Below are 67,500 nucleotides of genomic sequence, written 5' to 3'. Positions count from 1 at the left end.
AGTCCTTAGCATCTGTTTCCTGTATTTCATTGAAATGGCTCACAGTGGCTGTTTTTCTCTCTCTTTCCCTCTTTTTCTGTGTGTGTGTGTGTGTGTGTTTAATTAGCAAAGAAGGTAAGGTTGTACACTGTGTATATCCCTTGCCCTTTTTTCACTGGCAGAAATGTAAAGCATTACAGTGTATGGAGATCTGTTTCATGCAGTGTGTGTGTGTGTGTGTGTGTGTGTGTGTGTACACTCACAATAAAATAAAACATACTATAATATGTATAGAACATTGTATCAACTTTTCAGTGTGTTTAGCTTCACACACTTGTGAAGTGTACTGGGAGAATCACACATGTTCACACACTCACACTGTTTCCTCAGCAGGGCATGTGGAGGTCACACACACACTGGGTGGTAAGTCTCACACAAACACTCGTCCGTGTGGGCTTCCCACTGCTAGGGGATAACCATGGTGATGGTGTGAATTCGATTAGATGAGATCAAACACACACCTTCCTCCTCATGAAAATTCATCTAGTTTTCTGTGGATTTACTCTGATACACTGCGGCGCTCTGCGTGTTAATGATGCTGCCGCCTTTTACACACCGATGACCCGGGTACTGGTCATCACCAACATCACCAACATTACTGAGGTCACTCTGTGCTGTGTGTTACAGTGCTAAAGAAAAAGGGTTTCTTTCTTTCTTTCTTTCTTTCTTTTTCCTTCTTTCTGTCTGTCTTTCTTTCTGTCTGTCTGTCTCTGTCTTTCTTTCTTTCTTTCTTTCTTTCTTTCTTTCTTTCTTTCCTTCCTTCCTTCCTTCCTTCCTTCTTTCCTTCTTTCTTTCTTTCTTTCTTTTCTTCCTTCTGTCTGTCTGTCTTTCTTTCTTTCTGTCTGTCTGTCTGTCTGTCTGTCTGTCTTTCCTTCCTTCCTTCCTTCCTTCCTTCCTTCCTTCCTTCCTTCCGTCTGTCTTTCTGTCTGTCTGTCTTTCTTTCTTTCTTTCTTTCTTTCTTTCTTTCTTTCTTTCTTTCTTATTTATTTATTTAACGGATTATGAAATTCACAGCTCCCGAGCCCTCAGTATAATCCTGAGCTTAGGTTAATGTCTGTGCCGCTAGAGGTGTGAATGTGTGTGTGTGTGTGTGTGTGTGTGTGTCAAGTCAAGTCAAGAAGCTTTTAGTGTCATTTCCACCATATATAGCTGATGCAGTACACAGTGAAATGAAGCAACATTCCTCCAGGACGTAAAACAACACAGAGGGACTGAGGGAGAAAAAATACAAATGAACCTATTCACCATACATTTACATTTCAGGCATTTAGCAGCCAGCCTTATCCAGAGCGACTTACATTTTATTTCATTTCATACAATTGAGGGTTAAGGGCCTTGCTCAAGGGCCCAGCAGTGGCAGCTTCGAGATTCGAACTCACAACCTATCCGTTCTCCAACACGTTAACCACTGAGCTACTGCAGCCATATAATGTGTGTGTGTCGTCTTGTGCAAACAGATGTGTGTGTGTGGGTGTGTGTGCGCAGTGTGACCCGTAATGTATCCTAAAGTGTATTCCCATCTCACACCTACTGTTCCCGAAATCCATCATCTCAGAATCCACCATGTTCCTGCCCGGGATATGAATGATATATTGAATCAAGATATGAAATGACAAGTAAATGGCTTAGAAAGATTCACTTGGCTTTTTCGATTTCAAATATAATGTAATAAATTGTACTGTAGCATTAATACATCATACCCACATTGGACTTTCATAAGGTAATGCTGCCTTTTCATGCAACCTTGAATGAACCTTGAGTCGTGAATGCTCAACTATTATTATTATTATTATTATTATTATTACTGAAATTTACTGCATTTTTTTGTTGCAATTTAGCACTTTTCCCTTACTACCAGCACATTAATCAAGCCATGAGACATCTATGAGACATCTATATCTTATTTAAGAAGCCCACATGTCGGCTAAAATAAAAAGGAAACGGAATTAAAGCTTAATAAACTGTCCCAAAGCTTCATGAGTCTGTTAGTTAAAGCAAAACCCCACAGTCCTCCAGCCACATCAGTCCTTTTTCAGATGTTTGGATAAATTGCATCAGTAACTTCTCTTCTTTTAAACTTGTCGTAATAAAAAATATCAAAACCTGAACAGAAAAGTGTTTTTTTGTCCACTCAGCAAAATGACATCGTGTCAATCAGTCAGTCAGTGCATTGGGACAGTGTCAGTTTGTGTAGATTTGAGTCTGTACACCACCACAATGGACTTAAAATGAAACAATCAAGACTGCTTTAATTAAAGTGAAGACTTTCAGCTTTAATACAAGGGGTTTAACATAAATATGGCATTAAGTGTTTAGGAATTACAGACATTTTTTTTTTTTCAGGTCTTTCCATTTTCACAGGCTCAAAACTAAGTGGAGCAAACTAACATCATTATAAACATAAGGATTATTTTCTTTTATTTTTTGCAAATCCTTTACAGTCAATGACTTCCTGAAATCTGGAACCCATGGACTTTGCAAATTTGGGTCTTGCTGCCTTTAGTTCTGTCTCCAGGAAGTGAAAAGCATGCTCAGTTAGTGTGAGGTCAGGTGACTGACTGTTCAAAGTCGACCGGGTTCGTTTCGGGTCATTATCCTATTAATTTCGTAGTCTTTGATGGGATGTGTGTAGAAAATGCAATGCAGAATTCTTCCTTTTCGTTCTATCAGCCGTCACATCTTCAATAAACACCAGTGACCCAGTTCCACTAGCAGCCATACCTGCCCATGCAACAACACTGCCTCCACCATGTTTGACAGCTGATGTGGGACTCTTTGGATCCTGAGCTCTTCCTTTCCTTCTCCATACTTTCCTCTTCCCTTCAATCTGGTACAAGTTAATCTTGGTTTAACAAAAATTCCTTTAAGATTGGTTTCATCTGTCCAAGTATCAGGACTTTTTCTAATCAAAGTCTAATCTGTCCTTTCTGTTCTTGTGTTCTTCCAGTGGTTTGCATTTTGACGTAATGTATACACACTATATTGCCAAAAGTATTCGCTCACCTGCCTTGACTCGCATATGAACTTAAGTGACATCCCATTCCTAATCCATAGGGTTCAATATGACGTCGGTCCACCCTTTGCAGCTATAACAGCTTCAACTCTTCTGGGAAGGCTGTCCACAAGGTTTAGGAGTGTGTTTATGGGAATTTTTGACCATTCTTCCAGAAGCGCATTTGTGAGGTCACACACTGATGTTGGACGAGAAGGCCTGGCTCTCAGTCTCCGCTCTAATTCATCCCAAAGGTGTTCTATCAGGTTGAGGTCAGGACTCTGTGCAGGCCAGTCAAGTTCATCCACACCAGACTCTGTCATCCATGTCTTTATGGACCTTGCTTTGTGCACTGGTGCACAGTCATGTTGGAAGAGGAAGGGGCCAGCTCCAAACTGTTCCCACAAAGTTGGGAGCATGGAATTGTCCAAAATGTCTTGGTATGCTGAAGCATTCAGAGTTCCTTTCACTGGAACTAAGGGGCCAAGCCCAGCTCCTGAAAAACAACCCCACACCATAATCCCCCCTCCACCAAACTTTACACTTGGCACAATGCAGTCAGACAAGTACCGTTCTCCTGGCAACCGCCAAACCCAGACTCGTCCATCAGATTGCCAGATGGAGAAGCGCGATTCGTCACTCCAGAGAACGCGTCTCCACTGCTCTAGAGTCCAGTGGCGGCGTGCTTTACACCACTGCATCCGACGCTTTGCATTGCACTTGGTGATGTATGGCTTGGATGCAGCTGCTCGGCCATGGAAACCCATTCCATGAAGCTCTCTGCGCACTGTTCTTGAGCTAATCTGAAGGCCACATGAAGTTTGGAGGTCTGTAGCGATTGACTCTGCAGAAAGTTGGCGACCTCTTCGCACTATGCGCCTCAGCATCCGCTGACCCCGCTCCGTCAGTTTACGTGGCCTACCACTTCGTGGCTGAGTTGCTGTCGTTCCCAAACACTTCCACGTTCTTATAATACAGCTGACAGTTGACTGTGGAATATTTAGGAGCGAGGAAATTTCACGACTGGATTTGTTGTACAGGTGGCATCCTATCACAGTTCCACGCTGGAATTCACTGAGCTCCTGAGAGCGACCCATTCTTTCACAAATGTTTGTAAAAACAGTCTGCATGCCTAGGTGCTTGATTTTATACACCTGTGGCCATGGAAGTGATTGGAACACCTGATTCTGATTATTTGGATGGGTGAGCAAATACTTTTGGCAATATAGTGTATGTGTAATGTTTTTACGTTGAAACCAGCATCTCTTGATTGCGGACTTTGACAAGGACACACCCTTGACTTGGCTAAATGTTGGGAAGGAGATTTTCTTCAGCAAAGAAAGAATTCTGTTATCATCCACTTAAGTGTCTTCTAGGTCATTTCCAGGCCTTTAGGTGTAGCTTAGCCTGTTGAAACTGTTGATTTGGATACTCCTGTAGTTTCTGATATCTCTCTGGTTGGTTTGCCTAATGATGGCCTTGGAGTAATATCTCTTTGGAGAACATATTCAGGAGCTCCCATGAACCAAATGCAAAAGCAAAAAAATCAACTCCAGAATTTTTATTTCCTTAATAATAAGGAAACAAGCCTCACCAGGACATGTGTCAATTACTTTTGAGCCTGTAAAAATGGAGGGACTATGCAAGAAAAAGAGCTAGTAAATGCATACTGCAAAAATGTTTTTTTTATTAAGCTCCTTGAATTAAAGCTGAATGTACTGAGGCAAAATGGAGTCACTGTCCAAATACTTCCGGACCCGACTGAATATCTCTCTATATACAGTATGTTCCTTAATATAAGCACTTACTAGAGCGGACTCATATAAAGTCACATTGTATTTTAAGGCCATTTCTCTTAAAATCCCTTCTCTAATCTGTTTCTAGATCACCTGAATTCATGAATTTTTTTTTATTTTTTTGAAGGTTACTCGGGATGTTGATAATCCTTCGGATTTATGTTGGACTTTATATGGAAAGATGACATTGTGGTGGTGAAATGATAAAGAAGTCATTTCTGTACAGCTTTTCGAGTGTCACTACATAAACGTGGATTCTAACGTCCAAAGGTTAGCTTTTTATTAAGTATTCATGCTTATTATATAAGACACCTTTATATAAATAAATGTGAAATTCAAAAATTCCAAAGAATTCCAATCTTCAGTAATGCCTTACCATTAAAATGTAAGGATTCCTCTTTCTTTTACTGGCCATATTAGTAATTAAAGCTTCACGTATAATTAGAAACCATTATAAAGACACGAACAATGTAGATGCCGTTCACACACATCGTGATATTTTCTTTAATATTTGGTCAGTTTTAATTGGGTTGGTTGAGACTTGACATATTGACCATGTTATATGAAACAACCTAAGACAGAAATCCAGTTCAAAAACATACTAATCACCAAAAATAAGAAAAAAAGCTTCTTTCTCTCTAGACTGTTTCAACACTCATAACACTACTATAAGATTAGCACAAATACACAAGTCCTAGCAACTCCGCATCACCGAGTATTAGTGTGGACTTGAAAACGCAACACTGCCCCCAAGTGGAAAACAGAAGAATTGCCGGTATTTTTCCTTCGAGAGTGTATAGAAAACAAATTTGGAAATGCACCACATAATTATGTAAGACAAGTTAGTACATTAATCACAATAACTTGGGGGGGGGGGGACATCTGCAATGAATGTTGGTCCAAGTATTTTGTATGAAACAATAATGCGATATTGTAGTAAATCTGTTCAGCGCGGATGTCATGGGTCGTAAAACATCACTATAAGTTCCTGATGATGGAAGAACTATTGTACCGTTCATTATGATTAATGACCTATTCTACAAGAGCAAACACACACACACACACACACAGAGGGAGAGAGAGAGAGAGAGAGAGAGAGAGAGAGAGACAGCTGTTTCCCTCTCTAATGTTCTGCAAAGGAAGACATCACTCTTTACTAGTGATTAGTCACTAATAGCATATTATTCACTAGGATACACCTGCAGCCAAGAGCTTAGACAATGTGTGTGTGTGTGTGTGTGTGTGTTTATATATATATACACATTTTTATTAGCCTACTAGCCTGTCTGTCTGCCACATGGTAAGAAAATCTGAAATGCTCGCCATCATTTGCCCCACATACGGAATGACCCACATTTGTCTCAGTACATCATGCTTAGAAAATGTGACGGCTTCCTCCCACTGTTAGATTAGATTAATCTAATAAAATTTTAATTACTGTATCTTGTGCATATAGTCTAGACTGGGTCCGGTTTCCCCCAGGGGTCCAGGCATGGCCAGGGGCCATTATTTATTATTTATTAATTTTATTTTATTTAGATTTTTTTTTTTATCAGTGGTAATCTCAGCATATTAAAATAAAGTATATTTAAAAAAAAAAAATTAAAATGAATATAAGATTGTATATGTATTTGGTTACTTGGCTTGCATGGGTTTGATCTAAACCTCAATAAATAAATAAATAATATCAGATTGCACTCAATTCAGTGTTTTCAGGAATAAAAAAAAGTTTTTTTAAAAAAGCTGATAAATATTTTTTTCTAAATTTTCAAGACTCTAGGGGGAAAATGCATTAAGTGAAAACTTTTCTTTTTTTTTCAAACTCTTTTCTAAGTGTCTTATAATAATAATAATAATTTTAATTGGACACAGAAGAAAGTGCTAGAGTGGGTGTTCGCACAGAGTCCACAGAGGTGCTAACATTACAATATTTACTTTATTTTTTAGTCCTTTTTTTTTTTTTTTCCAAAAGCACTTACATGTAATTCAGCCCAAGCGTTTAGCTGTTAAAGGATATGACAATGTGCTGCAGAACAAAATTAACACCAGAAAAGAAATTCAGCATCAGTGAGCGCTGTAGATAAACATGAAGATTGAAGTAAGTTCTTTTAACCAGGACTGAAACACGTACTACACACCTAGATAGACCTGGGAGATTTCCTCAGAAGGTGAGTACATTGCTAGAGACAACACATCTAGACAGATAAATGCCCATACAGCTGACAGAGTGTTTCTGCATTCCAGAGCAAGACACCTTTGCTTCACATCAACTAGAATAAATAATCGTACCAGTGAAGGACAAATCATAATTTCATTAATAAAAGCTCCAGTCTGATGCTCAGGCACATGATTTGGTTGCCTGGAAACCTAATTGACTCTAGATCTAGTTTATTATTTGCATTAATACAGACTAATAGGTTTTCGAACAAAATGCTTAAAGTAGCCACATTTTCTGTAGCGCTTATCCTACACAGGGTCACAGGGAGCCTGAAGTCTGTCCCAGGAGACAAGGTGGGGGTCATTCTGGACAAGGCACAATCACACACACATTAATATACTATGGACAATTTAGAGAAAAAAAATAACGAGTGTGTGGACTGAGGGAGGAAACTGGAGATACGCAGGGTGGAGACACGAATCGGACCCCTAACCCTGGAGGTGTGAGGCAAAAGTGCTAACCACTCAACTATTATAGGAGCATCTTAGTACCATGTAATCACAGGATCTGCAGGAGAGCAGCAAGGACTTGAACTTCATGCATGGGGGCAGAACCTTAATACCTTAAGGACTGATATGAAATAGTTTTCTATTTCTCCTTACATTCCATTTTGATGGCCATTTGGAAGAATCACACACATCTTCATTATCCTAAACTAATCCCTGCAATTAACCTAACCTAAATTATTTCTGAGCGCAAAAAAACCTCTTTAACTTATTAACTTATTGTTGAAACATATAAAAACTTAAAGCAATCAGACCAATCAAACTGATGCAAAGTGATGCATAAAAACAGCTTTAATTCATGTTTAAATAAAACTTTATCCAAGGCATGTTTGTTGTTGGACCAGGTCACAGGCTACAGTAAGTCAAATAACCGCTCTTTATATCAGTACTAAGCAGAAAAGCACCTCAAAATACACATATAACAGCAGTAGGTGACATTGTGTTGCAATCCTGACCAGGATCTAAGGGTTACAGTGGACACAGACTTACTAAAACTGGACAGTTTGTTACTTTAGAACAAACAAATTATATTAAAAAATCTTTTCTATGGAACGTTACAGTTATTGTTTGTGAAGCTGCTTGTCTTATAATTTCAGGCGAGACAGAATGAAAAAGTTTCACAGATGTTTCACAACAACAAATGAATTTCGAAACAGATGTAAGGTACTGTATTGATAAATTGATAAACTGATCAATAAATTGATCTTTCAGGGTGTGGTGCTATGGGGAGATAAGCAACTTTTGGTGTTAAGTGTAACACTGCTTTGCATCAGGTTCTATCACACCTCCCTTACTTTATCTATTCCTTGCTTACACACTGTGTGTACAATTGCCTTGGCAATGGATTTTGCATTTGTATCTGTTTATTCTTTCCATCTTTCACTCTCAGTTTTGTACCTTGTGCTGTCAGAAAAACGCTCGGATAACAACTGGGTGTACCTGAGCTCAGCTAAAAATATCAGGTCTGAACTTCATGGTATGGTATAAAATGCTTATTTTTGCAATTTCTAAAGGATAATGAACCTAGAGGTGAGAGTGAGCTATTTGATGTGCTGCCATTTTGTATTTTGTATCTTTTCAGCAGATAAAGCACGTAATATCGTGTGTATTTATCCTTTTACTGCCTTGCTGTTTTGCCAAAGGCAAAAAAAAATAAAAAATCAACTGCAGCAGTCTGCAGTAGACAAAACCCATGTTATCTTGCATCATGCTGATATAAGGAGCGCAGGATTCCAGGAATACATTATAGTCCCTGATATCCATAAGAACACTAAACATTGCTGTTAGCAAATCTACCTCTTCAAGGCTACAATTTATCTACACTCTGATGGACACTGCCTCACTGTATATCATCTCTATCAAGTGTCTTGTAGCTGAGGTGAACAGGGCTTTTCTCAGCACGACCGTCCAATCTGCGTCAGCTACACAAAGCAATAATTTCCTTGTGGGACAAAATTCTTGCACAACATGCTGTTTCTAAAGGCACAACTTGCTACTATTGTAGATAATACCTAAACTGGCAGCTCAGTGGGCATCACAATTTATTCAGAGGCTGTATTTTAAGAAGTTATCGACCATGCTACTGTGTATATCGATCCTGTTACTTTGCAAATGGTTGATGGGAAAAGAGTTGATGTTTGTGGCCAGTTTGGGCCACTAGGGCTGGGAGATTTTACAATTTTATTGTAGTCTCGAGCAACGTTATTGTTTTTGCATGGTGACTTCGGTACTTAATTGTATATGAAAGAAAAATCCATAGAAAAAAATGAAATATATACAAGGCTATGCAGTAATACAAGCAATTCACAGACTAGACACTCAATAACAGTGAGAAGGAGTAAGGGGAAAAAAAGCATACGTTCAGAAAAAGCCATGAGAATAGCTGAATTCTGCAAAACAGACAAGGACTGCATTTAACTTTTACTTAGGCTACTTTCTAAACTTGTTTGTCTGTCTATAAAACTTTGGTTGTCTGTCTGCAAAAGGTATAATGGATGGAAATGTGCATTTGGGGGATGTGGTAGCTTTGTGGTTAAGGTCTTGGTCCACTAATTGGTTGTGAGCTTGAAAACCAGGTCCACCAAGCTGCCACTGCTGGGCCCTTGAGCAAAGCCCTTAATGCTCAGTTGTATATTAAAAAAAACGCTTAAAATCTATGTTGATCTAGATTGGGATGTCTGCTAAATGCTGTAAATTCAATTTTTTTTGTATAGCGCTTTTAACAATGGACATGTCTCAAAGGCAGCTTTACAGAAGTATAGAAACATATACAAATGATCAAGTTTAAAGTTAAGCTACTATTTATCCCTAACATTTACCCCTAATGAGCAAACCTGAGGCAATGGTGGCAAGCAAAAAACTCCCTGAGATTATATGAGGAAGAGGAACCAGGCAAAATCCAGTTAAATGTAAATAAGGAGCCATTTTGCTAAATACTGTGGTGTAAAAAAAACTCTGGTGTCAGTCTGAATAAATAGGTCTAAAAACCTTTTAGATAAACATGATTTCCTCATACACTGAGAATAAGAGACATAAGAGTCACTTCATCAGAACAGGAAGCACTTACACATTCTCTATAAATGACAGAGGACAGCATTTAAAAATCTATAATGATCAAATAAAGAGGCATTAATAACAAGAAATCTAGCCAGCGGTACAGAACTGACTGAATGAATCAATGATTATTTCCACATCAACGTTAGTGTGAGCAGAGGTCATGCTGAAGAAGGTGAAGAGATACTTATGATTCCAGAAGTAGATTCGTTTGAGATAGATTATGTTATAAATCTGAAAGTGTATTTTAATTGAATTTGGATTAGAATCACTTTTGAAGGTAAACAGAGAATCAAGATATGCAAGATATGGACAAAGGTAAATCATATACAGTACTGCACATGGCCTAACGTTTGTGAACATCTGTTCCTCATATCTGTATGTGGTTCCTTTTATTGGAAGTAAGGTGCCAAGACATATTCCAGCATGATAATGCCTTTGTGCACAAAGCAGGTTGAAGTCATGGTTGGCCAGGTTAGAGTGGAAGAATTTGAGAGGAACTTGACCTGCACAAAATCCTGATTTCAAGCCCAATGAACATGCTAGAACACAATTGTCTCACACCCCCAGTGTTAGGGGTTCAATTCCTGCCCTGTGAATGGAGTTTTGCATGTTCTCCCTGTGCTTTCTCCAAGTATTCCAGTTTCCGCCTCCATGCAAAAGATATACTGGTTGGCAGGCTGACTGGCATCTCTACAATTGTCCGTAGTGGTTGTATGAGTGTGTGCAATTGTGGTCTGTAATGGACTCTCACTACGTCCAAGGTGTCCCCTGGCTTGTGCTCCGAGTCCCCGGGGATTGAATCAAAGCTCCCTGTGACCCTGCATGGGATAAGCAGTTCAGAAAATGGATGGATGGATGGATGGAACCAGGCCTCCACACCCTGTATCAGTGCCTGACCTCACTAATGCTCTTGTGGCTGAATGGACAAATCCCACAGTCATGCTCTAGCATCTAGTGGAAAGCCTTCCCAGAGGATTAAAGGCTATTATAACAGCAAAGTGCGAATAAATGTTCAAAAAGCAAATATAGATATGACGGTCACGTAGCCACAATTTTTTGGCCATGTTGTGTATTTTATTTCTAGAGAGCCTGTAGTTTTCAGTGTTGTATACCATAATAGAAAATGTCTCATTCATGACTCACCTTGCAGGCAAAATTTCCTCACTCTTCACTAGACCAGTCTTGATGCTCCTGTGCCCACTGAAGAGACACTTTCTTTTCATTCTGCTGACAAAACTGATATCTGACCGTTCAAGACAAACTCTGATGAGTGGTGTGTGCAGACAATGTCCCTTACCAGCCAGACACATTGCTCTAGGCAACAAGAGTCCCAACTTTTACATTTTGTGACATCCTTGTTTATGTTCTAGTAGCACTGGGGATACATAGGAGACTTGATGCAATGAGACATCATGCTGATCCATAAGAAGTACTACATTCCTAGTTCAGAGACAGTAATATGAGCTTTAGAATTCCTTTTTTCACCATGTTACCTGGTGCCTTGGGGCAATAGTGGCTTAGTGGTTCAGGCTCTGGGTAACTGATCAGAAGGGAATGAATTCTAGCATTGGTATTGCCAAGCTTGAGCAAGGCTTTTATATTTTACGATCAAAGAAAAAGTTGGGTCTCTTTGAATAACTTTTTCTGACACCATGCACAACTAGCATATCCAAATTCAAATGGGTATTTAAATGCAGTCCATCCTCTCAGTTTGAGTGCCTGGGTTTCAAATATGGAGGCCATCCATTTTCTACATCATATATCCTTCACGGGGTTGTGGGGAACCTGGAATCTTTGGCTATCCCAAAGGACTCAAGGGGATGTCCACACATGGACAGGATGCAAACCACAGTTGTAAGGCACAATTGCAGACACACTAACACAACCATTCACACACTACAGGAGGAAACCACAGAAACACAGGGAGAACATGCTCACTCAGGGTGGAAGTAGAGATCAAACCCCCAACTCCAGAGGTACAACACAAACAAGCGTCAAGTGTTCACTTGACTATTGCCTAGGCCTAGTTTATTCTCAGGGGTCAATGTTTATTCACTCAGAGGTTTTTAGCTTTTCAGGTTCTTTATACTTGCAGTAATACTGTATATCAGGGTGTGATCTTTACATTTGCAGTACAGGCTTTGGATGCAAAATGCAAATTGAAATCCAAACTGTGTATACCAGGCAAATTCAATTAATGAGTGATTTTAGATTGAATGTGAGAAAGATACTTTATAGGTCAGTGTGTGCACTGACTGACCTTTCCGTTTATACTGCAGCCAGTGAGAGAAGTCAGTGAATTTATAAAGAACTGCATGTCTGGTTTGTTGAACAGGTCTAGTGTAGTTAGATATTTGATTTTCCAACAGTTTGCTCAGGAGTTGAAGTACCTGTGAGGAACGTGCCAACTTGAATGACTATAGCATCAGTTATGTAGTAAGAAAAAACACAATTAATATAGCTATAGGTTAACAGAGACTGAACAACTTTTCTATCTGTGCTCAATTTGCCATTTCCCATTTTCTAATTTAATACATTTCTGCCAATGTATTTTAATCACATCTAAAACTGTGTATTTGATTTACATAAATTGAGATATTTACAACTGATATAAAAAGTCTACATACCCTGGTTTTATGTGGTTGTTTAAAAAACAAAAGTCAATATATTAAATGTCAAATATTTTTAGCTTAGGTGTTAGGTGAAAGAAGGTGAAAAGCTAGGTGAAAAACAAATACAAACATTTTAATTAACAAAAGAGAAAATAATGTGCAATAACCAGGTGGGATAAGCATGCTCACTTCATAATTAATACTTTGTTAACATTTTGCTAGTAACACAGCACTCTTTGGGTTAGAGTCTACAAACCTGACAATTTTGTTCTACTCTCTATTGCAAAAATATTCCAGGATTATTCCAATTTCAATGGGATCTCCTGTGCACATCCCCTTTCAAGTCAAACCACTGGTTTCAGTAGGATTTAGATCTGGCTCCTGGTTGGGAAATTCTGAAACATTGGTCTTCCATTGTGGATTTGAATTTCTGCCAAAATACATTTCCATGATTCTCTTTATCTTGAATCTTTACCTCAGTCTCAACTGAAAGGAAGCAGCCCAAGATTATGATGCTGCCATCACCATGCTTCACCGTTCTCATTGTTTGATCAACTGGCTACTTTTGGGCCAAATATATCTTTAGTATTATGTCCAAAATGTGCTATCATCAGACCATAACAGATTTTGCCACATGTTTTGGGGTGATTTAGGAAGGTTGAGAAAGAAACTAGCCAACCTAGAGCCCAGACATGTTAAAGAAAAACCGAGATCGTTATCACATGGCAGGAGAGACCGGTACTTGCTAGATGTTCCTGCAGCTCCATTAAGGTTGCAGTCAGTCTCTTGTTGGCAGTCCCTCAGATAACCTTTCTTCTTGTTCTTTTTCATCTATGTTAGAGGATGTCTTGTTCTTGGTCATGTTTTCTGTGGCCCCCCATGTTCCTATCTTGTTGATAACCGTCTTCACAGTGTTCCACAGTTCTTCTAATGTTTCAGTCTCCTGATCGATAGCTTTGAACAAGTGAGATACCATGCAAGCTGTGCAAGTCATGTGAATCCATGGCTTCAGCAGTAAAAAGAAAATCCTTAAAAAGTTAATCAGAATCTCATTTAATGATACTTATAAAAGGCATGTACACTTGTGCAACCAGGTTATTGTTTTTATTTTTTTTATTTTTTTTCCCCTTAAGTATTAAAAAATATGTATATATTTGTTTGTCACTTGGATGCTATACGACATTAAAGGTTTCACGTTTATCTTGGGTTCACAGAAACCTCCAGTTTTAGCAGGGGTGTGTAGATGGATGTTTTATATCCACCATAAGCAAACCGAGTTCAATGTTTGACCAATAAAATCCTTTAAAATATACGTGCAATAAAGTCCTGCCTCATATCAAATCCCCAACAATATGTCCAGCTAACTCAGTAATCCACGTATGAAGAATGGTCAATGGCTTATACAACCGAATTGGGAAGCTAATATAACTGAATAGCAGCAACTTAGCAATGCCTTAGCCAAAGTTAAACAAGAAAATATATATAAAATGGTGTTTCATTTAAACTGGAATTTAATAGATCTCATTTTTAAAGGAAAATATGGTTAAAAGTACTATTATATTTGTTAATTTAAAATGAATGCCATATTACTAGTGTACAAGTATAATTTGGGATGAAAAGCCCTTTAAATTGTTTTATTCAAGATAAACTAGCAACATTTTTGCCTGACGACATGGAAAGACACCCACGGTATGAAAAAAAGGAAAATGGCAATTTGAGCATGCATCATTTACATCGCAGTGACTCTGCATGCTAATTGGAAAAATGTCAACACGACCTGATTTTTGTTTATCGTCTGCTTCTCTAGCCCAGTGTGTGACTTGAACCTGTCAGTGCTTTAAGACAGCACCTTTTCTAATGATTTACATCTTCACACTCTAGACTCTCGCTGTGGAGTTCCCTTCAAGCATCTTTCCTTAATTAATTGACAGTCGTTTAGCTGGATAAACACGGCTCTCAGTCAGGAAGCGCAAAATAAATACATCAACTGACTATCAACTAAATAGGAAAAAGGGGAATATTTGGTGAAGATTCACTGAACATTTGGCAAGGATGTGGCGTGCAGCTGATAAAAGCTGTAAAAGCTGCCAGGTACCTGTATTGGCTTTTGTGTCAAAACAGGAACAAGGTCCAGCAAGAACAACTTCAACATAAAATGGAAAAATTCATAGTGCACTCTGAAGTGAATAGAGGCTGGTTTTGGATTTGCAGCAGACTGAGAAGGGATTCAGAAATCCAAGGACTTTTTGACTTTTTGTCGTTTTTCCTTCTGTTGGATAACCTTACACAGAATTTTACCGGTTGAAGATAAACACCTTCAGATTTTAGATGCTTATGAACAAGCACTTGGGGCATCTCAGAGAGCAGAAATGGGTTTGATATCATCATTTACTCACTGAAAAAACTCACTGTTGGGGGGGGGGGGGGGTGGAACTTTTCTGTGAATATATCACACCTTGTAGGTTAGAAGAAAACAGGAATACTTATGAAACACTACAAATTCTTAAAATTCTGAGTGTCTCCTTTCATATCAGCTTCATATTAACCACCACTGTGGAGTGGGACATGACAAAGACATTCAATAATTAACATGGACACAATACTCCCAGTCAAGCCCGTCCACTGGCCAGGATTTTCTGTCATTCTGGCTGACCACTGTCCCAGTCAACTTCTCATAGCCCCCATTTCTCATTAGTATTTAAGCTCTGTTAGATCAGAATGTCTTGGAAAGGCCTTGTGTAAATTCCAAGCCTTTTCCTGTGTGTGTTTCTGCCTTAACTGTTAATGACTCTTCATCAATTTCATCGATTTCATGCCTTTGCATCTCTACAACAGATTGTGTTTACACTCTTTGCCTGTATTTTGACTGTCAACAGCCACAATTGGTGATGTGAGAGGCTACAGATTTTTTAAATCATTGTTTTGCTAGACAGAATATTACAGAGGTGAGATCATGGGCCCAAATGAATATAATGAGGTCAGTACAACACATGCATTTTAAAATGGGCAAGATACAGAAAAAGAAGTGTACCTAGTGGGAAACTCCATCCATCTATCCATTCTCTACAAAGCTTATCCTGCTGGGAACCTGGAGTTTTTCTCAGGAGACTCAGAGCACAAGGCAGGGGACACACCATAGACAGGATGTTAGTCTATCACAGGGCACAATCACACGCCCATTCACACAATAAGGACAGTTTAGAGATGCCAGTCAACCTACAGCACATGTCTTTGGACTGGTAGGGGAAACTGGAGAACCTGGAGGAAACCCCCCAGGGCATGAATCCACACATGCGCAGCAGAGGTGGGAAATCATGCCACCAGCCCTGGAGCTGTGAGGCAAATGTGCTAACCACAAAGCCATCGTCACCCTAGTGGGAAACTCATATTTACCATAATTCTGATTATGGTAGGCAGCATGCCTACCGTATGGAAGGCAGCATGAGACACAGTGGCAGACTGGAATCACTGACTTTGCTGATGTTAATGAATATTATCTATTCTCAACTTGAACAAATGTTTTCACACTTTCCCACAAAACTAATAACTGGAAGCCATGAATTAGATAGAACATCCCAGAACATAGAGTATTAATTCATGGGCTCAAGTTACACAATACATTAATAATCCCACAAGATTCTTAGTCTGTAGCCTCCAAATATTATTATTTTAAAAATAATGACTTCAGTGGCTTTGTAAAATATTGCACACAGTGCAAAAAATATTTCTCTAGCTACACAGCAATGAAAGAGATGATTCTCTAGCGTACGATTCTGAGCGTAATGCAAAAGCGTGATTAGTGCGGGAAAGAATAATTCCACAAGGCGATAAAATGAAATTCACTTCCTAATTAACTCCAAACATTTTTCACTACTGCTTTATGAGGGTTTTTCTGTTGAAACCATGAATCTTGGGTTCATATAGTGTTAGAGATAAAGCTTTATCTGGTCTCCTGAAGGCACACACACACACACACACAAACCAGCAAATTAGGAAACATTGCTTTGTCCATTTATATTGTTAGTCCAATTAATACTAATAGTCCTTGACTCTTATTACCAATTATTGTATTTTTATCTGTAATATTTTGTTCTTATTTCTCTTTGCGTTTTTTTCTCTCCCTTGTCCTGTTGTGTATTGCGTCTGTCGCATCTCTTTGCATTCCTCTTTAGTTCATGTTTGTGTTGATCTGTTTTTTCCCTCTTGATGGGCCATTACTTCTAAATGAGATCATCTTTGAAGTCTTAATTGTCCTCCTCCTCCTCAAAAGATAGTGATAGTAAGTGTTTAAATGGAATCCATAATCCTTCAAGTTTGCAGATCGAATTTAAAGTGAGATACTTATGCTGCATAGAAGTGCTCCTTAATGAACAGATGAGAAGCTGCGACGCATCCGAAATTTCCACGGATTCGATGAAATCTAATCAGGACGATCATTAGTGAGAAGACGCACAGCTGTGGCTTTTTTGAAACATTTAGGTATCCACATTGTAGTATTTAATTCTATTTATTTTTAAATACATTTCACATACTGGTTCTGATAACCCATCCATTTTCTATACCCACTTTATTCCTAATTAGGGTCACAGGGATCTGCTGGAGCCTGTTCAATTAAATTCAATTCAATTTTATTTGTATAGCGCTCTTAACAATGAACATTGTCTCAAAGCAGCTGTACAGAACATAGGAAACAAAAAACATAGTGTAAAAAGTCAAAATCATCCCTAGTGAGCAAGCCTGTGGCGACTGTTGCAAGGAAAAACTCCCTTAGATGGTATGGGGAAGAAACCTTGAGAGGAACCAGACTCAAAAGGGAACCTCATCCTCATTTGGGTGACACTGGAGAGTGTGATTATAAATTATTCTAAACACCGAAGAGTGTGATATGAACAATGTCCTTTCTGCATTTATGTACAGTTTACAGTGTGATGTAGAGTGTTAGTGTGTGTATTAATTAGGAGGTTGTTGTCGTCCTCGATTTATACCCAAATCCTCATGAAGGAGAATCCAGCTGAAGTTGGTCCATCTCTGGGTGCCTCAGAATCCTCGCAGGGTTGGCCTCTGTCTACTGGAGGTGGCACAATCTCCAGATGCTTTGGGATGGGTAGAAAAAGGAACAAGTGGAAAGGAATTAGCATAGCTGCTGTTCATAATATTAGCAGAACTAGATGATAATAATCTCAGCACACACTGGGTGAAAGGCAGGGGTACACCCTGGACAGGTCGCCAGTCCATCACAGGGCCACATATAGACAGACAACCACACATGCTCACACTCAGTCCTATGGGCAATTTTAGAAAACAGGACAGGAAACCAACCGAGCCACTGAGGGGTGAGGGGATAACTCTCAGTATTATTCCCCAGCCTGGATAACAAGTGAGGGTTGCATCAGAAAGAGCATCCTGTGTAGAAATCAAATATGCAGATTGGCTGTAGTGACCCTGAACAGGGAGCAACAGAAGGACAACATCTTTAATAATCTATGGGCAATGGTCAAATGCATAATTTGTTAAGCTGTGCTGTAACAATATGCACTTAAAAATAATTCTGTAAATAAAAAAATCCCACAAATCTTTGCGATTAATAAGAAAATGAGCAGAGAAACATATTAGAGTATATGTATGCTGTATACGGTCTAAATAGTCAAAGAAAGTGGCCAGGGTCACTATAGCAGTCTTAGAAATATTCTGTAATCTCTCTATAGACTTCTTAATAAGGAGGCAGGAAGGAGTTGAGTGCTACAAGGACTGGAAATCAAGGACAAGAGGTTCGTACTTAATAACTGCTAGGGGTAATCAGTGTAGATGAGTCACCTGAGATGACGTTCTTCTACCAGGATATGGAGTCAAGCACCAAGTGGAACGATATATTGTGCCACAGGAACCATGGTGCAACATACAAGACATTACACAAGCTCTAAAAACAGGATTGCAAATATCATGACAAGCTGATGTAATATGCTGTGCAATGTATGGAGCACCCATCCGGGAAGAAATGACAGAAAGGCAGTCAGAAGAAGGTCTTCTTCAGTAGGAGGTGAAATAAGCAAGAAAGAAGTTGGGGCTGCAAGAATGGAAGTCATAACAAAGAATGCTGAGAGCCAATTATTTTCCGTGCGTGATGCAATAGATTGATAAGACACCTTTTTTTTCTTTTGGTTCATTGAGTTCTTCATTATATGGTTGAATTTTTTGGATGTAAAGAACATTTAATTTCATGCACCAGTTTCCTCTAGTTTGCTTATTAGCATATACACTGTGTAGCCAAAAGTTTGTTGACACCTGATCATCACAACCGTAGAGTATGTGGATGTCCTCAAACTGTCCTCAAAGTTGGAAGCACACAATTGTCTAGAATGTAGCATTGCGGTTTTCCTTCACTGGAACTAAGAGGCACAACCAGGCCTGCTTGCAGAGTCCGACTTGAATGGACAAAAGCTGAAACTGAAGTCCTCAAAACTTTTCACACTGGTTGCCATTCAGTGACCTCATCTTCTAAAATCTCTTCACTTCACGTCAATAACATTTTACCATCTGCTAAAGTCTGTATAATAAAATGTGCAGAACATGACACAAACGCAAACACACTGCTTACAAAACTGTTGAATTGAATAATTCTGATGTCTTCTTTTTTTTATTCTCATTACTATCTTTTAGAAGCCTTTATTAATATTACTGCTACACATACAGTCGTGTGAAAAAATTAGGACACCTCACTGAATATTCAGTTCTGTATTAAGAAATGTCAACATGTCAATTTCTGATCTTGTTTTCATTTGTACCTGTAGATGAAAGTGGTGTAATTGCATGTAAACAACAAAATATCCCTTTGTTTTCACTTATTATTAAATAAAAGAAATCAGCAGAACTGAGTACTTCACCTGAGGGACACCCTCCAACTGAGGGACCTGTTAGGACACCCTATGATCTAATAACTGGTGTTTCCCCCATTGGCTGAAATAAGCTCAATGAGACGTTTCTTGTAGCCATCACCAGTTTCTGATATCTACTGGAAGAATGTTCTCAATGCAGAATTCTTTCAGCAACATAATGTTTGGGGGGTTTCTTGCATGCACAGTCCGTTTTAAATCACCCCACAGGATCTCAATAGGATTTAGATCTGGGCTTTGACATGGCGATTTCAGAATTCTCCATTTTTTTTACCTTTCAGCCAGTCCTTGGTGGATTTCCTGGTATGCTTTGGGTTGCATTGTCATGTTGCAAGGTTCAGTTCGGCTTTAGGTTCAATTTTTTTGACAGATGGTCTTGCATGTTCCTCAAGCTCCTTCTGATACAATGTAGAATTCATAATGGATTCTGTGATGGTGAGCTGGCCAGGTCCTGCTGCAGCAAAGCATCCCCAAACCATAACACTTCCTCCTCCATGTTTCACAGTTGGTAGGAGGTTCATTTGCTGAAATGCTGTATCTGGTTTACGCCAAACATGCCCTGTTATGGTGCCCAAATAATTCAATTTTAGACTGATTTGTCCAAAGCACATTATTCCAGAAGTCTTGGCCTTTGTCTCTGTGTTCTTTGGGAAACTTCCGTCTTGCCCTTGTGTTGTTTTAGAAAGCAAAGCTTTCCTTCTTGCACACCTCCCATAATAATTATAAATATAAAGTCTCTTTCTGACTATAGATTCATGCACTTTGGCATAAACTGTAGCAAAAGCTTGCTGTAGGCCATGTGATGATATTTTATGGTTTTTGGAGACGTCTTTAAGCATCTTGCAGTCTGTAAGCTCTTGGGGTGAATTTGCTCGGACGGCCTGACCTGGCCATGTTGGCAGATTTAAATGTTCTCCACTTGTAAATGATTTTCTGGACAGTGGAATGGTTGATTACAAATACCCCTCTTGTTTGGTTCACATCCTATCTCTCAGAACAAAGCCAATTTGTCCAGCTAAAAATTTTTAAATCTTTCTCATCTCCTGTCACCACTGGTGTCCCCCAAGGATCTGTTTTGGGCCCCATCCTCTTCACTATTTACCTTCTTCCACTAAGGCACATCTTTAGGAAATATGGCATCAGTTTTCACTGCTATGCAGATGACACCCAGCTCTATCTGTCCTCCAAACCAAATGATCTCCTTCCCTCCTCCTCACTACAAAACTGTTTAGAAGAACTCAAAGTCTGGCTATCAATCAACTTCCTTCAACTTAATTCAGGAAAAACAGAAATCCTTTTAGTTGGTACAAAGACCAATCTAACTAAAACCACCAGTCCCTCAATTAAAAAAGGGAACTCTATCATAACCCCATCTCACCAGGTTAAGAGTCTGGGTGTCGTCCTCGACAGCACTCTGTCATTTGAAGCTCATATTAATAACGTTACCCGGTCTGCATACGTTCATCTGTGTAATATTAATCGCCTTCGCCCCTTTCTCACCCCCATCACTACAGCCACACTTGTACATGTTCTTGTCACCTCACGAATAGACTACTGTAATTCCCTCTTATTTGGTTTACCTTCTAAACTCCTTCATAAACTTCAGGTGGTCCAAAACACAGCTGCCCACATCATCATCAAAACTCCCTCCATCAACCACATCTCTCCTATACTTTTTCAATTACACTGGCTCCCCGTTAAATTCCATATCGATTACAAGATTCTCCTCCTCACCTTCAAAGTATTACATAACCTTGCCCCCTCATACCTCTCAGAGCTCGTCCACGTTTACACCCCTGCTCGGTCACTCAGATCCTCTTCATCCTACTCACTTGCCATTCCCTCTGTGATATACCTGTGGGTAATTTCATCCATCATCTATACCCACTTTATTCCTAATTAGGGTCACGGGGGTCTGCTGGAGCCTATCCCAGCACACATTGGGCGAAAGGCAGGGGTACCAGGTTGCCAGTCCATCACAGGGCCATATATAGACAGACAACCACACACAGGCAATTTAGAATTACCAATCAACCTAATGTACATGTTTCTGAACTGTGGGAGGAAACCGAAGTAAACCCACACAGGCACGGGGTGAACATGCAAACTCCACACAGAATGCCCCCTGCCTGTTCGAACCCAGGATTCAAACCCAGGAGCTTCTTGCTGTGAGGCAACAGTGCTAACCAGTAAGCCACCATGCTGCCCCATTTCATCCATTTTAAGTACAAATAATGTGTCCTTACTTTTTCCTCACAAGAATCTGGATTTTTTTAAATTACATTTTACAGATCATTCAAAAAAGACTTTTCTTTGGTTTTATTTGTTTAGTTATATGACTTGAATCTTTCAATATTGTTAAAATGAAGATCAAATGCCCATATGTTTAGCTATGTTTAAAAAAAAAAAAAATCATTGGGTGTCCTATTTTTTTTTTCACATGAATGTACATTACAGCACTTAGAAGGAGCTGAGGAAGCTGAGGAAGTTGGGGTCAGAGCTCAGGGGCAGCTATGATGCAGTACCCGTAGAATAGAGAAGGTTAAGGGCCTTGCTCAATTGCTCAACAGTGGCAGCTTGGCAGTGCTAGGGCTTGAACCCAGACCTTCCGATCAACAAATCAGAGCCTTAACCACTTGAGATACCACTGCCGCCGTTTTAGTAAAACGGGCTGATTTTGTTTAGAAACATGGAGGAAGGTTGTTTGGTGAAGACAGAAGAGTATCAGAGAGAGGGATAATGATATAGAAAAATAAAGGATGTTGAAGCACATTGCAGGATTTCTGATTAATTCTTGTTACAGTACAAATGTTTTAGTACAACCAATGAAGTGAAAAAGTGTTTTTCTGATTCTATACAGAAATTTAAATTTATGTAAAAGTCATGAGTGTTTTTTAGGCCAGTGTGATATAAATATGTGTACAGTGTGTGTTTTCTGTGTGAGAATTGTTGCCAAGCTTATTTTAAGACATGTATGAAGTGTTTTGGTGGTTTAATAGAGTTTTGGAGATGGTTCATGTTGACAATGCAGACTGTACTGATGTTGGAGACATTTTTTTAAAATGGAAATGGTTTTGGAATGAGATGTTTAACAGGGATATAAGGGTATGATGGACATGTGTGCATAAACAGTTATAGTTGTACATACATTAGTAAATATTATAACCCTGGAAGGACAGCCCCCATTTCCACTTTCCCACATGTGCTCTAACTTACTCACTTTCTCCATTTTCACACATTATTCCAGTCAGGGGATCTAGGGAAAATTATAAGTTGCATAAAAAGCATCAGACAGAAATACATCTTGGATGGGCAGCCAGTCCATATCAGTGTACCATGCATATACTCATTTACACCTAGGGGCAATTTATCATCCTTATAGCAAGTCAAGCGAAACCAGAGATGTAGACATTAGAAGAATGTGTGAAGAGTATCCTGAACTCAGGATCGAAGCAGGAACTATGAGTCCTGAGGAACAGCTCAACACTACTCACTGCAGAACCCAACCCAATTCCTCTGCCATCACTTTGCCTATCTGTTTTTTCTCAGGTGGATCTGGAGCTCCTTAATCTTATGGTTCTAAGGAATTTCTTTGAAGATTGAGTTTATTTTGGTGGTGTACATTAGCTAGAATCTTAAAGGTTGGCTCTTCTCACTGTCCGATAGTTGTTGACTTCTCTTCCATCAAGAGAAGAGGAATTGGTGATGGAAAATATGGTACCAATAAGTATTTGGAGATTGTGATCTTGGATCTTTTTCGTGTCTTCACTCGGTCTCTCACTGAAGCTTGATGGTGGTTACATCACGTTGTAGGGATGCTTTTCATCAGCAGGCACAGCGATGTTAAATAGCTAATTAATTTATTACAAGCTATAGAAAGCTGGTGAAATAAGCTAGGCTAGTCTTTCTCGAATTCTGTGAGACTGTTTTAAATATTAAGAAAACAAATTATGACAAAAAGCAGATGTGTGCGTCCTTGTCGAAGATTATGGAGCTGCTGTTCAGGCTTCACTGCTATTACTGACTCACTAAGTACCTAATAAATTACAGTAATGGACTGAGAGGAAGCAATGTCAAATACTTTATCTCTCAAGGATGAACAGCATGTGGATTGTGAGTAGCTGAAGTTGAAGCTGATGGGCGAGTTGTGTTGTTTGGCTGCGCTGGTGTCGGTGCATTGCTCTGCATTTTGGAGTTGTGTGAATTGAAAAACTGATAACATTAATTACATTATAATAACATTAGTTAGATTAATATGTAACATGGAAGCATGCTATGAATGAAGAGTTATGTTTCCGTAACATTCCTTTATTATATCACAGTAATGTGCCACACAATAAAATTAATTTACTTTATTAATTAAATTAAATTATAATTAATATACTTTATTACTTGTTTTTTATAGTTATATTACATTTTTTTTTAAATGTCCACAAGACCAGCAAGTTACAATATAGCAGCTATAAACAGTTCTCTCTTCTTCTTCTTCTTTTTTTTTTTTTCACTTATGAAGAAAGTGCAAAGTGCTCTGTCCTGAAGTTTCTCCCCTGACAAAAACCTTACAGACTGTAACTCTTAGACATTCAGTAACAATAATGGATTAATGTGGATTAACTGTCACATCAAGTCCCTGTGATAAGGCAGTGAGAGGAAAAGATAGTAGAAGTATTCGAATCCGTATATTAATATAAATTTGATATTGATTTCTGGCACTATTGTCACAGCTTCTGCTATAGAAAATCCATCACCATCTTCTGACCGGTCGGATTTGAGAATTCAACAGCACTGCAGTCAATTATAGGTGAACATCCCTGTGAAGACCCTCAGCCTAGCAGCAGTACTGCTCCCGTGTGGCGAAAAGCAATGACTATACTGCAATATCATGAAATGTGTTCGGCACAGGATAATACTGTAGCATAAGCAGAAAGGATGACTGTCGATTTCATCATTTCCTTTTGCCTATAGACTGTTTAAGTGGACCTGCTATCCTAAATACACCTGATTCAGCTCATGTCCATAGAGATCAAGCAACAGACAGACCAGGATGTCCAGAGACAAGTTTTAGGCACCAAATATAGTGTATGTATTTTCCTGCATTGTGGTATTTATGTAGTGAGAGTTAGATGAATATGCCTCTAGTACACTGTTCACCGGCATTTTCACTTCAGAGTTCTCTGGAACAATCCTGAGATTCCAGGTCAATCCTGAGATTCCAGGTCAATCCTACGATTCTAGGTCAATCCTACAATTCTAGTACAACCCTACGATTCTAGTTCAAGTCTAAGATTCCAGGTCAATCCTGAGCTTTCAGTTCAACCCTACAATTCTAGTTCAATCCTGAGATTCAAGGTCAATCCCTATGATTCCAGTTTAATCTTGAGATTCCAGTTCAATCCTATGACTCTAGTTCAATCCTACAATTCTAGTTCAATCCTATGACTTTAGTTAAATCATAAGATTCCAGTTCAATCCTAAGATTCCCATTCAATCCTGAGATTCCAGCTCAATCCTGAGATTCCAGTTCAATTATGAGACTCAAGATCAATCCTAGTTCAGTCCTGAGATTCCAGTTCAATCCTATAATTCCAGTTCAATTCTGAGACTCCAGTTCGATTCTATGATTCAAGCTCAATCCTACAATTCTAGTTCAAACATAAGATTTCAGTTTAATTCTGAGATTGCAGTTCAATCCTGAGATTCCAGTTCAATCATACAATTCAAGTTCAATCTTAAGATTCTAGTTCAATCCTATGACTCTAGTTCAATCATGATATTCCACTTCATTCCTACGATTCTAGTTCAATCATACGATTCAAGTTCAATCTTAAGATTCTAGTTCAATCCTATGACTCTAGTTCAATTCTACTATTCAAGCTCAATCCTACAATTCTAGTTCAAACTTAAGATTCTAGTTCAATCCTATGACTCTAGTTCAATCATGATATTCCACTTCATTCCTACGATTCTAGTTCAATCATACGATTCAAGTTCAATCCTACTATTCAAGCTCAATCCTACAATTCTAGTTCACTGAAAACAAATGAATGAATTGTTCTTGCTGAGAAGGGGTTTTTTTCACAGTAAACCTTTACTGCAACCTTGAATTTTGACAATTACCTTTTTTTCTATAAGCAATAAATATTGCAATTTATTATTTTTAAATAATAATAAAAAACTCATAAATCTCAAATTGTCATGCACAGCAGCGTGACACGTGAGACTTGCTTACATTTGATTTTAAATCTCAGACTTGTTGAAAACATCCTCAGAACATAAACGTATATGACAGCAGCCCAGCAGTGAACAATGTTTGATCAGTAATCACCGTATAACAACTTGGTGTCATAATGTTCTCACAAATAATATGATTACAATTATGAATACAACATCGTCGAAAGCTCCAGAGGCAGCCTTTTCAGTCCCATCAACTTCTACATTTATGAGTACAGAAATGAAATTTGGGGATATGAAACCTGTCAAGCTGATTTATGGCTTATGCTGTGCAATAAAGATCGGCAAGTAGCAGTGCTTCACTGCACAATTACACTAACTGCCGAAGACAATGAATCAGGTCACTTTGAAAATGGCTTAAATTACAGAAAAACAACTGTACATGATTTCCTGTGCAAGTGTATAATGCCTCAACTGGCAGAATAAACCAGGATAAAAAAGCAAGGTTTTATTTATTTATTTATTTATTTATTTACATGATTGGCTGAGCTATTCAACATCGAAATTTTTCTCTGGCAACAAAAATACACCGTAAGGTTCTTTTCATTCTCATTTTTCCATTAATCTGTCATTGCTTTCATTTTCATTCTTTTTTATAATATCACAGCGCTGTTGAATTCTTCAATATGATTCATCAGACGGTGTTGGTTTATTTTCCGTAGCAGTAACTAGGACAGTAAATCAATGGATGTTAAAAGTCTACACACCCCTGCTGTTAAAATGGCATGAAAATGAAACAAAAATAAATCTTTTTTCTACCCTCAATGTGAACATAATGTTTAAACATTAAGAGGGAAACTGACAAACATTTTAGGTAAAAAAAATAAAATAAATAATAATAAATAAAATTAAATAAAATGATAAAAATAGATTTATAAATAATAATAATAATAATAATAATAATAATAATAATAATAATACAATGCTTTACCTTAATACCAATAACTGAAAGTAAATGTAACTAGAAATGGTTAAAACTACGGTCAACTACGCCTCTACTGTTTGCATGATCTCTCTGTACTCCAGTTTCCTCCCCTAGTCCAAAAACATGTGTTGTAGGCTGACTGGCATCTCTAAATTATTGTGCACTGTGATGGGTTGCCATCCCTTCCAGGACATTCCCCTTATGAGTCCCCTGGTATAGACTCCAGGATTCTTGTGACCCTGTGTAGGATAACTGGTACAAAAAAAATGGATAGATGGATGGACTTCCTTCTCCATTATACAGACTGATCAAGGAATTTTATTAGTAGTCATATGTGTTGTAGGCTGAGCGGCATCTCTAAATTATCTGTAGATTGTGCACTGTGATGGGTTGCCATTCCTTCTAGGATATCCCCCTTCTGAGTCCCCTTGTATAGACTCCAGGATTCTAACATCATCAGAAAGCTGAATAGTTGAATCAAGTTTTTGTTTTTGTTTTTTTTACTCAACCTTATACTTTATATATTTCTTTGCCTACAGCTTAATCTTCATTTCAAGCTGGTTGGTGAGATGTTTTGTTCTTAGCCATTCTTGGGCGTTTTGGGTCATTATCCTGTTGGAGGACCCATGACCCGCGATTGAAACCAAGCTTTCTGACACTGGGCAACACATATAGCTCCAGAATCCCTTGACCTTACTCTAAAAGTGTAGCTGAAGTGAGCGAAAACAAAAAGAACACAAATATGTTAAAAATCCCAAGTAATAACTGCAGAAATATGGAACACCATGTACAATTTATTGACATAACACTTACACTAAGATCATCAGCTGTCTGAAATTCAGCTTTCAACATCTCAGCTCTTTATTTTTTCCACTGTTGGGAGTCCAGGACCAAGTACAAATAAATGCATGTGTTGAATGGAGTGCTAAAGGGAGGTCTGAGTGAACTAATGTGTGTTTATGAAAGTATAAATTCAAAGGAGGGAGGAGAAGGGACAGCTAAAGATCCGGCTGAATGAATGAGACAGAGAGAGAGGGATAATACATAGATATACAATGTATACAAAAGGCATTCATCATCTGTGCAAGCAAAAGGCTGTATGAGGTGATAAACCAGTCGATGATCAGAATGGTTGATGATGAACATGAGATTCGTTTCCTGGGGTTTCAGACGGGAGAAGGGAACTCCTGGAGAACTCGTTCAGAAAGCCATCGATTTCTCCAAACATCTAGAAAATTTGATGTTCTCTGCCTCACAGCTCCAGGGTCCGGGGTTCGATCCTGAGTTCTGAACACTGTCTGTGTGCGCCATTTTACATGTTCACATCTGCGTTTTTCCATCCACTGTTTCACTGAAGGATTTACACTAGCATGAATCAAAACTTAAACCATAAGGGCAACTCATAGTTCATTTTCATCTTAAGCAGATGATTTTTATATATATACACACACACACGTAAAATACATTTAGCCGGTACGATGCTAACAAGGAGTTATTTTTTTAAAAAGAATACACACAAAATATGATTTTAAAGTTTTATTCTTAAAAAAAAAAAAAAAAAACACCTTCAACATACTTGTGTTAAAAGTGCTGGCACGAAAAGAAAATATTTACAGTTGCTTCACATTCGAATTTCCTCCGTTAGTCTCCATGTGGTTTTTGGCAAATGAGTTTGCAGTGTACACACAGATGTCGATCTTCGAGTCTTTATCCCAGCTCGTGTGGGACGCGTGTCATTAGTGCATGCACGTGTCACTTCTTAGCGGGGACTCCGTCCGAGTAGTCCTCCAGAACCCCGTTCAGATGATCGTTGTGAGTCTTGAACCGCCTCTTCTTCTGCGTTGCCGGTTTCTTCCTCTTTTGGACTGGTGTCTGCAACGGGTTCAGCCCAAGATAAAGACGTTTGAGAACAGATGCGATGATGAGATTGTGAGTTGTGATTAGGAAAACTTGCAGAATGTGTCATTCTGAAGAGAAGGTGTTTCTATAACTGCAGCTCAGATAGTAGTGTGTTTATATTTTTTGTTGCTATAGTAACAGCTAACACATGGATCATAAAATAATAATAATAATAATAATAATAATATAAATAAATAAAAACTGTGTAATACTTTTGAGGAGATGTTTAATTACCATTTTTGGAAGGAGTCTCCAGGGTTAGTGCTTTGTAATAGTTAAAGGTCAAGTTTTACCTTTAAAATCACTCAGTAGACAGTAAAGTTTGATTATTTTCTCTAGTTAATGTTGACCTTTATGGCATTTGGCAGACAGATTTGGCTGAGCAATTAGATAAAGCTCTGAAATTCCCATCACTACACGAATACATTTCTGGCATTTGGTAGACGCCCTTATCCAGAGCAACTTCTCATTTTTTCATACAACTGAGCAATTGAGGGTTAAGGGCCTTGGCTCAGGGGCCCAGCAGTGGAAGCTTAGTAGAACTAATTAGCTCAACAACTTAAACACTAAGCTACCACATTCCCAGAAAGCCATTGAATAAATTGCTACTTGACCTATAGACCATGTATAAATGAAACCTTAGAGATGTATGTGTATGATGTAAACGCACGATTTTCTTTGGTCCCGTGTCCTGCATGGACGAAATGCCCTGTCTCTTCAGGTATTCTTCAATCTTGTCGTCGTCTATGGAATCCACCGGAACGCTGCGCCACAACTTCTGAAACTCTGGAGATCACAGAAACACATTCATTAACAACTGTATGGTTCAGTAGATTACTGGTAGACCGAGATATATAGGGAGATTTCCATGTACCATTTATACACAAGTTAATTCCAGTCCACTAATTTGATCAGACAAGCGGAGTGCTGATTTTGCCAAGAGTGCATTTAAATCTCCTTTTCTTGGTTATTTAGACGTCATTGGAGAATTAATTAGAAAACTTTGAATATGAACTTCACAGAAAAACAAACGCTTAAGTGCATAGCAAGGAGAAAGTTCCAGAAAAGTGAGGAAGCTGATGCCTCATGCAGCGGGATGAGATTAATCAGATTTCTTTAATGAGCGAGACAGTTTTGGATTTAGATTTGGATCAGTGTAATGATAGGAAACCCAATCATCAGCACGTCCTGGATGATGGATTAACTTCATCTGAGCAAAGACGAGCAACTGAGCAGCAGCAAAGCTGATGTTTCTCTACAAGACTCCATAAAACCTTAAACTTGTTATATTTACACAACGTACCTCAGAAACGACGTTCATGAGTTGTGTATGGAGCGATTTCTAGGTTACTAGCGTCACTCACCTTCATCTACTTCGAAGTGACAGTGTTTGTCGTTGTAGAAGAGAATCTTTTTCTTGTCAGGTCTGGACACGAATATGATCTGATCTCCAAGAGCCTGCACACAAACAGAACAAACATAGAAAAATATATTAGGCCTCAAACCTTCATATCACCACAAGACCAAAAATATAAAAAGAACTGCATCAGTCATGTTGGCATTGTGGAGCTCAGAGAAGAGTTCTTCAGCTTCATTTGTATTATTTCTTTATTTATTGAGAATATATTTGGTTTGGTGTGTATAATGAGGAATCCTACCAAGTCATGTCCCTTGTATTTCTTGCCTAGTGGTGCCTGTTTGTGTCAAAAAGGCACATTTCTATTTAACTTCAGGATCTGTAAATTAATGAAAGCTAAGCAGTTATCAATTGATGTGTTAGAAGCAGGAAAAATGGACAAGAGTAAGGATTTGAGCGAGTTTGACGAAGAACCAAATTGTGATTTGTGATTGTGGATCAGAGCATCTCCAAAACTGAAGCTCTTGTGGGCCCATTTCTCTTAATATTTATTTTTATTTATTAAATAATAATTCATATGTTGTATTAGTCAAGTCCATAATGCACTGTGAGCTAAACCCCAGTTTAAAGTCGCCTCGTTTTCATAATTAAACCAATTAATTCTAATAATTAACAATAAATAAATAAAATAAATAAGGGATTTGTACTTTGATGGCCTTGGCAGAGTTGGGCAGCCCCTCCTCTACATCGTCCAGCAGCACTCCTCCTAACCCCTGCTGATCGTGCTTGTCCAGCAATCTGAGCAGCGCTTTCTTGTCCTTTAGATGGTATTTAGGTTTAAAGGCGTATTTCCCTTCACGCACGTCTATCTTGGGGTTACTTGCCAAGGCCTGGGAGAGGGGAACAGAAAGAGACACACACGAATAATTCCATATTTCTACCAGCAAGTGACCAGCCCAAATATCAGTGACCACCAGAATGGATTTCCGTTCAATTAGAATCACTCAATTTTATTAATTAATTATTTTAATTAATTATTAATAAATTAATTTTATTATTTATTTTTTAAGAGATCATGTGACTCCCAGCAAAATATACGATCAACTTTACAGAAAGAAAAGGAAACATGACAACTAGTCAAAGGTTTATTCAATACAGACCGCCACTTTGTTATTACTTTGGACTTAAATTAGCTGATTTTATTACATAAATAAATAAATAAATAAAAAATAAAGGAGAGATCAGATACAATACAATACATGATCACCAGAAATCATATAATTAAAACACAGACAAAATCTTGAAGCATGAACTGGGGATCTGGGATTTTTTGAAAACAACCTCAAAAGCATTTAAATAACCAGCGTAATATGTGAAGAGTTGCCGCAAACCTCATACTCTATTGTATTTTATTGCTTGTAATTTAAACACAGGACCAAGACTAAATATTCCCATGAGCACCTCTCCTGATGCGTGTGGTTGTCTTATTAGAGAGGTTTGCAGCAGATAGAGGACGAGTTTCCAACCTCACAGCGTTCGGATATTACAAGCAAGCAGTAACGTTATTCCATGTGGAATATCAGTCATAGTGTATGCACAGAGTCGTCAGAGTGTGGAAGATGCCCTCATGCAAGTGGACCAAGAAAATAAATAAATAAATAAATAAAAAATAAAGTAAAAAAAAATATAGTGGAGCTATATATATATATATTTATATAAATAAATAAATATTTATTTATTTTTATTTTTTTTCTTCTCTTTTTTCTCAGCTAGCAATCCCCAGAACTAGAACTTGTCAGCTCTGGGCTGATCCAGAAGATATCATCGTTGCAGGGAGGGGGGAAAAAAAATGAAAGAAAAGAAAGAAAGGAAGAGTGTGTTTTATTCATAAATTGTATGCTAAAGAGAAATGGGATGTGTTTTATATCACACCTCAGTCATGAGCCATTGCTTCTGCTTCAAGCCGATGTCCAAGAGCTTGGTCTCATCTAAAATCTCTTCCAGGGTTAGGGGATGAGTGTCTCCTCTCTGATGCCTCGTCTAGTGAAGGAGGGAGAGAGAGAGAGAGAGAGAGAGAGAGAGAGAGAGAGAGAGAGAGAGAGAGAGTGTATACATTCAGTTTTAATTAGTCTAGCTGGGGGACAAAAATCCACACTTGAATAAAGGCAAAGAAAGAAAGATTGACACTCGTGTGTTTATTCCTGTGTAAATACAAACACGAGCATGCACGAGCCTGATATACAACCTGGCATAAACTCAAACAGGATGCTTGGGTCTGATTCAGAGACTGCTGTCAGGCAGAAATCGGAGCTAAAAACACCTCCATCAACAAAAACACCTGCTGTTCTCCAGAGCACTAAAAGTCCATGCTTGCTCTGCGATTTACACACACGTTAAATCTACCTGCCTAATACTGTGGAGCTCCTTCTGGTGCTGCTAAAAGAGCTTTAACTCACTGAGGCATGATAGATGTTAAGCTGTGAGGTGGGACCCCTATGGATCAGACAAGTCTGTCCAGCACAAATCTCACAGATGTCCTTCCGTGGAATTTGGTAGTCCATCACGATTCTGCCCTCATCCTCATGCTTGCCCATTTTTCCTGCTTCCAACGCATCATCTTCGAGAAATGACCGCTGCCTTTCCATATAATAACCGAGATGATCAATATCATTCACTGTTATGGTGTATATAATTTTTTGTGTTTTATATATTTATTTCAGGACTTAACATGCACAGAATCTTCACAACGAATCTGATGGAGCTGAACCATGGAGCTGTGAGGCGACACCACCCCCGGCTGCTGCGCCTTGCCGCAGCACTTACAACATTTAACACGCAAAAGCATCCAGGATATTAGGTGCTACACTCCAGAACAGCTTTCTGCCCCAGGTGGTCAAATTCTTCAACAGCTACCTCAGCTAAGGCCATCTGTCTTCCCAGATGCCACATTTTCCTTATTATTTCTACACTGTATGTGCTGCTCCGCTCTCGCACGCTGTTGGTTATGCTGCATGTAATTTGCGCAGTCGGGCTGCTGAGCTTTGCACAGTTGTGCAGTCGAGTCGATCGTGATGATGCTGGTATTAATTACCAACGTTGGCCCTTGTGCACGTGAGTCTTGTCTCGTGCTCGGTGTCTTTATCGGTGGTTCATCAGAATGCGAAATTTTACATATTACCTTACACTCCAGTTCTGTACAAATCACAAACACTGATTTTATATATATATATATATATATATATATAGCAGGACACGGACATGATGAGTCGTTGGTGGTTATTATCTTTCACTCGTGTTACCTTCATGTAGTTGACGATTCGTGCCAGGACGCCGAATTTGTAGCCCGAGCTCCCAGAAAGAGCTTTGAGATTAAAGGATCCATTACTGGAGTCTGAAAAACAGAAGAGAAGAAATAGGTTAAAGAGCTGCAACAGCTGATCAGTGATGAATCACATAAACGAAATAGAAAGAAAGGTTCGAGACAGTTTTCATTTAAAACAGATCCCTGTGACTGAGACTCTGAAAAAAATAGAAGTTTAATTAAACATCTCTCTCATCATCCATCCCTCCCTCTCTCTGTTCATCTCTCTCACTATCTCCTTCTCCATCCCCCCCCTTGTTTTTCTCTGTCCACCTCTCTCTCTCTCTCCTTTTTGTCCACCTGTCTCTCTCTGTCGGTCTGTCCATCTCTCAGTCTCTCCATCTCTCTCGCTCTCTGTCCATCCCTCTCTCTGTCTTTCTCCCTCACTATATTTGCCTAGTAAATAAGAGACATGATTTCATTTCCATCTCTAGGGGGGGAAAAAAATGAAAGAATGTAGGATACAAAAGATCGTTTTTGTTAATCTTATTTTGTTGTGTGACTGTTGCAAACATTTAACACCTGATCTTTTATTAAACCATTTGCTTTGTGCATGTCTGTTGAAATAAAAAAAAAATAAATAAATAAAAAAAGTGAAGTGTTTTTTGTCCAGTTTAATGAGAAGACCATTGAAAACATGCCCCTATGAAATGCCATCGTCTGACGTTTTAGGACTGCAAAAGGGACACAAAAGGCAGATGCTTCTTGCTATGAAAGAAATAAGGAGGATCTCTTGGTGTGAAATGAACTAGAGGAGTAAAGCTAAAATCATAAAGAACAAAGAAAACAGAGGTTTGCTTCATACACCTGATATTGGACAATAAAACACATCACTTTCTGCTCAGAGCTACCCTAGCCCCACCGGAGCTCGGCCAATCGCGGCAGGCTTCATGCATTATTACTGAAGCGTGAGGTGTCGTAGCTGCTGATGGACGTAGATGCTGAGCAATGGTGCTGCAGCAGGAAGTGGCTGGGTGGGGTGAGGGGAAAAAAGAAACAGAAAGAGAGAGAAAGGGAGAAGGACGAGAGAGGGGGCGAGAGACGGATCAAGACGCGTGGGCAAACGCTTCAATCATCCTTCAGCTCAGATTCACAGGTACGGCTTTCTTTTATTTATTTATTTTTTTTTATTAGATTTATTACGCTAAACCACAACGGGGCTATGTGTAAGGTGGAACGCACAAAGAGATGACTCAAGCTCTCTCTCTCTCTCACACACACACACACACACACAGTTTACCAGGCAGAAAATAGACAAACAAATTCACATAGCCAATTCATACAACTGGTTTTCACAATCGACTGCAATATAATACACTGAGCATCGCATGCCTTCACTGATTTATTTATGAGTATTTGCTAATTTTGCTAACAGATTATTCCTAAGTGGCATCATTGCTGTTGCTTGATGTATAAATGCGCAGTGTTAAAAAAATAAATTAAAAAAAACAATAAGATGTGTGCGATTGCTAAAATAAGATTTTTATGAATCAGATGTCATCAATGCATTATATAAACCCATAAATCCAGACTGCGTTATATTAAGATGAAAGCAAATCTATGACTTTGTGCTGAAGGCAAGCCTTAACAAACTCCATACAACAAAACCAGCTTATTGGATGCTACACTGGGGTGGAGGAGGAGGAGGGGGGGGTCATCTGGGACTCAGGAAACAAGGAACCATCTGTCTGTGTGTGTGTGTAGAGATGTGTGTGGCAGATACATAGAGGAAGACAGACAAGATGGACAGTTAGATAGAGACGTGCTTTCGAAATCATCATCGCTACTAGGGCCAGTGTTCGATAGAGGGATGAGGCAAGCATACAAACACAGATCGGATTACACTGCTAACTAGATTACAACCTTTCACTCACACTGAACTGGCATCTGCACACACAAACACACACACGAGAGTATACAAGGGTAAGACGATACAAAATCACCAATCATGTGTTGTAGTAGTGTATGTGCACTGATCAGGCTTAACATTAAAACCACTTACAGGAGCAGTGAATATAAATGTTATTGGCATGAAGTTGATGTGTCGAAGTCAGGAATAATGGGCATCAGATGACTGGGAGCATCAGAGCATCTCCAAAAATAAAAAAAAAACAGCAGGTCTTGTGTGATGTTCCTGGTAAGCACAAGAGCGCTTCAGTGAAGGGATACCGGTGACCCAGTGATAAGGTCATGGATATGCAAGACTCACTGATGTGTGGAGAGTGAACGTTAATCTATCTGGTTCAATTATTGATCAAGTGAATCCTGGCTCTGGTAATAAAAGTGTCAGAACCTCCACGCTGTAAAGATGCAGAGCAGTCAGAGTGCTCATGCTAACTCCTGTCCACTGCTAAACGCTCCTACAGTGAACACCTGAGCATCTGAGCTGGACCAGGGAGCAATGGAAGGCGGCGGACTGGTCTGTTGAATCATGTTTTCTTTTAGATCACGTGTGTGTGTGTCGCTTATCTGGGAAAGGATGCATTATGGAAAGAAGGTGAGCCGGCGGAGACGGTGTGAAGCTCTGGGTAACGTTCTGCTGGGAATCTTTGGGTTCTGTCCTTCATGTGTTACTTTGACCCGAACGACCTACCTAAACATTGCTGCAGACCAAGTACACGTCACCATGGCAACAGTGTACCCTAATGACAGGACAACTTGCTCAGGAATAGTTTGAGGAACACAGCAGTGTGTTGAGATGCACTTCACATCTTAGAGGACTTAAAGGATCTGCTGATACTACAGCACACCTTCAGAGGTCTTGTGGAGTCCAAGAGGACTTCAGGGGTCAGGGCTGTTTTGGTGGCACCGATTTTTACTAAGAATTTCATTCAATTCATGATGACCACCCTAAAGTTTATTATTTTCCTTTAATGGCACATCCCCAATCAGTTCATTCTGACAATTTGCCAACAAACGTGATCCTTTTAACCATTTGAACAGACATTTTCACTCTCTCTTTTTCTCTGAATCTTTTCCTTTAGATCACTATGACCTTGTCCAGTAGCATCTCTGCTTCAGTGCAGCAGGTGTTCCCCTTCCATGACGGCTGGAACGTTGCCTGCTTTGTAATCCTCCTCCTCTTCATCTTCACCGTGCTCTCCCTCGCTACTCTGGCTTTCCTCTATGAGCTGCTCGACTGCGGCTGCTTCAACAAAACCAAGACCGCTCACAACCGACACAACACCAGTGACGAAATCGTATAGCCGTGGCAACCGCTACGGAAACACGCACCACGAATGACAGACTCTGGCCACAATGAGGCGTCAGAATACAGACTAAAAATAATGAACACATAATTCTATGACTGTGTGACGTCCTCCATGTGATGTAAATAACAACAGCATGCTTAAGTGGCATTTGTCCGTCTCAGCCGCTAATAAGAGTGCGCTAAATGTTAATATCTATGTAACGTAGACCGCGATATCCACAACACAGATGTTAAAATATCACGTCATTCTACACAAGAATAAGCAGCAGCAGCTTAAACCTTTAAAATCTTTCAGCCAATGAGCGTATTGTGTAAAATGATGCCGAGAAGTCTTTTACTTCATTTATTTATCTTTTGTTTTAGCATATCTGTGTGCACTCTGTCCCCCGATCGCACTCCTTTAAAGCCAACAATGATTTCTATATATAAAGTCGTTGCACTGTGAGCTCCATCAGTGCTGCACGCTGTGCATCATCCCCACTTGGGTGACTTTCGAGGATGGCAGTCATAGCTAATTTAGCGGATGATCTGGACACGACTGAGGCTGGAGTGGAACATGGCAGTTCATCTCCCAGGTCATTAGCACCCTAGGGGGGGATTTAAAAACAAAAAACAAACAAAAAAAAACACCCACAACAATAACAACCCTCCCAGCTGTGGTTCCTGTATGAAGAGCAACTCTGCTGAAAGACAAGATCTTTAAATTTTGCACATTTATTATATAGCTTTATTTATTTTCACAGTGTTTACCGTGTAGCCTGAAGCTGCGAATGTATTTTGTGCATGTCCGTGTGAGATCTGATTCATTCTTTGCTGTTGTTCGTCACTTAAATGCACTAATAAAACACATGATGTCCTGACTCTTGTAGACTAGCAACCTGTATTATGAAACGCTGAGGACTTCTTTTTGTAATAATACCAAATTAAACTGCCATGGTGAGACCCTTCATGTGTATCTTTTTGCTCGTCATGTCTAATGTTACTCAAAGGATTATTGGCTATCTAACTAGTATTCTCCACCTACATTAGATTAGGAACAAATTCTGTTCATTTTTATGTAATTATACTAAACAATATGTAACAACCTAAATAAGTAGAGCTATTTTAATATGTGAATAATAAATATTTTTAGTTTGTATCTTAAAAAATACAAAATAAGTCTAGAGAGAGCTCATGGATTGAGAAATTCTGGGCAAGCTCCAATATGGTGCCATGTTTTGGTTGCCAAGAAACAATTAATAAAGCGGTCACTATTATAGATTAAAACTAAATTATGACCTGGTTAGATTAAATACAGATGATTTTGCAAATCCAGACTCGTCACCTTCTTCGTCATCTGACTAGAGAGTTGGAGGATATTTGCTTCGCTTCATCGTTCATCCATACAAGCTTATTTGTCCCACTACTGTTTATATGAGGAGCGAAATAGGCATCCTAGACTGTCGTGTTCAGTTTCACAGATGGAAGGGAAGTAGGGGACGAGTGGCACACCTTAATAGAGAGCTCACTTTCTCCATCATGCTGTCAAAACGATAACTGGTGTTTTTATATACGAGAGTGATTGCACTGCACTCATGCAGATCATCGCCTGATCAAATGTTACAGAAAGGGAACTGCTCTGACTGTTCATGACTTGGATTACCCATCCTACAGACTACTGCTAAATTATTCAGCACCAGTGGCCAGTAGTTATCTAGTTTATTTCCACCCACATGGCCACTAACAGTTTATTCATGAACTAATAAAATCTCTCATGTACCGGCTGTTACTCAATTTCACTTATTCACTCCTTAATGGCTTCCCTCATGATATATTTTGAATATATCTCGGCACGCTCGGCCCTGGGCTGACCGTGTGATACCATTTGTTTATGACCTCAACTTATGACCGTGATGTACTTTGTTTTGTCCTAGAAACACAGACAGTTTCTTCTTCTGCCTTAGATAACCATTTTCATGATAAAACTCGTCAGTGAACGTCAACCAGCACGTACGTTTCTGCTGACGGTTTTTGTTTACCTACAGCAGGGGTGTCCAATCTTATCCGCAATGGGCCGGTGTGGGTGCAGGTTTTCATTCCAACTGAGCAGAAGCCACATCTGAGTCTACTGAAAGCCAAGATCAGTTGATTAGCCAGTTGGAATCAGGTGTGGCTCCTGCTTGGTTGGAATGAAAACCTGCACCCACACTGGCCCTTTGTGGATAAGACTGGACACCCCTGACCTATAGAGAACACCGAATATTACACCTTTTGTATAGATACTCCCTGTTCATCTCCGTCAATTTCAAAAGAGTGTTGCTAATCAATCAATCACTGTCTCTGTGTGGTTCTTTGGCCAAAAGCTTGCCTGATATCAGTAGCAGCATCGGCAGTAGCTTCTTCTCAGAGGGAACCTGAAAATTCATGAACACGATACAAAAAATAAATTCTATGGAGAATGCTTTCAGACTTTGACTTCTGCGATGAGGCTGAAAGAAAGATTAGCTTCTGATGACTCTTCCACGCAGAGCAAGATCGTGCAAAGAGTCACAGTTCTCCATCACTCCTGTCTCAGCCAAACCTTCATACCGCATATGGATATAGAGACACGAGCAGACTTTTCCTCGTCCTCCAGATCTTCCCTTCACTTTCACAGTTCCCCCTAAACTGCTATTTCAGATAGTGGAAACAGAACTGGGAGCGCTCTCATATTTTATAGCTATTGATTACATTCATTTTCATATCCATTGCTCTATGGGAGCATGTACGTGTTGAGTAATGAACTGGAATTGTTCCTCATAACAAGAGCCAACAAATCAATTAAGGCCTAATAAGATTCTGAGATCTTTTATCAAACATACAATAGCATACAGTAACATTTTCATACATTTTTTAATACTTTTCTGCAGAGATTATGTTGAAAAATCAAATGAATATGTGCCGAAAACATGCAGTGTGTCCAGGTTTTCAATATTCAAAATATACAAATATACAAAATTCACCCTCATGTGCTACCAAACATCTTTCTTTCAACCTCATCGCAGAAGTCAAAGGCTGAAAGCATTCTCTATAGATTTTATTTTTTGTATCGTGTTCATGAATTTTCAGGTTCCCTCTGAGAAGAAGCTGCTGCCGATGCTGCTACTGATATCAGGCAAGCTTTTGGCCAAAGAACCACACAGAGACAGTGATTGATTGATAGCACATGAGGGAAATTAAAGCAAATAAAGTTTAATTTAGTTATTGCACAGAGGGAGAGCCCCCCGTATCCAGGTCGGGGAAATCTCGTTCCGGAGATTCATCTCTTCTGGGGTTTTTTTTTTGCACTTTTAATCACAAACTTATTCAATGTGTGTTGCCTTTTCCTTCCTAGCATAACTGTTCTAAAATGATTCATTAAATTTTCATTGACCATGTTCGTAACAGTTTTGTTTGGACGGTACAACTCAAGGAAACACTGGACATCACTCCACTTTTCCATTTCTCAAGACCGAAATCAAAAACAGACTAAACGTGGGTGGAAGTGCGTGGGAGATGTACAGTACCCTACAATAACAAGATGGCGGCCCCCATATGCACCCACATGAGATGAGCGATTGCCCGCATTTTTCAAATTTTGGCCATCGGACCATGTTCGTGAATCAAAAATGAGTTTGTGAATCAAACAGCATTTTTATATATATTTTTGTTCGTGGGTTAATGTGTTCATGAATCAAGGTCCTACTGTATAGGGAAAAGGTGGCGTAACATTGTGTCCCTTATCCATATCTACAGTATTGACCAGTCTGGCACTGGCCCCGGGATACATGCCTACATTTTCCTCAACAGTTCACAGCCCCAAGAAATTTCTAGGCACGACAGTAAACCTGGAATGGATGAATGTCGCCCTCTGTGCAAATTAAAGTCATATGATAATGTGAGACGTAATATATGCTTGACATATTGACAGACACTCACACACAGCATGTGACAGCCTAACCTGTGCTGTTTTTAGATCCTGAAGAGGAATCTTTATCAGGTTTGCTCTTCTTTTTCTTAGAAGAGCCAGAGGCTTCGGAGGACGCCGGTCTCTTCTCTACTGCCGGAGTGGACAGTGCCCTCTTCTTAAAGAGTTCACGCTCTCTCAACAGTGCAGGGTCCATCCTACACACAAACAGCTGTATTAGTTCATAGTGGATAGACAGTTAGGTGTAACTATAACAGCATGCTGGAATATAGCACAATAGCACATGCTAGACTTGAAGGTACAAACGTATAGCTTGTAATTGGAAACATTTTTTTTTATATTAAGCAAATTCTGAAGCTCATCTAAATCACCTTTCCTAAATGTTAGAAGTTTTAAGTTACAACAGTATCTATTGTGGCTGTACGCTAAGAAAAAGTCGATTCAGAATCACGTATGAAAATAGTTATTCGATTCCATACGTTAAGGAGTCGACACCGAGTCGATTCCAAGTGATGTACGAACTTATGAGCAGAATCAATTCCATTGTTGAGAATCGACTCCACATCTTTACTAAATGTTCAGAATCGGAGAATCGACTCCTAGCTTTTCTTATGAGGCCTAACAACAAAGACTACATTTAACAATAAATTCTTGTTTAAGTGTTATTAACGAGCTGTTATTAACGAGTAAGATGGCTTACTTTATAAGTGTATATATATATATATGTTTAATTTCATCATCATAGTTCGATAAAGCTATTAGATTAATCCTCACCTCTATGAATAGGAAACCAGCTATAAGCTTTACTATAGGAAGCACTTCACAGGAATGAAGCTAAACTCCTCCGTGCTGCTTTTCACAGTTTTAAAAATCCCCAGAAGAATTTAACCTACCTGCTTATCCGACAATGATCTTCCCTTGACAGAAAGACCGGTTATATTCGACTTTTAATCCGTAGATCATTGGCTGCCTTTGGGTTTAATTCAGTTCGGCATTGTAACTGTCAACGCCACAGGCTAGCGACGCTAACTACATACAGCCTGGCAGGACTTCCGAGAAAAAGGCGACGCCGCACTTTTTCTTTGTTTCTCCTACTATATTCCGCACCCGTTTTCGGACAAAGCTTGTCTAGGATTGGTCCGTAGTGTTTGATTTCCTCGACTTGGATTGGATAAGAGGCTACGAGCACGAATCCGTAGCCAATCCCTTTAGAAGAAGGCGGGCTTTGTAAAATGCGGGTAGGAAAAACAACTGGGTTATTTTACTTCACAAACTTTACACGCAGTGCGCCACCTTATGCCCTGGAGTTTTTTTTTTTTTTTTTAAATAATATATATTTGGAAACATCCAAGTTTTCATAACACAACTATTAAGGAAATAGTTAAATCTGTGTGCAGAGCCGTCTTCAAATAAACAAGACAAAATTGGCTCATATCCATGTAAATGTAACGTACTCCATGTAATATGCTCCATACGTTAGGGGGCGATAGAGAGCTTTAATTGCACATCAGCTTCACACAGGCGTAGACTGGGGCTTTTTTTTGGGGCTTATGTTGCGTTGTACACCTGTAACTCAGGTTAATAAGAAATGGCAGCTGTTGAGGCTCGTAAAGTCATTATTTATGGAGGGAGAGGAGCTCTGGGCTCCAAATGCGTTGAGTATTTCAGATCTAAAAACTGGGTGAGTAGATCAGACTCCAGCTCCACGCATGCTCCTGAGCTGTAAGAGCAAGTGAGCTGTTAAACTTTTATCACAGCAGATTAACACGACTGTTCATTAAACTGCATGTAGACCATTTTATATGATTAAATAGCAATGCATTCAACTGTCACATTCAAAGTGATTCAGCTACATAGTATTTACAACCACTGGACTACTGGTTCCACTGGTTCCCCTGAATGGGATGAGGTTTCATCACCTTGTCTTTCTCTGTCTTTTCCAGTGGGTTGCCTGCATTGACTTAAATGCAAATGAAGAGGCGGATTCCAACATAACTGTTCAGATGACAGACTCCTTTAATGAGCAAGCAAACAAAGTAAGAGATAGCACAAGAGCTGTAATAATAGCTTTCATTCAGACTAGTGCCTTGTTCTAGTCTCTGTGTGACAGAAAAGTCTCTGTGTGACAGAAAAGCTGCATGTTTAATATCCATGCATTATGTATAGTGGATTAAAAAAAAGTCTATTCACTGCCGTTAAAATTGAAGGTTTTGTGATGTAAAGGAACGAAACAAGTAAATGATGACAACCGAGATGAATCAGATGTGTAAGAACCTGGGTTTGACCCTGATTGGTTAATCCTGAGGCACAGGCATGTTATAAAATTTTTCTAATGGTTTTTATTTGGAGTTTGTTGTTGTAACACATTAAGGCTGGAAAGAGCTCTGATTAGATTCAATTTTTTTTTTTTACATTATAATTACCCACCAACTGAATAGACTTTTTATTTTCACTATACATAGTTTTGTTTCATTCCTCCTAGCCACCAGGGGCAGTAAGAGTCACCAGGAGATCTTCATGTGCATGCATGCCATAATAAATGAGTAATTATTCGCAAGAAATACAGCACTCCTTTATTCTTTATTCTTCCAAACTATACACAATTTACACTGGAACCTCGGCATACGAATTTAATTGGTTCTGGAGGCGAGTTCTTAGGGTGAAAATTTGTTTTGCGAAATGAATTTTCCCATAAGAAATAATGTAAATGCAGATAATCTGTTTGAGCCACCCAAAAATATGACCAATACGAAGCGTATGTAAACTGTGTGGCTGCTTACAAAGAACTGACCCAAGCCAAGCATTCCGTTTCAAGGCTTCTCACAGGAAGTCGTGCCACCAAGCTTGGGCTAAACATGGAACAGACCCGGATAAATGGAAGGGGTTGCATCAGGAAGGGCATCTGGAGTAAAACCTGTGCCAAATCAAATATGCGGACCAGAGGATTTGTTGTGGCGACCCTAAACAGGGAGCAGCCGAAACAACAACATGCTTTTTGGAAGAATATAACTAATTATCACACTATCCGGTGTCACAAAGAAGACAAAGAGTTCCCTATTGGGTCTGGTACCTCTCAAGGTTTCCTCCATATGTCATCACAGGGAATATTTCCTTGCCATTGTCACCTCTTACTTGCTTATTGGGGATCCAAATCTAGCCATCTGAACACAAGGGCCTCTGTCACAGTGGCCTTGAATGCCCTTACATGGACGTTTTTCTTATGCAAGCTGTGTTCACTTCATCAGCTGGACCTTGCGCATTCCGTTTCCAAGATGCTAACTTTTCACCAGGGAATTCCAAACAGCATCTAGGGGTATGTGAAGGGGTATATGGGTGCCAATGCGGCACATTACAACCCCATTGATACCATCTCTCTGGGGTCTAAGGATGAAGAGGTTTGCATGGGTCTTCTGCCTTGTGCTGGAGTCATTTAGTCCATTCAGGATGCTTGCCTTGTATGCTTTGGTGGCAAGATGACTCTGGGGTTGAATCTAAGATATCCCAAGATCATATCACCCAGCCTGGTAAATCAATCTACTGACCTTGCAGACATAAGCCTGCAGAATATTCTTTGTATTCACCTTACGGTATTTTATAGACCAGGGGTATCTATCCTCAGAGGGTCGGTGAGTAATACAATTAAGCAGGAGCCGCACTTGCTTCCATCTGTTTAATAAGTTCATCTAGGTTTTCAGTAGACTTAAGTGTGGTTGGAATGAAAACCTACACCAACACCAGCACTTTCCAGATGTTTTAGACTGATACTCAGACCAACTGTTCCTCTGCACATAACAATTTCCAATCATATGTTCAAGAGGAGGCTGGTCCACCCACTGGGTGATGGATGTTATCACCATGGCCTAAATCATGCACAGGTTCTACAAGGTTAGCATTGCACATTCCAGTGGTATGAGTGTGGAGATCATTTCAGCAGAACTTTCAGAGTGAGTCCTGGTGATTCTTACCATCCCTGTTGGGTGAAATAGAACGCAGTTATGTATGTAACGATCAATCTATGAACCTGGGAACTAGCAAGGTGCGAATCCATATGATAATGCAACATTATGTGTCATTAGAAACGAGCTCTGGCTTGTTGAGAAGGTAACAGCATGATTTATTATTACTCAGGAGGTATCTAGATTCTTACTGGCCTTTATGAATATCAGCAATCTATCGAACAAGCTTGTATACATGATAAGTATTCTACACTCAAATGTGATTATTCCCTAAGGTTACAGCTGATGTAGGAGAGCTGCTGGGAGATAAAAAGGTTGATGCAATTTTGTGCGTGGCTGGAGGCTGGGCAGGAGGAAGTGCGAAGGCCAAAAGTAAGTAACTACATATTTTTTGTTAAATCTAATTAGGAGTGATCACATTCAGATGCAACATTGTTCTTCAACTGCTATACTGGTAAGCATTGTAAAGGAGCAGCTTTGACTCTTTCTATCCCTGTCTCCCATCTTTAGCCTTGTATAAGAACTCGGACTTGATGTGGAAGCAGAGTGTGTGGACTTCCACCATCTCCAGTCACCTAGCAACCAAACACTTGAAAGAGGGGGGTCTTCTCGCACTTCCAGGAGCCAAAGCTGCACTAGGGCCGACCCCAGGTATAGACAGTTGGATTGTCCTGAAAAACTAAAAAAATGAGAAAGAACTAATACTCTAATGCTGCTGGACTGGAAATAGAGAATAAAAATAAAATGCTTGTGGGAGGGTTTTTTTTGTACAGAATGCAGCTAAGTAACATAAAATGTTGACCTGGTTGACTGTAAAACATGCAAGCAAACAAACTTCAGTATCGTATGTATATGCAACTAGCTCTATGATATTTTTAGAAATCCCTGAGGCGTTTATGCGTGGTACTAAGGACTGACCACACCTCTCTAGTGTGTGCTTGAGAAAATGTATAAGTAAATGTGTCCAGATGAGCATGTTATGTCTTTGAGAGCTGCCTATCAGTTGGGCAGTTGCATCCAGATAGTGACCCTATAGCAAATAAATACCTGGTTGACGATCTGACTGCTATCCGGTCCAAGTAACACTGCAAAGCATGTATGGGGTATCCACTGTGATGGCTCAAGCCGACACAGTTAGTATGGATGGGGACTTGCTGCTGGAGAAAGGTCTATGAAGAAAAGTCAGAATCCTAGGAATTAGACAATGCATTGGGTCCAGCCAAATAGCTGAAAAACTATTTGCGGAATAATTTCCACTTAAGGGTATAAATGGCCCATTTTATACTGGCCATGTGTTTCCTGCAGGATTACATTACTCACTTGGTTATTCAACAGAGATACTAGACCAACAGACACAGGTACCCTGGCTAACATGCCAAATCCTGCCTTGAATTGGCGATGAAGCGATGCCTTGGTGTAACATCCACATCCAAGTTGCTGACTCATACAAGTACAAGCGCTAAGGATAAATTTGCGGTGGGGCATCTTGTCCAAGCCTGTTGTGGGAGAATCACAACCGTCAATGTGTTGACTTGGCACTGGCAAAATGGTTCACCTGTCACTCTACTCCTAGATCTGGGTTACCACCTCCCCTAGACAATGCGTCAGTCACACCATTGTACAGTCTAGCAGAAATGGCCAGGCATGGTAAAACTACCTGATGCTTGATTTCTGATGATGGTGGATCAGTTGGTTAAAGCTCTGGGTTATTGATCAGAAGGTTGGATGCTGCCACTGTTGGTCCCTTGAGCAAGGTCAATAACCCTTTCCAGGGGTGCTTTATCAGGGCTGCAGTCCGACCCCAGCTTTATAAGATGGGTTATGCCAAGAAAAGTAGTTCACAATTGTTATTTTAGCTGTTTCCACACATTGGAGTTGAAATTAATTAATAAATATAGTCTCAGTGCAGACTTAATGTAGTCCTCCCTGTATTTTATGGAAACTGCTAGTGAAGTAGATTCATTGGAAAGGAACCCACAAATGTTTTAAGGAAAGGAAGTGAACTGTTCAGCAATGGCCAAGTATCTAAGTACCTATAAATTTATGATCGTTATTTTTGCCAATTACTTTTGTTCCCTTAAAAGAGGAGGGTCATATATAAAAAAAAAAGTGCCACAAATTCTCTTAAATAGTACCTTGATATTCACTATATACTGTATACTGTGGTAGACAGCTAAAGTAACAGCATGTGGTCTACAAGGCCAAAATGACCACTCTAAATTCCAGCTTATTTTTGTGTTTTGAACTCACCCCAGGAGGCCGCATGCCTCCAATACTCAGGAGGAACCTCGAAGACTCTGAGATTGCGAAGGAGGAACTTGTGGTGATTATCATTCTCCAGGAGTTGACTGTTTCCAACTGGACTTCTGTTAGGAATGCACTGCACCACCAGAAAACTAATGTTTAGGCTTCCTTTACTGAGACAAACATTTTACATTCAGTGACATTTGAGGTCTAGTAACTGGCTGATGTTCCACACCTTGAATGCCTCCAGTTCTGTGGGGATCATTGATATAGCTGCTTTCATCTGCTTAATCATCCTCAGCAGACTGGTTGGAGATAGTGGTGATTTGCAAAACACTGAGACTGAACAGACAGAGAAAGGAGGGTTGTGTGTTTTGGCTCTTTTGTGGGGGCAAACAGGAGTCATTTATCAAACTGTAGCAGTATTTTGATTCCAGTGGCCATCACTGGAAACAAGGTCACCTGTATAAATAAGTGTTGCATAGATCTGTGCATGTAAACCAGTCCTGTGGCTGCTCGGCTTGAACTTCATTTGCATATGAAACAGGAACTGGTGTAGTTAGTATTCAATGAGCAATGTTTTAGCTGCCCTTTTGCCAACATCTGCCCTCTGTGACATTATAAAACAAAAAAACAGATCTAATCTGATATATAATGTCCTCGGGAAAAACGCTGGTGTACTAACAACCAGACATCTAAGGCAGCTAAGGACAGAGCTATGAGAAAAATCCTAAAAACATGTAAGTGATATCACCAACAACCTCCACAGGATTGGTGTGAAGCTATCACCATCCACCATTTGAAGAAGACTTTAAGAGCAGAAGGTCAGATTGCAATTCAGAAAGAATTGCCAAAAGACAACCAAGATGAACCTCTACCAAAGTTCTGGAAAGACCAAAGTATGGAGAAAGAAATGATCTCCTCATGACCCAGAACATACTAGCTTATCTGGGAAATTTGGTGGTGGTAGTGTCATGGTTTGCATGACTCTTCATTGAACCTAGATGACTGGAGCAAAATGCATTCAGAAGTCTACAGAAACATTCTGTTTGCATCTAATGCATCCAAAAAGCATCCAATCTAATGGGGTGGAACTTCATTAAACAAGGGGGAAATAAGGGGAAGGCTTTAGACTGGCCAAGTCAATCACCATACCCAATATTAAGTGTTGTGTACTATATTTACTTTCTGCCCTAATGCTTTTACTCTCCTAAACATTGAGTGGTTTGCCACTAAGGCTAGCGTGTTGTAAGTTGTTTAATGGCAAATGAAAGCTTGAAGTCCAATCTGTTGTCTTGTGTTCGTCTTTGGATCTCAAACCCAAATGTCTTCATGGGAAAGCAATTGGCTTTGCCATTGCAATGCATGTATAATCTTGAATTTATTGATAAATGCTTATTACAATGATCAAAATTAGCAAAATGGCTGATATATTGGTTAGTTTTTTACTTCTTGGTTAGATCTTTTCTTCCCTGCTTTCTCTCCGTAGGAATGATCGGTTATGGCATGGCTAAGGCTGCAGTACATCAGCTGTGTCGGAGTCTCGGTGGCGACAAAAGCGGTCTTCCTGCTGGAGCCGCCGCAGTAGCTATCCTGCCGTGAGTAAATTTCATTTGAAAAGCATATATAAAAGAAGACCATAACACTTGGGATAGTTTGGATGACTTGCAGTGTTGTTGGTTGGTCTACTGAGAAAAACAATGTAAAAATATATTTATAAATCACACTGACCTGGCATAACATTATGACATGCTTAATATAGTGTTGGTCCACTTTTTGCTGCCAAAACAGCCCTGACCTGTCATCTGACACCTTTCTATCAGAACCAGCATTAACAACTTCAGCAATTTGAGCAACAGTAGCTCATCTGTTGGATCGGATCACACGGGCCAGCCTTCACTCCCCACGTGCATCAATGAGCCTCAGCCGCCCATGGCCCTGTCGCCGGTTCACCACTGTTCCTTCCTTGGACCACTTTTGATAGATACTGGCCACTGACCACTTCAGTTTTGGAGATGCTCTGATCCAGTCGTCTAGCCATCACATTTTGGTGCTTGTCAAACTCACTCAAATCCTTACTCTTGTCCATTTTTCCTGCTTCTAACACATCAACTTTGAGGACAAAATGTTCACTTGCTGCCTAATATATCCCACCCACTAACAGGTGCCATGATGAGGAGATCATCAGTGCTATTCACGTCACCTGTCAGTGGTCATAATGTTATGCTCTTTCTTAGCATACACACAAGCTTTATTTATTTGTGCTTTAAACTTCCTTTCCATTTACAACCCAGACATGATTCTGAGGCATGTTTTTCTTTTCACCTCATAAAGATGTTAGTTGCATATTCCCCCAGTATTGGAAATTCATTGTAATCCAACTGAAACATTTACAAAGAGTATTTTATTTATATTTTTTCAGCAACTGGTTCAGACCTTTGTGGTGTTTTTTTCTTTTTCTTCAGTAATGTAGTTTTCTATTATTTGTAGTCATGCTATAAAATAGTGAAAACCCCAGTTGAGCTATAAACGTGTACGGATCTCTACAGTCTAATTCGTAATAGTCTCTTTTCCACTGGTCTGAACAAGAAAACATGCTTTCAAAACACTCAGCATGTTTTTAGCAAGGTTAGCTGACGGCACTCAGTGTGACTGAACCGTGCAGATGGATGGAGGTAGGAAATTATCCATTCTCATTCGGTATACAGTAAAAATGGAAACACATACAAATGATACATATTAAGACGGACTAACAGCAAATTCAAAAGCACTAAAAAGAAGGAAATACAGGCCAGATATAGCATTTTTAAGTAAACTGTGCAAATGATGATCATAAACCTTGTGTTATATTCACTCTTTGGAGCTCTTTATATAGTTTAGGTCAAATTGGGGTTTTAAATGTGCTACAGAAATTAAAATAAAAAACAAAACAATAAAAGGGCTTTACACATATTGTCTTTATCTCAATCCCAAAATAATATACGTAGATAATACAGTATTTGTGATTTAATGTTTGCAGATAACATTTAACAGTGAAAGTGCCATTCGTTTTTATGATAAATTTATCATTTATAATATAATTGTTTTAGGGATAAAATAAAATAAGGATAAAATAGTTTAATAATTTATTTTTATTTCTATTTATTTATTTATTTTTATTTATTTTTCCCCTCTCCTTTCTCTGTTTATCTTCTTTCGTAAAGCTGCTTTGAGCCAATGTCCATTGTAAAAGGCGCTATACAAATAAATTGAATTGAAATCATTTATGTATCAAAATATACTATACTAAAGACCTTGGTGGCATAAGTCTAGAAAAAATTTTTTAAATAGAACGATATTTCAGTGTTTCCGACCGCGCAAAATGTCATAAAAAGATGGCATAATTTCCCTTTATGCAAACATGACGAGTTAATCCTGATTTTCTTCTTTCAGAGTCACCTTGGATACACCCATGAATAGGCAGTTCATGCCAGATGCTGATGTCACTTCCTGGACACCACTGGACTATGTAGCTGAGTGAGTATGCTCTGTTTCTATGTCCAGCTGTATGTGGACATCTGATCACGACACCCATATGTTGATTCAGAAGGCTTGCCATTCACGTGGAACTGGTTATAATAACTGTTATGAATGATTGTGGAATGTTTCTTGGGGATTTGTGACCATTCAGCCACAGAAGCAGTGGTGAAATTGTCAGGTGAGGAAACCTGTGGTGCATTTGATCTCAAACATATTCACGAAGGTTGAGGTTGAGGCTCTATGCAGAACATTTCAGTCTCTGTTTCCAAACAAATCTTGCCAAATTGTGGCTTTATGGACCATTTTCATGCTGAAACAGATTCAGGCCTCTTCGTCCCAGAGAAGGGAAATCCTAATTCTGGGCTGATGATCAGGTGTCCACATACTTTTGGCTTTATAGAGTATCTACCCGCATACTATCAAATTGATTGGAAGATATCTGTTAATAATCATATCTTATGTCTACTAATCATATCTTACTCTCTGGGTATTAAAGTTTCCTTCTTTGCCTCCTGAATAGGTTTGGGTTTTGTATATTTGGGCTGCTGAGCTCAATCTGGACTGTAGTGCAAGCAATGAAAAGTTAACCAGCATGAGTGTACTTAAGTCTATAAGCTTTAATTTGGTTTTAAAACTGATGATTAAGACCAAACCCTAGGGTCAAGAGTCATTTGTTGTACAACATGCATTATCATGCTTGAGCTTGTCTATCCCCATAGCCATCTGCTATTCCAGTGATCTAGTGATAGCAGGGGATCATGTAAAAGACTGTTACTTCTGTCTGATATACGACTCTGACTTCTTAACTTGAAAACAAGTCACCATAGAGCATGGAGGAAGTTATTGAAGATGCCATGCTGAACGCGACTGAAATGAAAAGAGATTCTGATCCACATTTTGAACCATTTGCGAGTCCTAAGCTTCATCTGGTAACACAGACTGACTTGGTCAGGGACAAAAAGCAGAGTCACTGGGATCAAGGCTGCACCGAAGTGGTTTGCTCCATCTTACAGCATCAATTGGATGCTGTGGAGTCATGTTTTCAATATGATAAGCTCTATCATGATCATTTAAAAAAACATTCATCCTTAACAAAAGTAATATATTTTTTTAGAAGTTGTTCAGCTGACCTGGGCATTAAAGCTAAACCGAATAACCTTGTCTTTTAGGTTGTTGCACAAGTGGGCAATGGGGGAGGAAAGACCACCATCGGGCACCCTGATGCAACTCGTTACCACAAACGGCAAAACGGAGGCAACACCTGTTTAACCCTGTGTGTGTGTGTGTGTGTGTGTGTGTGTGTGTGTGAGAGAGAGAGAGAGAGAGAAAGAAAGAAAATAAAGGTAAAAAGAACAAGAGATTAGACAGATTTCTTTGAAACCGGTCTATATACGAGTTGTTAAATTCACTACACTCACATCCATTTTAGAAAATAAACATATACAATTTGCAGGTCTTACAAAGTGAGCATATTGTTGGCATGGGATGTATAACACAATACATTTCTGAATTTTGATGATTTGATTCATCTTGAAATTGGCGGCACGGTGTCTTAGTGGTTAGCACGTTCACCTCCAGTGCCCTGGGTTCGAGTCTGGTTCCCGCTCACTGTGTGTGTGGAGTTTGCATGTTCTCCCCGTGCTTGGTGGGTTTCCTCCAGGTGCTCCGGTTTCCTCCCAAAGTCCAAAGATATGCTTCTAGGCTGATTGGAGTCTTTAAATTGCCCATAGTGTGTGTGTGTGTGTGTGTGTGATTGCGTGAGTGAATGAGTGTGTGTGTGTGCCCTGCGATGGGTTGGCACTCCGTCCAGGGTGTATCCTGCCTTGATGCCCGAGATAGGCACAGGCTCCTTGTGACCTGAGGATAGATCGGATAAGCAGTACAGACAATGAAATGATCTTGAAATTTTAATATCAGTGTATTTATCCCATATCCCCAGTTCTCACTCTTTCTAATCAAAATGTAGTCATATGCTGTAACGTTTCTGCTTTTGAACACTGGGGGGCAGCATTGAGTCGCTTGGATTCCGTCTCCACACTGATTACTGCTGTTAACAGCTTTTATTGAATATTGTCTAGAGTTGTAAAATGTATATAAAATCAACATTACACCTAATAATTAAAGATCATTAAAACATGAAGTATGTGATTGGTTTCTCTAATTGTTTCCACATTCCCTCCTACGTGAAGAAGTAGCATGGCGAGTATTTACACCTGGATTTTGTTTTAATTCGGAGTAATATTCCTTCTGGTGAACCACAGAATTGCTGTTTCCCCACAATATACATATACTCAGTTTTAATTAAACCAAAACACATATAATTAATGGTGTAATACAATAACTGAGGTGGATAATATGCTAATGCTAATTAGGGGCAGTGGTACCGCAAGTGGTTAAGGCTCTGGGTTGTTGACCAGAAGATCAGGGGTTCAAGCCCCAGCACCGCCAAGTTGCCAACTGTTGGGCCCTTGAGCAAGGCCCTTAACCCTCTCTTCTCCAGGGGTGCTGTATCATGGCTGACCCTGCACTCTGACCCCAACCCCCAAGGCTGGGATGTGCGAAGAAAGAATTTCACCGTGCTGTAATGTATATGTGACGATTAAAGGTTATTTCTAATGCTATCTAGTCTGCTACTGAGGTTTTCTTCAGCTTCTAGTTACAGTGTAATAGTTAATTTAAAGTTAGCTAACTTGCTAGCCAACATTAGTGTTCATAATTAATTTTGATGAGTTCACACGCTAGTTTTAATTCTATAAAGTAGCATTTAGCTGGGTTGAGGGCTCGCATGATGATTTTTAGAAAATGACACTTTAGTTTAGTTCATTTGCTTTCTAAAAAACACTTTTCTACTAGCTTTAAAATGGCTGCCGTTAACTAGTGTGCCAAAAATTGGATATTGGTTTTCATTACCCATGTTACAATTATCAAACTTGGCTAAAGATTTTGATAACACAACTGTAGGACTGCTAGTCAAGGAGTAGTTGGAAAAAAAGTGGACAATTATTAATCTTTTCCCTAGTTAAAGATAAAAGCAAAAAACTGATTCAGGACATCAGGTAAACAGAATTGCTGAGACAAGGTAGATTCAGTGAAGTCGTGACATGGTGCACTTTTCTTGGTGAATCCAAACACATACAAATCCGAATACGAGTAAGTGCACTTTCTTTATTTTATTCGAGAAATCAGAGCGAGACTAGTGGTGTGCATCGAAAGTGGGACTTGTCAAGCAGTCACATACGACGAAGCTCACCAGACAAAGGAAAGCCATGATCATTAGCACAAACTTGCCTCAGAGTGACATAGCCAGGAATCAATAGCGGGCAGATGAGGAAATATGCAAAATAAAAATCAAGCCATGATCTGCACAGTTATATTGATAAGTGTGACATGTTCATGCATTTTAGATGGATGTCAAACAATACTAGAAGGTGTGATGGCACAAAATCTTGCGTCAACCGATCATGTAATATTAATAACGCTGCCTTTATTGCAGTTTTACTGAAAATTATTCATATAAACTGATCAGCCATAACTTTAAAACCACTAACATGAATAACATTGATTAACTGGTTACAATGGCACCTGTCAAGGGGTGGGTTAAAATAGGAAGCATGTGAACTGTCAGTGCTTGAGGTTGATGTGTTGGAAGACGGAAAAAACAGGGAAGGATAAGGATCTGAGTGAGTTTTCCAAGGGCGATGGTTTGATGACTGGGGCAGTACAACTGTAGGTCTTGCAGGTTCCCAATATGCAGTGGTCACTACCTTCCAAAAGTGGTCCAAGAAAGGATAACCTGTGAACACGTGACAGGGTCAAGGGTCATTGTTGCCTAAGAGTGCCCATGCAGACCCCTGTCCATTGCACCTACAATAGGCACATGAGCATCTGAACTGGATGATGGAGCAATGGAAGAAGGTGCCTGGTCTGATGAATCACGTTTTCTTTTACATCATGTAGACGGCTGGGTGCAGGTGCGTCACTTACCTGGGGAAGAGATGGTACCAGGGGAATAAGGCAAGCTGCCAGAGGCAGTGTGATGCCCTGAGCAATGTTTTGCTGGGAAGCGTTGGGTCCTGGCATTCATGTGGATGTTACTTTGACATCTCCCACCTACATAAACATTGTGTAGGCCAAGTATGATAACAATATTGCCTAATGGCAGTGTCCTCTTTCTTCTTTTAGCACAGTAAAGCACCCTGGCACGCTGCAAAAAAACTTGTTCAGGAATGGTTTAAGAAACATTACAGATAGTTCAAGGTGTTGACTTGGCCTTCAAATTCTCCAGATCTCAATCCGATTGAGAATCCCTGCTGTAGTGACGTTGTTTTTGTTTTAAAAATCATTTCCAGGGAGTGTCAGCATTTAGACGATACCATTTTCTTCCAGTTTTTATCAATATAATTCCCCTATCATTTTCTTTTGTTGAATTTTTCCCTTTCTGTTGCATTTTCATTATCTTGATGCTCGAATGCTTTTCTTGGCCCAAAGACAGCAAGCAAAGGCCATCCACATTAGATCTGTCTAAAATAATTTCAACAAATCTTCAGCTAAGGCACGTTTAACATTCACTCTAGCTTGTTCAGTGTATTGAGTGCAAGATGATTAGTAATTTTTTTCTCTGTTGGTTAGTAATAGCTTTATTTATGATAAGTGTGTAATAGTTAGCTCTCTGACAGAGAAGATTGCAGCATTAGAGCTCACAGCAGCACATTAAGATGCTTGGCAAGATTGAGAACAGTGTAGTTTAGCATAGGAGTCTGGATACCATAGCGTAGTCAGCAATCCCCCAACTCTGACTTTAGAGACCTCACAGCAGGGCAAATGGGTGACAACTCGGCAGAATAATTGCAAAGCTAAGTCAAACTTTGTAAGGCTCACCCACGGGAGCACCGCTTCTCTTCACTTCATGTGTCACGAAGCTTGGGGTATAGGAGACATCTTAAAGCATGAGAAATATACTAAGCCTTTATAACCACCAGCGGCACAAGTCAGGTGTATACCAGGAGTCAGGGCACTGGATATAAGCAGGTAATCTTTGGGTGCTTGGCAAGTATTGGTTTTCAAAAATTGTTTTTCACATAAGAGCTAATGATATGTTCTCCCACACCATCCCTTCACTGGCCTCTGGTAGCTTCACACATTAGATTCAAAACACTGACGCTTGCCTACAAAGCCAAGAATGGACCAGCACCATCTTACCTCAAAACACTTATTACTCCTCACACTGCACCTCACTCCTTCAGATCCACTAGCACTGCTCGACTGATCCCACCATCTCTCAGGGTACAAAGTAGATCTACATCAAGTCTCTTCTCTGTTCTGGCACCGAGGTGGTGGAATGAACTTCCCCTAGCTGTCCATATAGCCAAGTAATGGACCGTTTTCAAATGACGGATGAAGACCTACCTCTTCCTGGAGCACTTATACTAGCTTGTAGTTAGGCAGATGGTATCCGAAATCTGTGACCTGTGCTTCCTATAGCAGCACATATACTAAATCTGTGACCTATGGTACCAGTGTTAATGTATTCATTGATATCGAGTTTTCAATGCACTCTTATATGTCACTCTGGATAAGAGTATCTGCCAAATGCCAGAAATGTAAATGTACATGATATACAGTACATCTTATAATAATTTGAGTATTTTCAAAGGCAAGACTGGCATGTTAGGTTGGGAGATATCCATCCCACTTGGGAAGGTGCTGCACTTAAAGCATAGCTCTTAGTCTTAGAACAGGCCTTGTTAATCACTGACAATCCAGAGCCAAGGCCTGAAAGAAGACAAGCAGACTAAAACAACTCTCTGTTGTGTAAACCGTCTGGGTTTAAAAGAAACTTTGAGAAAGTTATTAATAATGATAAGCTAGACATACGTTCAATCTGTTTAAAGTTCTTCATACTAGAGCCCAAAACCCAAGGCCATATTCTGAAGTCCGTCATGAATTTGTGGATCTCAACCCTGGTTGTTTCTTTAAACCAAACATTTATTGTTGGAGATTTTAATATTCATTTTGATAACCCAGAAAACCATCTGAGAACAATTGTTGTGTCCATTTTATATTCAGTACATAATTTTAATCAAAACATTATAGGACCCACTCATAATGGTGGCATATGATGTATGCTTCCTGTGAGTAAAAGCTAATAATAAACAAGTTTCTAGCTTGATGCCACTGTAGCAAAGCCAGATGAGAGACTCCAGTTTAATAAAGTTGAGGAATGTGTAACTACTTTGTGTGATGTGTACTTCAGTCAAAAGGTGCAGGCTCTTTATTGATACCTTGAATAATGAAGGCTACAGCAGAGGGCAGAGCTGTCTCTTACAAAGCCAGACAGTTTTGGAACAGACTTCAAGTTCACACTCATATACAATCTTAATGCATAAGTCTAGACTAAAAATATATATTTGTTTGGTCAAGACTTTTGTTCATGGATTATTTTTAGGTAAAGGAGCAGTTCTGGAGTGTTCACAGGTTTTTTGGTGAATGTTTGGATGCTGTCCCCCTCCACAATCTCACACATTCTCTCAGGTTTGTTGTTTGCAGAGTGGCAGGCTGCTTTATGTCCCAGGGCACGCTTAAGTGTGTTTTACTTCTGGCTCTCCTTTTTAGTTATGCAATCATAGTCTTGCCAGGGTCCCTGTTGCACTCAGCACACAATGTAGATTGTCTTTAACCATTATGTGATAATGAGCATACTGAATAGCCCCTCTCTCTCTCTCTCTCTCTCTCTCTCTCTCTCTCTTTCTTTCTCTCAAGCTATGCATGCTACTCCTGAGATACTGGTGATCCTCATTCCTACTACTCTCAGAGCATGCCTGAAACCCACTTGCTGCTGCTGAAGATGATGCCACATGGAAAGCCTAAAAAAAGTGGGATTTCAGTGGATGGTACCAGAAATCATGAAGATTACTGTATTTGCCACAAACAGTACGATGGGTTAGGACTAGGCAGTGGCTAGTCTCTCGGTGATATTCGTAAGTTGCTCATAAGTTACTGGTTACATAATTGCACCTTTTGACCATATAGTACACTGTTTTAGAAGGGAAGTTATATATAACTGCACAGTGTCACCTAGATGAGAATTGAATTGGATTTATTTGAACTGAAATTGAAATCTATAGGATGTGCTAGACAAACAAATCTGATCCAAATTATCTCGCAATTTAGATGCCTTAAAGGATCTGCTGCGACCCTCTTGGTGCCAGATACCACAGCACACTTGCAGAGGTCTTGTGAAGTCCATGCCTCGAGGGGTCAGAGCAATTTTGGCAGCACTAGGGGGACCTACACTATATTAAGCTGGTGGTTTTAATATTATGACTGCCACAGTATCATGCTAGTAATATGGGAAAATGACCTTTTTCTCTTTTTTTGGTAGTATTTTCCCTTACTTTCTCAGTAAATTAGTTTTGGCCAATTCCCAGCCACCATTTAGTTCTCCCAGCCATTGGATGACTGTGGCGTCATTAAGATTCCAACTTAAATAGTTATAGCAACAATTATAATCATTTTACTTTGATCTTGAACGACAAGGTGAATGCTTTTCTGTTGCACTACTCAGGAGCCTGAAATTTTATCTAATATAACCAGATCTTCACTTCATTTTCTTCTCCTGCAGTAAATCTTTGGCTATTGCTTATCTCTATGTTCAGAATGTAGCCAGCTGGCTTTCAAACAGAAACTGGATATTGCATGGTGCCATTTGGTTAATTGTGTTTCTCAATATTGCAGTTGGTAGCCAATAAGATATGAACCAAAGCTACAGGATATCCACAAAGCTGAACAAAAAGAGGGAGAAGTACAGGTCTGAAATCTACTCTACTGATCAGAAGGAATCAGAAGATTTTGAAATCATTGTTTGGGAAAAATGAGGATGAGGATCATTTTAGAGACCATTTAAGATAACTGGGACTGATGAGGAGTACATCAGAAGCCTGTATTGGGTAGATGAGGAGTGTATCTTCACCTGCTGAGAAGATAAGGAGCTGAAGAGTGAAAGAAGTTGGGAAAAACAGCTCAAGTGAATAACTTTAACAGTGCATAGACAGTAAAACTACCTATAAAAAGTGTGTACACAAGATGCAATGAGACATAGCACCAGATGTTAAGTCTCAGTCCTTAGAACATCAGTGACACAGCTAGTAAGCCTTGAAGGTATGCTGAACTGCGTAGGCTTCTTCAGACGCCACAGAATAAAAAAATGTTTACGTTTATGGTGAATGGGATTAAGGAAAATGGAGTAGACGACACATTCAGTACCTCCCAGTGTAATAATGGCCGTGTGTGTGTCAGAGTCCATGCCTTCTGAATTAAAACACTAGTAACAGCACATGGTAGACTGCATCATCCTCAGATATCAGCTCCACTGCTCAGGGAGTGCTCCACTGGTCCCAGTGCCTAAGAAGGGAACGCACCAATTAAGGGAAAGGTATTTTCTGCCTTTATTGATTATCAGCTACATGTGGACAGTTGTTTCTGGTAAGTACCACTAGATATTTATTACACTTTTTGATCAATATTTGACATGACTAGTGCTCCAGAAAACATACACCCTGAGATAACAAAAATATAGTGTAGTCACATGCATAGACTACATCCTAGTTCATGCAGAGGCTTTGGAATATGATGCTCACACTACAGATACAATATTATAGCTAAGCCAGGAGAAGTAGGCTGCATCAGAAAATATTATTATTCTTTATTATTTATTATGGTCTGACGTCCCTTGTTGATCCAGAGGCAGGCTCCTGCGCTCTCATTGCCGCATCCCGGGTTCGATTCCCGGGCAGAGAGCTAACCCAGCCATTGCGTCATGAAGGGCGGACCAGATGATCAAATACACAGACCAGATGATCCGTTGTGGCGACCCAGGACAGGGAGCAGCGGAAAGAACAACAACTACATTTATTATGGTCTGATGAGCCCAGGATAGACTCTTACTACTTGGTTTGCAGCAAATACAAAACTACCTATCACCCAAAAGGCACCATATCCAGGGTCTGTTACTATTCCGCCGGGACTGTGACTCTGCTGGGATAACTTCACATACCAATCTATTTCAGCACAAAACCTGCAAACCTCTGTTAGACAGCTGAAGATGAAAAGAAATGTCACCTTCCAGCACTATAATGACACTAGGCACAAATCCAAGTCAACAAAGAAATGGCTTCAGAATAAGATCAACGTTTTTGAATGGCCCCGTCAGAGCCCAGATCTAAATCCTATTGAACACCTGTGTGGAATGACTTGGGGGGGGGTGCATCAGAGATTCCCTTACAGTTATTATAGATGTGGTGCAATTTTAAGGAAAAGTGAATGTTGGTAAATACCGAGTGCTGCATTACCAAATGGTGCTTTATTGGTTAATTGGTTTTAGGAAAGGTATTCTGAAGCAGAACCATCCATCAAATAAGCCTCATACAGTATATCCTCAACCAAGGTTCATGCAGTATATACCTCCTTGCATCATGAATATCTGAGTGTACTCACTCACTGCTTCACTCTTTTTTCTGATAACATTCAACCACCTTTTTCTCAGCACATAGCAAACCCGGGGCTGTTACTAAGCACAATAAGCCACGCTGCATTACTGTCTTGCACTGCTTTAAGAGAATGCAGCTTCTCTGTGCTCCTATTTTAATACAAAACCAAGTTCCGAACCAATCTCACCTGGCATCAATATTTGAATATATCCTCTACAGAATGTAGGGAACATAATTTGATTTTCTTAACATCAAAGTAGAAATGGGACCAATGCCCATCACCTTAGGATGATCAATTTCTTGTAGGATGATCTATCTGGTCTGGATTCAGAAGCTTGTGCATTAGCTCTTTCATCTTTCTTTGACTATTTTAACTTGGAGGAGATTGAGATGAGTCTGATCTCTGAGTGTGTACAGGTTTTCTGGACACTAGCACCTTTTAACTGATCAGTGTGCTCATGTTGTCAGAAGAAGAGAGCCACAGCCTAATTATCGAGCAGTCTTCATTTTACTTTTCTAAGGCAGGTGTATGATTTTCAACACAGTTCTCAATATCCTGTGCTCACTACATGTGCTTAACACACACCTTAGCAAATTATGAGACAACAGACCCATTGCTAGAGCTCTTGTCCTACAAGGCATCTCCCTTGAGTCCAGCACAGCTTATGCTGGACAGGCAGATTTGTAGTACTTCCGTAGAGGCTAATCTGTAGCCTGCATAGCCGGACTTTCAGAAACGTGAAACAGAGGGACGGGAGTGGCAAACCGACTTCATCAGGACATCAGATCCCTTACCAGAGGTCCAGTCTGGGACATGTGTTGCTCTGAAACTGGTTAACGAGAAAGGCTGGATTAAACTAGCTAGGTTTCATGATAGCATGATTATGATATGCATGATTTATCTCATTTATCTCATACAGATCCAGATATACACTCATGTTACTGACAAGAAAATATGCAGAGAATATTACAGTAACAGATTAACCAATGGCTAGAAATCCACCCAGATAACTTTAAGTCAAGATATCATATTAATAAATGTTCATGAACTGACAGAAGAACTAACACATGAAAGGTATAAGAGGAAATGTACTGACAATCCAGATGTCATGAAAGGATGTTCTTGATACAATTACATATATTTTGTACAGCGCCTTTTACAGTGGACATTGTCTCAAAGCAGCTTTACAAAAGTAGAGAAACAGAGAACGGAGGGAAAAAAAATTATTACATTAAATTATTAAACTATTTTATCCCTAATGAAAAGCCTGCTGCGACGGTGGTGATATGAGGAAGAAACCTTGAGAGGAACCAGGCTCAGAAGGGAAACCATCCTCATTTGGGTGACACTGGACAGTATATAGTGTAACTGTAACTGATTAATGTCCTTTCTACAACAGCAATCAACGGCCCATAAAGAACAATGTATATGGTCAATGTAGTTTCTGAGTCTTGAACAGACTCAGGCTCATTAATGAAAAAAAAAGGAAATGGCATTTTTTACTTACTACCTTGGGTAATTCTCTGCATAGCTTAAAAAAGAGTAAGGAATGTGTTGCAATGGCATTTTATTAGCAAACACGAGTCTAGCATTCTGTCATTTACCCATCAGAATTCTTTTGAACTTTAGGTGTTAGATAAATAAAACATCGATACTAAAATTTTATTATTCAAATGGACACAAAGGTATAATGGAATACAGCTGCCATAATATTTCAGTTCCTGTGGTAGAAATGCAGTAGAATTACAGCAGGATGTCTGCAGCATCAGTACAGTAAACTGGACGCAGTACAACTGCAGCATCACTGTGGTACTACTGCAAACTTCGGTACTGAGGAAGTGCAGTAAAACATCCAGTGCTGTATTACTGAAGCACAACAATGGATGCAGTATAGCTAGCGCAGTACTAAAGCTGCAGGTTTTCCTGGATTGAATACTGTAGGAAACCATGCATCATGTGGATGAAGATGTATTTTACCCTAAAGGATTTTTTTCTTTTGCCTAAAATGATTAATTAATGACTTTTAACATCTTTTCATATTTTTGGGGTGTTTCTTTAGGTTACATGGGGGATGGTGCAACATGTTTACAGATTTTGGAGGAAGCGTGGGGGTTGATTTATTATTATTTTTTTTCCAAATCTGCATCACAATAAGAGATACAATAATTTTGACAAAATGTGTTATGTAATAATTCCAACTCTCAGTTGAAAAACAAAATCTATTTGTGTGTTTTCTTTTGTTTATTTGTGGCAACATGCTAATATGTTGTGTGGCAAATGAAAAATGCCGTATTATTAATTTAGAAATTATTATTTGTTTTTATTATACATTGATTAGACATTATTATTTCACGCATGATTAGATTTATTAAAACAAACCAAACTGGTAAATTGAAATAGCATAAGAATGCTCTCTCTCTCTCTCTCTCTCTCTCTCTGTCTGTCTCTCTCTCTCTGTCTCTCTCCTCCCTGTCTTCCTATCAGTGTTATCAGGCAGGGCAGCCCATAATTTCAGAGCTGAAAGAACGAGGCCATGGAGTTGAAGTTGCCATGGCAACATCACATCTAAAAAAAGGTGGATGGTGGAAGCATACAGCAGGGTTTCACTGCTACATTTACTTCTCTCTCTCTCCCTCTCTCCCTCTCTCTCTTTTTACTGTATATATACAGTATAGTAGCTGTTAGACCCTGGAAATGTATAAAAACTGGTATGGAAATAATGAACAAATCCCAATACAAGCCAGTTTTATTTTGTACTCTATGATTCTCAGCACTCTGGGAATAACAGAAACATCAGAGTGTATGTATGCATAAAACATGAATGAAATAGAATACTAGCTATTTAAGTTACTATGGTTCTGTGGCTCTATAAGCTGTATATATTATAGATATATAGTAGTACTTACTTAGCATCTCTTTTCACCACCGAGGGCAGGGTATAACATCTGCTAACAATGCCTTTAGAAATAGAACACATTCTAGTACCTCTTATTGAAGGACTCGGACTTCCATCTCTACCCTGCTTGGTGATGACCACCACACTCACACTAGTGGTCAAATCTGGAGAGGCTACATGGAAAGGTCCAAGGTTTTATGATCTTTGGGGAAAAATAGATTCAGCAACAAGTGATATAGCCACTGACACAAGCTTATTGCCAGACTTTGGAAACTAGGAAACTTGAAGGATGAAAATGTCTTTTTGAACAAGGATAGAATTATTCTATGTACTTTGAACTATGGGGTCTGGTTTAAATATGTACACACAGTACACACCCACAAACTGTTTTCCTACAGTAGAAACAGTACATTTCACACTGGCGAAAAAGCAAAGAGCTTCTAAAGCTGAAAACCGTATCATTCAGTCCGTCAGTTTTCCAAAATTCCCTTAGGTTTCCTCTTCTCTTCATTTCTCCCATTAACAACACCTAGTAGTACAAACCCAGATGTCATTAATGTTATGTCTTGCTAGTGTCTTGCTACAGGAAAAGAGAAATGTTTTATTTCACGCGGCATGAAGGTGCTTGACAAACTAATCAGACAGTCTTCTCTTGGTTTCTCCGATATACAGCTGATTGCATCACTTACAGGAGAGACAATATAGTTAAGCATTCGTTTTGTGCCCACGCTCTCTGATTTTGGCAGCATCTCAGATTAACAAAAAAGAAATCTTTACTGTTATTATTGGTATATAGTACTGTGAGAGGCTGCATGCGATTTGTAAGAGGATGGTTTTACATTAAGATGTAAATACACTTCTAATTGGAAAAATAATTTTCATTCTGATTCAGTGAATCATACAGAGGACTGGGGAAGTAACTTCACCTTCACCATGACAGGAGAAGCTCAAAGTATATTCACTTGTTTTTTGGCTTCATGAGTCAGAATTCGACTGGTTGACTCATAGCACTGTAGATACACATGACGTGCTGTTAGGATGTTTGGGGGTGTGCACATCAGTCCCTCTGTGCATCTCTGCATGCCACACTTATCCACAATCAGCATCTCTGTGTCACAACATAGATGTGCAAATGTGCTTCAAGGCAGAGGTATAAACCAGACTTAAGCATGGGGGAAGCCGGACCGGAATGTGACCAGAGTCTAAATGCATGATGTGGTTATTTTCTTCAGCCTTGCTGGCTTCATGTTTCTGAAATCAGCTCAGGTAGAAAGAAAAGGACTCCAAAAAGAAAACCAGGGATCGTGTAGAATCAACAATATTCATAAGCTGCCAAGCAAATAGCTTCAATTTTTGTGTAGCCCAGTGTGTTTGAAGGCAAGAGGAATGATTGTTGTATGACAGCAAATCACTATATTTTGGAATATCTTGCCATGTATGTCTTGTATAAAGACCTTTGTGGTCAGATTGGGTTAAACACAACCACTGTTTCTTTCTAAGGTTAAACCCTGTTCTCTGGAGGAGTATGCACAAAGGAGCACAAAGGGCAGGACTGGACTCATCTCAAAGCTTTTCATTTAGAGAAGGTTCATCCAGATCTTCAGTGCTACAGACCTCACTGTGCTTCTCATATTTACTTTATCCAGGCTGCTATATTGTGCCCATCTTTACAAGCCATTAACCTCTTTCAAGAGAAAATTGACTACAACTCTTTTGGACAACTTTTAAGTAGGAATCAGAACCAAACAAATTTTATCCAGATGGCTTTTTCTCCAAGACCTCATTGTCAGCTTGGAGAAACAATATTATTGTCAATAAGTCCTAAAAAGCCAGTGCTTTTATTTACAGTGAAATAATTAGTAAATAAAAGCCTCCTGGTGGTCCAGAGCAGGGTCCCGCACTCTCATTGCCGTGGCCCGGGTTCTATTCCCGGGGAGGGCGCTAACCCAGCCACTGAAGTGTTAACTCTCAGTGTCTGTCCCAAGAAGGGCATCCGGTGTAAAAGCTGTGCCAAATCAAAACATGCCAAACAAATAATCCACTTTGGGAGCAGCTGAAAGAACAACAAGAAGAAGTAATAATTAAATATTATTTTCTTGATTGTGTCTCATGGCACATTATTAGTGTTATCTCTGAGCAATGTGAGTTTCTCAAACTCACTTACTTTTCATGAAATTCACAAACTATAACTTGCTGTATAAAAGTTTCACACTCACTTACTCTTAGTTTGTTTCCAAGGTAATCGTCAAGGACAAGGAGTCTATCTATATATATATATATATATATATATATATATATATATATATATATATATATATAAAGTTAAGTTGTCTTAACAGTGCACAGTGAAATTCATTCTTTGCATAGCCCATCCTTGGGGTTTGGGTTCAGAGCACAGGGTCAGCCATGATGCAGTGCCCCTGGAGCAGGGTGGGTTGGGGGCCTAGCTCAAGGACCCAACAGCAGCAGGCTTGAACCTCGATCTTCCAGTCAATGACCCAGCCCCTTAACCACTTGAGCTACCATGGCCTCATATATATACAGTGATTGAAAAAATTATTTGATCCCCTGCTGATTTTGTACGTTTGCCCACTGACAATGAAATGATCAGTGTGTAATTTTAATGGTAGGTGTATTTGAACAGTGAGAGGCAGAATAACAACAAAAAAATCCAGAAAAACGCATTTCAGAAAAGTTCTACATTGATTTGTATTTTAATGAGTGAAATAAGTATTTGATCCCCTATCAATCAGAAAGATTTCTGGCTCCCAGGTGTCTTTTATACAGGTAAGGAGCTGAGATTACAGTAGGAGCACTCTCGGGGAGTGCTCTTAATCTCAGCTCATTACCTGTATGAAAGACACCTGTCCACAGAAGGAAGCAATCAGTCAGATTCCAAACTCTCCATCATGGCCAAGACCAAAGAGCTGTCCATGGATGTCAGGGACAAGATTGTAGACCTACACAAGGCTGGAATGAGCTACAAGACCATCGCCAAGCAGCTTGGTGAGAAGGTGACAACAGTTGGTGCGATTATTCCCAAATGGAAGAAACACAAAAGGACTGTCAATCTTCCTCGGTCTGGGGCTCCATGCAAGATCTCACCTCATGGAGTTTCAATCATCATGAGAATGGCGAGGAATCAGCCCAGAATTACACTGGAGGATTTTGTCAATGATCTCAAGGCAGCTGGGACCATAGTCACCAAGAAAACAACTGGTAACACACTATGCCGTGAAAGACTGAAATCCAGTAGCGCCCGCAAGGTCCTCCTGCTAAAGAAAGCACATGTACAGGACCATCTGAAGTTTGCCAGTGAACATCTGAATGATTCAGAGGAGAACTGGGTGAAAGTGTTGTGGTCAAATGAGACCAAAATCCAGCTCTTTGGCATCAACTGAACTCGCCATGTTTGGAGGAGGAGGAATGCTGCCTATGACTCCAAGAAGACCATCCCCACTGTCAAACATGGAGGAGGAAACATTATGCTTTGGGGTGTATTTCTGCTAAGGGGAGAGGACAAGCGCACCGCATCAAAGGGACGATGGACGGAGCCATGTACCGTCAAATCTTGAATGAGAACCTCCTTCCCTCAGCCAGGGCATTGAAAATGGGTCATGGATGCAAAGAGGAGTGGGCTCAAATTCCTTGAGATGTGAGATGTGTGCAAACCTGGTGGCCAACTACAAGAAATGTCTGTCGTCTGTGATTGCCATCAGGGGTTTGCCACTAAGTCATGTTTTGCAAAGGGATCAAATACTTATTTCACTCAATAAAATGCAAATCAATGTATAACTTTTCTGAAATGCGTTTTTCTGGATTTTTTTGTTGTTATTCTGTCTCTCACTGTTCAGATAAACCTACCATTAAAATTACAGACTGATCATTTCTTTGTCAGTGGGCAAACGTACAAAATCAGCAGGGGATCAAATTATTTTTTCCCTCACTGTATATATATATATCACCCAAAAACAAAACATTATGATATCATGATGTACAGAGGTTGCATTATCACATGTTTACACATCAGAGTGATCGGGGAAACGTTCAGATTTCGGTCACTCTCGTCTGCAGCGTGTGTATAGATTGTGTTTTGTCTTCATGCTAGGTACCCAAACAATCATCATCTCTCCTGTCAGTGTTACAAAACACTTGGGTTCTGTTGACCTACAGATGTTTAAAAAAAAAAAAAACCCCAACATAGTAAATAGACCCAATTTTCCCAGCACATGGTCATACTCCCAGTCTATTTCTGAATCCCATCATCCTTTCACATGTCGACTGGTGGTAGAGATGTGGAAAAGGTGGGGCTGAGGGTGCTGCAGAAACCCCAAGAGGAACACAGGCAAAATGGCGCTTTAATGATTATTGCTGTTTGGTTTTGTTTGTTAATTAGTAAGTTGGATAAAAACCAGTGAGATGTTTACATAGACGTAATGCCAAGTGGCAAGAAATTTCCAAATCCCTGGATAGTTGTGCTGTTCAGACTAAGATTTAGCAACTGTCGCTGGCAATCTGTTACTATAACAAACTCCATGCCTCAGCCTCTATGGATCTGTTCACACCTGGCATTATCATATGTCTTGGGTGATCTGATCATAAGCTGAGCAGAGGTGTGAATAGGGTCATATGTCACATAGAGCAGATCTGATCACTAAAACCACATTCATCGATGATAATAATAATAATAATAATAATAATAATGCATTAAGCTCCATGTTGTCAATGGATAAAGATTACAAACTTCTAACAGCTTAGAAATTTTGTTTTTTGCAGCAGAAGACTGATGTATGAAAACCTATGATAAGTGAACACTAGAATCACATTCATAATGCCAGGTGTGATCTTATCACCCAGGACGCATGGGTTAATGCCTTGTGT

At 39.5% G+C, this 67,500-nt stretch overlaps 3 protein-coding genes across 3 annotated transcripts; 2 read left to right on the top strand and 1 right to left on the bottom strand.

Annotated features, from left to right (window-relative positions):
• Positions 1–28,288: 28,288 nt before the first annotated feature.
• gtf2e2 (general transcription factor IIE, polypeptide 2, beta) lies at positions 28,289–41,571 on the bottom strand. Its single transcript, XM_058385145.1, has 8 exons — positions 41,412–41,571; positions 40,552–40,715; positions 33,321–33,412; positions 31,954–32,061; positions 30,729–30,911; positions 30,029–30,122; positions 29,335–29,450; positions 28,289–28,637 (listed from the first exon to the last, which is right to left on the bottom strand). Exons 2-8 carry the CDS (start codon positions 40,712–40,714, stop codon positions 28,518–28,520), a joined length of 876 nt encoding a protein of 291 aa, XP_058241128.1. The 5' UTR covers position 40,715; positions 41,412–41,571; the 3' UTR covers positions 28,289–28,517.
• On the top strand, positions 34,329–37,540 carry smim18 (small integral membrane protein 18). The gene is made up of 2 exons (XM_058385146.1): positions 34,329–34,478; positions 36,367–37,540. Exon 2 carries the CDS (start codon positions 36,373–36,375, stop codon positions 36,586–36,588), a length of 216 nt encoding a protein of 71 aa, XP_058241129.1. The 5' UTR covers positions 34,329–34,478; positions 36,367–36,372; the 3' UTR covers positions 36,589–37,540.
• A 445-nt stretch (positions 41,572–42,016) lies between the features above and the next one.
• Positions 42,017–52,377, top strand: qdprb.1 (quinoid dihydropteridine reductase b, tandem duplicate 1). Its single transcript, XM_058385254.1, has 7 exons — positions 42,017–42,199; positions 42,462–42,554; positions 44,750–44,846; positions 44,985–45,125; positions 48,208–48,316; positions 50,151–50,234; positions 51,407–52,377. The coding sequence occupies exons 1-7, from the start codon at positions 42,107–42,109 to the stop codon at positions 51,504–51,506; spliced, it is 717 nt and encodes a 238-aa protein (XP_058241237.1). The 5' UTR covers positions 42,017–42,106; the 3' UTR covers positions 51,507–52,377.
• Positions 52,378–67,500: the final 15,123 nt, after the last annotated feature.

Source organism: Hemibagrus wyckioides, linkage group LG29, assembly GCF_019097595.1.
Source record: "Hemibagrus wyckioides isolate EC202008001 linkage group LG29, SWU_Hwy_1.0, whole genome shotgun sequence".
Taxonomy (NCBI): domain Eukaryota; kingdom Metazoa; phylum Chordata; class Actinopteri; order Siluriformes; family Bagridae; genus Hemibagrus; species Hemibagrus wyckioides.
Note: the sequence above shows the minus strand (reverse complement) of the source record. Positions and strands in the feature narration are given on the sequence as shown.

Coding starts and splice junctions, on each gene's coding strand:
- smim18 (XM_058385146.1), top strand. CDS start 36,373: ATGACCTTGTCCAGTAGCATCTCTGCTTCAGTGCAGCAGGTGTTCCCC.
- gtf2e2 (XM_058385145.1), bottom strand. CDS start 40,714: ATGGACCCTGCACTGTTGAGAGAGCGTGAACTCTTTAAGAAGAGGGCA. Junction 29,451..30,028: donor TCACTTCGAAGTAGATGAAG/GTGAGTGACGCT, acceptor TGTGATCTCCAG/AGTTTCAGAAGTTGTGGCGC. Junction 28,638..29,334: donor ACACGGGACCAAAGAAAATC/GTGCGTTTACAT, acceptor AACCCGTTGCAG/ACACCAGTCCAAAAGAGGAA.
- qdprb.1 (XM_058385254.1), top strand. CDS start 42,107: ATGGCAGCTGTTGAGGCTCGTAAAGTCATTATTTATGGAGGGAGAGGA. Junction 42,555..44,749: donor TTAATGAGCAAGCAAACAAA/GTAAGAGATAGC, acceptor TTATTCCCTAAG/GTTACAGCTGATGTAGGAGA. Junction 50,235..51,406: donor CCACTGGACTATGTAGCTGA/GTGAGTATGCTC, acceptor CTTGTCTTTTAG/GTTGTTGCACAAGTGGGCAA.